This window comes from Glycine soja, chromosome 18, assembly GCF_004193775.1.
Source record: "Glycine soja cultivar W05 chromosome 18, ASM419377v2, whole genome shotgun sequence".
Taxonomy (NCBI): Eukaryota; Viridiplantae; Streptophyta; class Magnoliopsida; order Fabales; family Fabaceae; genus Glycine; species Glycine soja.
Genome location: NC_041019.1, coordinates 17,274,782 through 17,346,870, shown reverse-complemented (window position 1 = coordinate 17,346,870; position 72,089 = coordinate 17,274,782). Strand labels below are relative to the sequence as shown.

The following is a 72,089-nucleotide window of genomic DNA, read 5'->3' as shown; positions in this document are numbered from 1 at the left end:
GTAAGTTTAAAATACCATCTGGGGTTCTAGCAATGCTACATAATAACTCAATCGGACCAACAAACGAAAATTCATGATTACACATTAACATTGTGTTAACATCAGCATCATCTTTCAGTTGCATTCATTGTAACCGAAATTGATTACCTGCATACGTGAAAGGCTGCCGATAGTAAATTTCATCCAAAAATTGCTTGTCAGTTAGCTTAAGGATATTGTGTATTCTAGTTTTTAACGTTTGAAAATCACACCCGTTAGGTACTCGAATGGGAAGTGGAGTGGAAGCTTGGAAGGAAACACCACTGTCGTTGTGAACAATGGATCCATTTGGAAAAATAAAACCTGATGTGGAGTTCATAACTGTCTGACTGCTTGTCTCTCCCAAGAATGCCATAGTTTTTTGTAAGACTTGGGTTGATACTGAAACTTGTGCTTTCTTACAAGGTTAGGTTGTGCCATATATATAGATGAGTTTTAATATTAGTGCTGCATTTTTTAAAGATTGAAAATACGCATGCACATGCTTTCTGTATGTGTTGTCAACTACACGAATGACATGACATGCTTTAGTTTGCATCAGATCTGCATGTGTAGTCATGTTGTGCAGGGTCCTTTCATGCCCTTTATGTTAATGCAGACAACAATTTATCATACACGGTTTTCCACAATGTGTAGTCAAGTCAGACAACGATATATCATACATGCTTTTTTAGAATTAAGTAATAATTTTGTTGTGGACGTAACAAATAAATTACATGTTCAAAACGATCAGGCATTTATAAATTACATGTTCAATCATCATTTATGTCAACATAGTCTCTCTTGAACATCACGAAGCTCTTGTAATGTTGCATTCTACTAATATATGGATTTGGCCATGACTTCGCCTGCGGATGACAATTGCTAGACCATAGCAATGATACAGGCGGTAAGGGACAACGTTCTTTTAAATAAACCTGTTGTGTATGCAAAAAAAATGTTAACTCAATCCTACAAAACTCATTGCATAATCATAAAAAAAAACACTTCATATCTACAATGTACCTCAACAAAATGATTGCCATACACATGACCGATACAAATTATACGATGCAATGAAGAATTTGTCAGCGGTTGACTTCTAAGGGGAAAGAATGTCATGCTTTGTTGTTTAGACAAGGATACAACGATTACGTTATACCTTGATGCAATGACATGTCCCATGTCCGTTATATCCATCCACTTATCCGTTGTCACCTGAATAAAACAAATATACACATCAAACTTAATTTCAAACTAAAGTCTTAAAAATCAAATTCATAAATTACATACATTGGTTAACCCATCAACAAGTAGTGACATCCTTAATTCCTCAAATCTCTCCGTGCCACCAAAGAGCTTGATATAGTCTTATGAGAAATTGGCAAGTTCTTTAAGCAGATGGTTGCGGACCACCGACCAAGAGTCTTGACCCATACCTAATAAATCGGCAACCGACCGATATCCACAGTTACCATCACCTTTGACATCAGCAATCTTATCAATGAAGTCGTGCATAAATGGCTGAAACTGGTCCAACATGGACATCATCGTTCTTCGATTCGGTTGCTCAGAGGATGATGCAGTACGTCTCACCGATGAATTGCTATTTTGTTGTGATTCAAAGGCATCTACATACTCCCAGTAAGATGGATCGCGCTTTGTTGACCTTGGGTTCCTACTCGTAGTTTTCTTTGGTGCCCCCTTTGTGTTAACCTTTGCTGGAGGAGGACACATCGAATTCTGATCAGGGTGTGCAATTTCCCAAAGTTTACTTCTTAGAGTAAACTTGCCACAAACATCAAGTTCTTCGAATTTTTGGTATATTGTTTCCATTACGTCCTTGATGCCCACCTCGGGCTCAGATAACCCTTGGTCTAAAAAACTGAGTCTCCTCCAGAACATATGAATTGAATCAAGTGGGATGCAACCACCAACATATTTGGATAGCTCACAAGCACAAGGAAGACCAAGCGTGGTTCTCACCACGCAACCACAACTTGAGGGATTCTTGCCAGCATAGTGAACACGCTCAAATTCAACAACAATCTGATTTAAAGCATACCTTGAAACCATTCCAAGTAGCCTCCTGTATAAGGTTTTTTGGAACACATGTCCAAAGACATGTGTACTTGTTTCAAATGATGTTTTAATCTGTGTGTGCTGCAACATAATCATGTTGTTCACGGCATCCCACACACTGCATAAGTCTCCAATGCTATTTTGTAACAGTCTTTTTAAAGACGAGTGAGCAGATTCAACCCTATATTTCAAATACACAAATAAAAATAAACATATACAATAATACAATTCCATAAATTTTTCAACGTTAATAGAAATAGTTGAACAATTTCATACCTGTTTGTTGTTGTGTTTCCTAAGTGCATCACCTTATTAGTCCAGGCGGAAACAAATTTTTCCTTGTGTGGTATTATCCATGTTTCCTTGACATAGTCAACAAATATTGGCCAAGGTGTGCAAGCTACTTCGAACTTCTTCAGACATTCATCAAACTGTTGTTCTGAAGGACAATCAGTTAGAGATCCCCAGCAATCCATGACATAATCCCAAGCATTTTTTTACGCAATTAGTGATTTACATTTAGCCTTCACATTCTTGTTTATGTGAAAGATGCACAACAAATTTGTGCATTCAGTGAATACATCTTTCACTGCATTCATCAATGTTTGGTCTCTGTCAGTGACAATAACTCCAGGGAGGGCATCACGCTTTAAAAAAAGGCCTCGAAAGCGTTGTAAAGTCCATACCAAATTATTAACGCGTTCACCCTCCACATATGCAAAACCGGCAGAGAATGTCATCCCAGTCAGTGTCATCCCAACAAAATCGAGCAATGGGAGTCTATAGCGGTTTATTTTGTAGGTGCTGTCTATCAAAAACACTAAATTGCATGCGTTAACTAACTTCACTGAATCAGGGTGACACCAAAAGATATCACGAACCACGTCTTCATCCTTTATTCTGTGCCAATAAATATATTGATCACGTTCAAGAAGCTTCATCAGATGTTGCATTTCAAGATCGCTTCCTCTTACGGAAGAACGAAATGCACTTCTTGCATTGTATATCTGTTTAATAGTTGTACAGCTATTGGCATTGTGTTCCTTCAGAGTTAGCAGAATGTTTCTTGGCTTCACCATGGACTTCGTCATATCAGCAATAAGTGTTTTTTCAGCTTTAGTCAATCGCCACTCCTTTCACAGCCAATTAACACAAACGTACTCCTTCCTCTACTACTTGTGTTTGTGTCCGACCTTAAAATCACCGCCACAAATCCGTTTTCATGAGCCACGGATCAAGCCCACCGCAAAACATCCTCTCGACACTCAAACACCTACAAAATCCACATAATTTAAGTTTTCTACCAGTATTCATTTTATTAAATATGTGATAAGCATTAACATTATAACCTGAGAAGTCTTGAACGCATCCAAACAATCAACATGTGGTTCATTCGCACCACATGATTCTGCATTTTCATAATCCATATCCGCTCGTTCAGACATTATTTCATACATCCACTCATCTTCATCCATCTAACCAAATCAAACAAAAAATGACCATACAAAAAAATTAGTAATTTAAAAGAAAAAAGGAAAATAAATGGAAAAACAGATGCAAAAATGCAAAAACAGATGCAAAAACAGCAAATACAAAAAATAATACACTTACGGATCAAGTTGATCCGAAACTTACGGATCAACTTGATCCGCAAGCTTGTTAATACTCTTCCGAATTAAGTTGATCCGTAAGCTTTTTACGGATCAACTTGATCCGGAAGTCTCTTACGGATCAACTTGATCCGAAAGAGTATTAACAAGCTTACGAATCAAGTTGATCCGTAAAAAGCTTACGGATCAACTTGATCCGGAAGTCATCCGTACATCCGCGACGAACAAACACCATCTGTGTACCTCGTTTGCCGCCACCGACCACCGCAAAGCTTGACGCCGGAAACTTCACCTTCACCGCTGCGCTCAACGTTGCTACCCCCACGAACCAGAGACAATGTCGCAGGAAAAAGTGGAAAACGGGAAGCAAAGCTTTTTGAAAATGGAGGCATAAGCTTTTCCGGAAAAGAAATGACATTTTTAAGGAAGAAAGGTGATAGGAGCAATTTTGGCATTTCAAAAGTTTGTTGGGTGCACCTAGTAACACTCATCTACCAGGTGTGCCATTTCACCTATGAGGACCAAACACTAACTCCGGCCTAATGAACCAACCAAAGTTGTCAACAACTTGCTCAACTTCTACCCATTTCTTCAACATCAATCCTCAACCTTGTCGTCATCGCCGATACTTATGCTTGCTAATGATTTAAGATTGAATTATAGCCCCAAAAAATAGGTAATACAAAAATAAATAAGGATACCAGAGTATACTAAAAAAATTCACATGCACACATTACACCCAACATTACATTCAGAATAAATCTTAAATTTCCATAATTCCTTTTTTTTTTTCAAAAACGCAATTCCGAACACAATTACTTTACCAATAGACCCATGGCATCATGTATGTTAGGCACACCACTTTCAACTCCAATGATACTATCAAGATACAAAATTTAAATACTACACTACTACCACACGTTAACCAAATAAGGCAATTTCATACAATCTAAAATATACACAAAACACTCCACTAAACAATGATCCTATCTATTTTTAAATCACTAATATGAAATAAAACACCAAATTCAAAATGCTAAATAACATTAAACGAAATGATTAAGTGCCTGGATACAAGCTACAAGAGCTTTGAAAAGGCTTTTGTATTAATAAAAGCTATTTGTTAATTAAAAGTGTTGTTTAGATATCAGGTTATACTTAGCTTTAGCAATATTTCTTGTCAAGCAAATATAAGCGGCTTCTAATACCATTCATCGGGCATTTGCTATGTTGTGCTTCAAGTACTCAATTATCCGACTAAACCAACAATTATTAATTCTGCAATTCCATTGACCAAAATCAGAAATCTTGCCAAATAACAACAAACGCAAAATTGTGAAAGGAAAATTCAAAAACTTGCCTCTCAGTAATTTAAACCTCCCAAAAATTACACACTTCATCAAAATGTCAATGCTTACAACACAATAACCCTCGAATTACAAAAAAAAAAAAAATACAATTTGCAGGTATTGTCTTCTTCTGGAACTAATAATTTGACAAACGATAATCTTTTCAAATACTCAGCCACAACGCAGGTTCAAATTCCATAGATACAATAAACATCATCAGAAGTAACTACAAAAAAAATCACTGAGTACCCAAATAATCCATACAAAAACCATCAGCCAAACATTAAACATAAATGTGTATTGATACCTTAGTAACAAAAAACGGCAGAGTCACCGAAAACCACTAGAATATTCAATCAGAAAATAAGGCACGACAACCACACTCACAATAGAAAAACCCGAGCCACCAACACCCTTCAAAGGAGCATACCACAACACCCTAACCATGTGTTTGGAAGAGGAATTTAAAGATTTCTAGGAAATTCAAATTCACAACATTTTTTATTGTCTTGATTTAAATTCCTTTCATTATGTAAATATTTTGTTTGGATGAGGCAATTCAATTTCTTGTATTTTAATTTCCTTGTTTGGATAAAGTAATTCAATTTCAATTAAAATTTTAATATTGAATGAAAATAAACATGAGTCATTTTTTAAATAGTTAAATATTCAAAATAAATTTAATGTTATAAAATATATAATAATAAATTTTTTAAATATTTAATAATTAAATAATCAAAATAATTTTAATGCTAAACAATTTTGAATCTTATACAATATTCTTGTAGTAACACAAAAAAACTTGGATTAAACAATACTACAAAATTAAAAGATGAATGATATGTAATTCTTTATTCTTGTTTAAAAAATTAATTACCTAGTCTTGCAATAATTTTTAAAAATATATTAAAATTTAATAATTATGTAATTTAAGGACAATTATCTCGTACAAAATTCAAATGATATTAATTTTATTGTTCGTACGGGAAGAAAATTCAAATTGTTAATAACGCATCAAATTGTTAATAACGCACCAACGCATAAACACGAATCAACACAAGCATTACAAGGTCCTAATTAATCAAGTTCCAAACAAAGATCTTAAACAAGAATTACAAGGTCCAAATTAAAAAAAAAAAATAATGTTCTTCATTCCATAATCTTCATTCATCATCAAGTGTAAAAGGTCGAGGAACCTGAATAATTAACATCCAATGCTGCCATTTAGGGGAGAAGAAACAAGATAATATAAGTCACAAGAGGAAAGACAAATAACTATAGTGAAAATATGAGCTCAACTAGACATAAAAAGACACAAATTTATAATTTGAAAATTGATACTATTAAATCATGTCTTGTTCTTTTCTCTCCCTGTGTATATATTGATATTAGACTAGACCAAGTTAACGCTTGTACCAAAAAGCTATTTTGGGCCTACAAATACAAATGTGTAACTTGATCACAAAACAATGACAACATGGGTAACATTTGACCAGGTTCAACCTTACTCCAAAGCCGAAGGGCATAACAACAACTAATCCATTATTATTAATTTTATATAGATTAATCTATTTAGGAGCAATATACTATATTTCATATTCTATTATTAACTAATAGTGTGGCTGTATATATAAAACTCTATCTTATATTATCTTTAATTAGTGTAGGAGAAATATATGCAGCATATGATTCCAATGATTGTAAGTTCCGTGACATGACCATTGGAGCAAACTATCTTGAGGGAAGGTGAGGAAGGGAGGAAGCACAAGTTGGTCCATCTATTCCACCCTTGAAGGGCTTGAGGGTACTCAAGAAGCTTCTGAACTTGGAATAGAATTCTACCCTCACTTGGTGATAGTTGTGCAACTGAGGAAGGAGTAAGCAAAACAAGAATGATTGTTGCAGGAAACAAGTAACTGAAACAAAGCCACAAGTTCTTCATGTTGTGATGAAGCTAAAATACTTGTACTAAGATAGGGATTTTTGGTTTGGTTTGGTTAGTCACACAACACAACATACTCTACTGCAGAGTTCAGAGTTGAAACAAATGAAATGACAAACAACAGTTAAATTGCTCAAAAGATGGTATTGGCAATGGTATGGTATGAGTTTCACTGAGTAGAGCTATACAAAACAGAATAATCCATATTCCATGGTCTTTCTTGGCTTTGTTTTTTTTATAAAAAAAAAATTATTTCCAGTTGTACAGAATCTAATAATTTGCAAAGAAAAGCTTTTAAACAAAAAAGCTATTTGACTAATTATATAAATGATTAGATAGTGAAATTTATTATATTATGTGTTTTTTAATACAAGGCTAGCACCATATTCATGCCTCTTGTATGGCATTTGCAAACAAAATCATACAGCCATCATGGCAGTATCAGACAATAGCAGGCTAAACTTTCAGAGCACAATTCCACTATTCTACCTACCAGGAGCCACTAAAATAGAAGAACATCTAGCAGTGTTTAACTTACACAAGAAATCAAAATATTCAAAATCAATTTGGAATCTTAAGAGGTCATTTTAAACAGTATAAGCAGACATCCAAACAAACTACACAAATTGCACTTTTCACATGATAAGTCAAAACAAAATGATATGGAATTCCAGCATTTCACTAAAAAGTACCCTTCAGACACAAGCCGGCCTCCTTATAAATTTCACGTGACTGGAGGGGACAGTTTCAGACCAAGATTTTCCATTCCTAAATTATAATCAGTTCCACATTTAAGTGGTAGACCATCCACAGATTGAAGATAGATGCTTGATAAAGGATCTAGGGCTTAGCTCGGATAAATGGGATGATCAAATTAACAAATTATAGATGTGCAAAAGCCAACTCTGACCAATGAAAGCATCTATTTATTGATTTCAACATCAGAAAACATCTGATTCATCTGCAGTGAGTAAAAAGATTGCACACAGCAGAAAGTGAATTATGAGTAGTTACTTCAAGTGGTCTTCAACATAACCAAGCATGCAAGCAATGCCCAATTATGATTTATGAACGCTAAATATGGTTTAGCTTTGGTTCCTTATGCGAGCTGGAGGATCCATCACTTACAAGGCAAAGCAAGGAAACACTCGCATCACCCAATTTTCACAATTACTGAAATTCTAGTTCTAGACACTAAAAAAAAGTTCTGGGGTGCACAATTACCAAAATCACAAGTCAAGCATAATTATGCACAAACTTTAGAATCAATGCAAGAATAAAGAGAAGAGAACCACACTGAAATCAGCACTGCCTTACAAGTAATGTTATTAGCTCAAACAAACTATATTTACAAAAAAAAAACCTATATAAAAAAAATTAATGCTTTCTACCAAAAGCCTTCTATACAATAAAAAAATTAAACTTTTTTTTAAAACTAAATAATTATATAAATGAGAACCAACTAAATAATTAATACTTTTTTTAGCTCTAATATCATGTTAGTAAATTAAAAAGAGAAAAGAGTATGAGAGAAGATAATAAAAATAGAATTAATTGAGATGACTAACATCATTAGTTCAAGCATCTGCTTGTTGACTTGTATATAATATGAGAAGTAACTAATTAGTAACTAGTTCTTAATTCTTTAAGTCTTAACCAATTACATATTTCTTTAGTATATGTAATTTGGTTGTGATCCTTGTAAACCCGCGTAAGGCATGTGGTATCTGTCTTCTTTCATTTGGTAGAGATGAGATGACTTTGTCAAGGTCTGTAATCCAGAAGTAGAGAAGTGTGATGGGAGAGCAAGGTTTGGAGTGTCTCTATTATAGGTGAAAGAAAGGGTACCAGGTAGAGAATTAGGAGGCTGCAGTTTGTTATGCTGAATGTAACGAGTCACGTGGTCAGGGAGTTATTAGGGAAGATTGGGAAGTGGGCCTTGGGAGAGGGTGCAAAGAGATTCCTGTTACTCCAGTTTGGAGAATTAGCAGAGATATAATGAATGTTTGGATTGAAGTTGGGAGAGTTAAAAAGTATTTTTACTCTAAAAACAACAAACCTTTTCTTCTTAATAATGGTCTTAATCCTAAAAAAAAAATTAATATTATTGAAACTTGCAGTTTTATATTGGAATTTGTAGAAGTACTTTCATAATTCTAAATCAAACAAAGGCATAGTCTGTCTAGGAGCCATTGACTCTGGCTGTGAATTTCTTAGAACTGAATAAAAAGACAGTATTCTTTTCATTCAGTTGGGTTTATTTTTCTGTTTTAGTTACCTTCTTGGTTTCTTAACAGTGGTCTGATTAGCCAGATACCCATGGTCATTAGCTTGGAGTTTCTTAAAAAAGTGCACACAACACAGGGATACATACCATTTTCAAAATCATGTGCCTAAACTCATGAATGAGTTCACAAAAGGGTCAATGGTCTTCTAAGGTTTGAACTCTAAACACAGACTTGCTGAAAAATATATATGTACACAACAAAGGTATAACATTTTCAAAATCATGTGCCTTAAGAAGAGGGTAAACTTGTTCATACTTGCTTCAAGGAGGTGTTGTTAACTACCCAACCAGCCACTACTCTGATCAGTGACCAAGTTTTACCAAGTGGGCAGCTCCTAATGAATTGAAGGCATGACATGGAAAACCTTGGTTCACAAAAGGTTGCAGTAGAACCTAGTCACCATGCACTCATGAAGTTACTCAAAAGAGTAAGTGTGCTTGTTATAAATTGCAACCTAATCACTTGTAACTCTCCAAGGTCCACTATCTAGTGCTCTATCTTTGTGTATATTCCCTGTGGTCCCCTTTTACTCTCCAAGTTTTCTATACCTCTCTTTCACTTCGCCATTGTCATTTGGCAAGTTTGCATGTTGCAAACGTTTCACAAGGAGAAACTCAATTTTAAGGACCAAAACGTCAAAGATTGGATTGAGCTCAATTAATTTATGTTGACTTGGAACAATTCAGTTGGACTACAACAATTTCAAAAAATTAAAAGGACTAAATGCTTAGTAAAAACATAAACTAAAAAGAGATCCAAAACCAAAAAATGGAAAGCAAAGTTGGACAAATTTTAAAGGAAGCAATAGGACATGTCTGCAATCCATGGTAGCAACAGGGTCTGTTCTGCCCATAACGCAAATAATTATAATGATGGGCAGCATAAAGTGGAAGTTGCAATCATGAAATCGTTGTTTAGATAAGAAGAGATGCTTCATAAAACAAACAGATCCAGAGTTGGTGGCAGTGGTTTGTGCATCCTTTATAGGCTTTCAATCTCATAGAAAACGAAACATAAATAAAAAAAATCAAGCAACCCTTATAACTACAAAAATGAAATCAAAATCAAACAAACATAAACTTGAAAAAAGAAAAAAAAAACAGAGATGAGTGAGGGAGAGAGGAACTTACCAGCGAGAAGAAGAAAAGTCACGAAGAGGGAGTGGTAGCTCGTGATGCTGCTGAGAGGGAAAGAGAGAGAGCTTGTGATGGTGTGCTGAGAGGGAGAGAGAGCTCGTGGTGTGCGTGCGATGAGAGAGAGAACGCTTGTTCATAGTGTGTGGTGTGCTGAGAGAGGGTTACAGGGAATTTTAATTTCTTTGCTTTTTAATGAGAATTTCAAATTCTCTCAAATTAGTATATTAAAATACTTTGTAAAAATGACAACATTTTAATTACTTTTAAAATACCTCATCCAAACATATTAGATTATTGAAAGGTAATTTAATATCTCTGTTGAAATACTTTACCTAATTAAATTTCTCCATCCAAACACAGGGTAACAGTTAATTTGGAGTAATTGATAATTGCATTATAGGTCAAGTTGGGTATAAGCGTTTAAGACTTTATTCCAAAAAATAAAATACACATGGATTATTGATAATTTCTATTTCAATATATACATCACTAAATTATTGTCACGTGAATTATCCACACAGATAAAATTTAAAAATCAAATCACAATTGTGTACCATCCTACCCGATCTCTCAAACTTATGTTTGGAGTCTATCTCATTTTCACTTTAATCCCACATTTGCAAGAAATTTCCCACATTGGGGATATGTTTAAATCTCCCATGAACTCGTCGACAACTAAATATTTCCTGTTACCAAACACGCTCTTGGGGAAATGAAAGGAAAACAAAATGCCTAAAAACAACATGTGACATGTCCATTTCAAGTGCACCGGATTGGACGCATCACCATCTCCAAGCCATTCTCTTCTGTGTCCAAAAGCCATCTCCCACGCTAAGGGTCCCCACACTTCAAAAGAACTCGTTATTACAACGGTCTTCCAGTTCCCAACTCAAACTTTCAAAATCAAAACAAATTCACTTTTTCCTTTGTTTTTTTCGATCTTCCCACACAATTCTAAGCCTTTTCTTCTATGTAAAGTAATACCTTTTAATTTATTAAAATAAAGAGAGCAATATTTTAACTCATGCAATGTAAAGCAACTAAGTTTATATTATTTTATTGAAAAGCCAAATTCTGTTGCTTGATAGAGAATAAAAACAAGTTGACCCCAGCTGGAGCTGGAGGCTGAAGAATGTGAGGTGTACATTTCATGACCACATGTCTCTCTAACTCTTCAATGCTGCCCCATAACATAAAAGAGAATTTTTCACACCTCAGCTGGTATAAATTATTAGATGATTGCATTTTTCTTTTTCTAAATTTGTAAAAACAAGGTTTAATAGATTGTGATTATAAAATGTTGTGAATATGTATTTTGAAATTAAAATCCAGAAATATAGTAATTTTAATAATATTTTTTCTATTATATTATAATAGTAAGTATTTATTAACTTTATTAATAATTAATTTCTATTAACCTAGTGGATTTACACAATCGTGTAAGGTTCACTTACAATCGTGTAAGGTTTACGTTCATATGAGTAAAAAATAATTTATGCAACAATGGGCTGAAGAACACCTGTAATCTTTTGACCTAGGATAAGAAATAATTAATTTCTATTAAAAAATTATTTAGCCATCTTTAATAAGAATTTTTTCCTATTGAGATTTTTGTCTATCTATAAAATTTGAACCAAACTTTAATTAAGTAAATAATATTTCATTTAAATCAATTTTTTTATCCACCAATATTTATTTGACCAAGTGGATTGAGAATACTCATGATCTCTCACATATACCAAGAATAACTATTTTCTATTAAAAGATGTTTCACCATCTTTAATAAAAATGTTTTTTTCCTATTGAGATTTTTGTGTATCTACAAAATTTGAACCAAACTTTAATTAAATAACTATAAATTGAATTTCATTTAAATCAATTTCATTTTTTTTATCAACCAAAATTTATTATTAGTTTTCTTTAATGAAAGATTCGAGCCAATGACATCTTTTCTCTTTGGTCATTTAACTAATCTTATAATTTCAAATTAAATTCATATTGATAGTAGATATAATTTAAACATAATGTTACTGTATTAAATAATAGCATAAAAAATTTCATTACATTTCTTTTGTACATATATCATACCATACAAATTTTTACGAAAGATAATTTTATTTAAGATAAAATATTATAAACATGAAACTCTTCCTTCATATATTTTAAGCAATTACATAGTTAATATTAGAATTCAAAATTATTAATTAATTGATTCAGGTACTTGATGTTGGTGGTACGAAACTCTACAACATAATATATTAAATTTAAATTTATAAAAAATTAAATAATCAATTTTTAACAAAATCTCAATCTTTACATGGAGACAAGGCTTTTCTCTGGTTCTCTTTTTGCATTTATGTGATTAAAATTTGGGTGTGCACAAGCTGGCCCCTGTTGATTCTTTTCCACTTTACGGCTAAGCTTCCAAAGGCCATAGCCATTGTTGATGCATTGAACGTTACTCAAAAACGAAAAAAAAAAAATTCCCATTGCTTCTGATTCTTCTGGGAGGGTTTAGAAATCACCAATCACCTCATTCTATTCAACTTGATACAAAAAAACTTGTGATTTTTTAGAACAATGAAGAGGGTGAAGAAGCTATACCCATTTTTGGTCCTACCCAACAGGCCTAAACCTCTTCAAATTTTCATGGCTGTGATGTTCCTCTACTTGCTCTTCACCACCTTCGAAATCGAAACCTCTCTTGGTTTCAGAACGAGGTTTGTGTCAGTGTCCTCATTGTTGGGGAATGAAGATCAACACCAACGTACCCATTCCAGCAAAGCCTCAAACTTTCCCTCACAAGGGGTGTTCCAAGGCTCACTGCATCGAAAAGCCTTGCAGGGTTTGCAGAAAGTTTCCACCTTGAGTTTCATCGAGGCTTTGAATGACACCACTGTGGAAGAAAACATGTTTTCTGAACTCCACAAGGCAGCTAGGCATGCTTGGGTTGAAGGGAAGAGGCTCTGGGAACAAGTTGAGAGTGTGAAAGAAACCATGAATGTGGCAAGGTTCAAGGCTGAGAACCTTTCTGATTCGTGTCAGCATTCAATTTCATTATCTGGGTCTGAATTGAGGAAGCAGAATAAAGGGGTCATGGTGATGGTGCTTCCTTGTGGTTTGACATTGGGGTCTCACGTGACTGTTGTGGGGACCCCACGTTGGGCTCACTGGGAGGACGATCCTAAGATATCTGTGGTGAAGGAAGAGGAGGGAAAGGTAATGGTGTCGCAGTTCATGATGGAGCTTCAGGGTTTGAAGAGTGTGGACAAGGAAGAGCCTCCTAGGATACTGCATTTCAATCCCAGGTTGAAGGGGGATTATAGTGGGAGGCCTGTGATTGAGCAGAACACTTGTTACAGGATGCAGTGGGGTTCTGCTCTCAGGTGTGAGGGATGGAAGTCCCGAGCTGACGAGGATACAGGTGATTCATTTCAACCTTTCTCTTTTTCGGTTTAGAAAAGGTTGCTAATGTTGTGTGTTTTCTTCGATTGGCATCCCGGTTTTGAATTGTGGATGTGAAATGCATTTAAAAATTAAAAGAATGATATGCATTTTTTTATTTCCAATGGCATTGAACTGAATGTAGCTGTAGGGGGTTTGTCATACACTGCAAAGATGCATTAGGTGCTTCATTAGTTGATTCATGATGATCTGTATTATGATCTTGGGAATTAGACTAAAGAAAGAAGGAACAACTGCTTTCAGTTATTTCCATTTTCATTTTCTTTGGTGTGCTTCATTTTTCTCTTTAGCATATCAGAGTCAAGGCATTGACCTCTTGATTTTATGTGCTTTATAAAGTTGATGGACAGGTGAAATGTGAAAAGTGGATTCGTGATGATGATAGCCATGCAGAAGAGGCAAAGGCAACATGGTGGTTAACCAGACTGATTGGGCGAACTAAGAAGGTTACTATAGATTGGCCATACCCTTTTGTAGAGGCTAGATTGTTTGTTCTCACCGTGAGTGCTGGCATGGAAGGCTACCATGTTAGTGTGGATGGAAGGCATGTGACATCTTTTCCCTATCGCACGGTTGGTACACTGATTTTGTTTCCTTTTATTGTGTGAATTCAGACATATCTAATTTTTTTATGCTATATTCTCAGGGATTTTCTCTTGAGGATTCAACTGGTCTATCCATAAAAGGGGATGTTGATGTGCACTCTATATATGCAGCTTCCTTACCCACATCACATCCAAGTTTTGCTCCACAGATGCATCTTGAATTGCTTCCTCAATGGAAAGCTCCACCTCTTGTACACGTGAATGTGGAGCTTTTCATTGGAATACTTTCTGCTGGCAACCATTTTGCTGAGCGGATGGCAGTAAGGAAATCATGGATGCAACATAAACTAATCAAATCTTCAAATGTCGTATCTCGGTTCTTTGTTGCCTTGGTAAGAGTGAATGCATCTTCCCTACCCACCAATAATGATAAATATAATCTGCAACTACCTTTCTTTTGTTAAAAATATTTACTATTTTTTCATTTCTCATTTCTCATATAATAGCATGGAAGGAAAGATTTAAATATGGAGATAAAGAAAGAAGCAGATTATTTTGGCGATATTATTATAGTCCCCTACATGGATCATTATGACCTTGTTGTGTTGAAGACGATAGCTATCACTGAATATGGGGTGAGTAATGGCAGAGTTGAATAATGCTCATTTGTGTTTTAAATTTTCTGTTCCCAGAATATTATCTCAGTTTCTTGTATATTATTGGCTGTTATTGAAAATGGTTATTTGCAGATTCGCTCAGTGGCTGCCAAGTATATCATGAAGTGTGATGATGACACGTTTGTCAGAATAGAGTCTATCATCAGCGAAGCAAGAAAAGTAGGAAGTGGTAGAAGTCTCTATATAGGAAATATGAATTACCACCATAGGCCCCTACGTTCTGGCAAATGGGCAGTAACATATGAGGTATGATTTTTCTCATAGTTTTGCTTTTATGATTTCTATTTATTGCCTATCTTTCTTTGGCATGTTTAGTTAGCTTACTATATTATATCGTGGATTACGGCTTAATCACAATTGCTTACTTTTTTTTCTTTATCATTACTGAGTTTTTTACTAATTGTTTTTTGTAGTGCATGGTTGCAAATTGTTATTAGATGCAGTATTGGTGATTGTTGAAATTCCATTAATTCTGTAGCCACAGTTTTAACTTTCCCAAAATGCTTCAAAGGTTTATTGTTTACATTTGAGTATTTAAAGAAACTACTAAGACCTTGATCATGGGTATTCTTTCTGAATATATCATATATGAATTAAAGTTTGTTGCCTAAATATCTTCATCCTAGAATCCCATGTGGACAGGCTGATGAAATCATTTGATATAAGTTGTGCATTTGAATTTCTAAGTCATTAACTGAAGTTCTGCATGTTGTGAGATTCTGAGTGGATGATTACTGAACATTATTTAGTATTCTGCTCTTAACTGATCAAATATTCTGTCTAGGCATATGACTGTAGGAGTTACAACTCACACGTAACATGATTGCATTTCAATGAGCTTGAGTTTTGAAGTTCTATGCAAATACTCGTGACACTCATTGCCTTGGATTTTCAAGACTGAAATTGTCATTACATGACATGGCCTTTGCTTTGCATGAGAAAACTGCTAACTGTTTTATGCCTTTTGTTTTGTTTGAAATTTGTTGTTCATAACTATCAGGAATGGTCAGAGGAAGAGTATCCTACCTATGCTAATGGTCCAGGCTATACAATCTCTGCAGACATTGCCCAGTTCATTGTATCCAACTTCGAGGAGCACAGATTAAAAGTATGTTCACAAATGATCTTTACTTGTTTACTTGTCCTTGACTGTGTTTGCCAGTCTCTACCTCATTTCTTGTGTGTTCGTGCACGTGCATGTGAACTTGCATGAATGTGTTTAAGTCTGCTAGTTTGTTTATATATACTTGTGTCTTGACATATTGGGCGAAAGTGTTGGCTGTTTATTGATGACAAATTCAATGTGTTGTAGTTATTTAAAATGGAGGATGTTAGCATGGGAATGTGGGTAGAGCAATTCAACAGTTCAAGGCCAGTTGAGTATGTGCACAGCTTCAAGTTCTGCCAATTTGGGTGCATTGAAGATTACTACACTGCACATTACCAATCTCCAAGACAAATGACCTGTATGTGGGACAAGTTGCAACAAAAGGGAAAGCCCCTATGTTGCAACATGAGATAACATAGTCTATGATCATAATATATTTATGTACATAGGCACTGAGGACCTTTATGACCTCCACATATTCATTCATTGTTTAACTAACCTCTTTTCTTTTTTTTTCATTTCGATTCTCCCTAAAGTAGAAGGCCTAGGTGTATCATAAAATTGAATACTACAGCGATTGCTGAAGGAGCAAACCAATGGTTTGTGAGCTTGTAATGTAGAGAATGTAACAGAAGCCAAATGAAATGATATTTTCTGCATTGACTTTTTTTTTTTCATGGCATAATTATTCAGTACTGAGTATAGATGTGGTAGACGGGAACTCATTTAATTGGGAGGGGAAAAGGCATTACTACCTTCAATCTTTAATTGGGTGTATTGCACCGGTATTTTAAAGGAATAAAGTATAATGTGTCTTTTTTTATTTATTAAAAGTGAATATCTAATTCTTATTTTTTTTAATGCAAATTAATTAATGAGATAACAGTTTTGAAATTATAGAGAAATTTATGAATACCCCCCCTTTCAGGGCTAGAATTTTTCAGCAAGAATTGTGAGCAAGAGTATTTTATAGAGTGTGTGTGTGTGTGTGTGTGTGCGTGTGTGTGTGTGTGTGCGTGTGTGTGTGTGTGTGTGTTAACACGCCAAGCTTTTATTCGATCATTTTGTTTCCTTGGGATTTGTATCAACAAACAAACTCATCTCTCTCTTTTCCTTTCTCTGGAACCAGCCTCATATATGAAGGCTTCTCCCTTACCACCATCTCCAATGTCGAGTAGAACCATCTCGTTGTCACCATCCAAGTTCAATTTTCGGCATCAAGTAGAGTGACCCCATCGACACCACCCAGGTTTAGCCCAATGCCAAGATCATGTTTTTTCGCCTTGAGTCCCAAATCTAGGATATTCACCACCCAAGACTACACCATCGCATCTTGATCGATGTCACTGCTAGCAACCCCCTTGTCACTTGTGTCCCTCATGAAGGTAGATCTTTCCTTGGATACGGCGAATTTGATCTTGGACGTCTGTAAAGGATTTGAACAACATGTCGTTGATGAAGAAACCAAAGATGTTAGTAGGGCTGGGAGAAGAACGCGTTGACAAGGCTGAGGTAGAGTTGGCCATGCATGTTGTTTCCGAAGGCAACAAGGTCGTCACCAAATTCATGTGCTTTTGATTAGTTATGTGTTTCAATTTGGGTTCGCTTTTGACCTGATTTGATTCACATTTAATTAGGATTTATTTTCCTACTTGTAGATGTAAAATTAAAACTTTATTTTTAAATAATATTTTTTTTGTTATTTCATGCTTTTGTGAATTTTTATGATCGAAGTATCTTTGCGCCTTCTTTGGTTTTGTGGTTGAGGAAATACTCGAATTGGTTGTTCAATCTTTTACATTCCCTAAGAGTGTGTTTGGATAAAGAATTTTAACTGAGGAAAGTAATTTATCAAAGAATTTAAATTTCTTTAATCTAAAATTCATTGTTTGAATGTTTTTTTTATGAAGAATTTAAATTTTTGTAATTTTAAATAACTAAAAAGGTGGAATTTTAATTTTCTTCTAAAAGGTGAGAAATTGAAATTCTTTTCTTAATAGAAGAACCTTTCAAAATGTTTGTGTATTTCCTTTATAACCTTCATCCTCTATTCCACCCGAAAGTTTCCGAAATCTTGTTCTCGAACTCCTGACTCTTCCCTCATGCCAATGATCATCTTCTTCAAGAAATACCGTCTGAGCTCGTGGAGCGTCGATCGGGTGCGGGTGTAGGGGGACACGTAGAACTGCACCCGTCAGTCAAGGGAGTAGCCATCGCTGCCTATCACGTGGTGGAGGTGCTCACCAACGCGGAAGGCCTGGGCCATGCCTTGCGCCGTTGATTGAATGTTGTGGTCAGGTATGATGGTGTACGCCGCCGTGTCCCGGTTCCCCTACGGCTCCCCATGCCGCATCAATATTATTCTCTTTGGAAGCATATCAATCATATCTTTTCTTCTCTTTGCATTCATTTTCTTTCACCCTCACAATTTTAATTTTTTTATCCAAACACAAAATTTTGAAAATAAAAGAATTTCAATTGAAGTATTTGAAATTCTTAGAATTTAAAATTTCTCAGAATTTTAATTTTCGTCATCCAAACACACTCTAAGTGTATTTCTCTAATGCCCATTATGGAGTTCCCCTTGAGTGATTGATTGATCGCTTTTAATTGAAATGCAAATAATGTTGGAGTGAAATACTAATCTATATGGGTAGCATCTTTGGTCGTAGAAGTGTTTTTTATGATCGAATTGTCCATTTATTGTTGGACAAGTGGCCTCAGAAATTTTAAGAAAGGGGGGGTTGAATTAAGATTTCATTGACTATTCCTAATTGAAAATTTTCCTTTCTTAGATATTCCCTAGATTCAATTATTTCTTTAATTATAAGTTACTTGAATAATAAATAAGGAGAAGTAACTTTAAAGAAATATAAACACAACAGAAAGTAAAAGAGATTAAGGAAAGGGAGAATGCAAAACCGGATTTACACTGGTTCGGCCACAACCCGTGCCTACGTCCAGTCCCCAAGCAACCCGCTTGAGATTTCCACTATCCTTGTAAAATCCTTTACATGCAATGAACCACAAAGGATTTCCCTCCTTTGTGTTCAGTGATTACAACCAAGAAGTTATTCTCACTTCTTGCAATGAACCCCAAGGAACGTTGGTCCCTTGTGTCCAGTGATAACAACCAAGAAGTTATACCCACTTCTTGCAATGAACCCAAAAGACGTTGGTCTTTTGTGTCCAGTGATCAACCAAGAAGAAAATCCTGCTTCTTGCAATGAACCCAAGGAACGTTGGTCCCTTGTGTTCAGTGTTTGCAACCAAGAAGACCTTATCTTGAAAACAATCACCAAGAGTAGGTCTCTTGAAAAACTTTTTGTAAGAATGAAGGAGAGGAAAAAAATAGAATAACACAAGTTTTTGTCCAATGAACTTTTCTTGACAAAGCAAGTGTTGAACAAAAACTTTTAGAAAGATGTTGAGAATCTCTATTTGAAATTCGTGTTATGGTCGCATATTTATAGCTATTTGATGGCTCTTGAAGAAACCACGTTAAAAGTTGTGACTTTTGACAATTTCTTCAAAACCAGTCACTTTAAAAAAGTTGTGACTCTTGACAATTTCTTAAAAAAAACCAGTCACTTTAAAAGTTGTGACTCTTGGCAATTTTTCACAACCAGTCACTGGTAATCGATTACCATAATGGTATAATCGATTACACAGTTTATTTTATCAAAAGTTGTGACTCTTCATGTTGAGGTTTGAAATCCAACGTTCAAAAACCACTGGTAATCGATTATAAATATTGTGTAATCGATTACACTATTTTGAAAATATTTTGTCACAAGTTGTGACTCTTGAGATTTGAAATTCAACGTTCAAAAACACTGGTAATCGATTACATGCCCATGGTAATCAATTATTTCTTTGTAAAACAGTTATAAAACTGTTTTAGGCTTCTGGTAATCGATTACTGCCTTATGGTAATCGATTACCAGAGAGTAAAAACTATGGTAAAAGATTTTTCTTTGAAAAAATTCTTTTTGACAAATTGTGCTATTCAATCTTTTCTTTGAAAAATTCTTTTTATACTTATCTTGATGCTTTCCTTGAGGCTCTTGCATATCTTGAGTCTTCACTTGAATCTTCACTCGAATCTTCTTGATTCTTTAATCTTGTTTGAATGAATCTTTAATAATCTTTGGCATAATCAAAATAATCTTGGAAGCTTTGCTTCTACATTTATGCATGGAGGGATATGGATTTGGCTTGGGAAGGAGTCATTGCCAGAGATTTTATTTAATTTTTACTTTAATTGATTCTAGCGGATTTTAACCTTTAAAAATTGTAATTTTAATTTTGAATTGAATATTGGCAATTTCTAAACAAATATCATTATCAAATACTTAATAGACACATCATCACTTAAAGTAAAATTTTCAAATATCAGGGAGCAAATGCGAAGGAAAAACTTATTGGTGATCAAACTCAAAATTTGGATATATATTAAGGATCAAAAACATATTTAAGCCTTAAAATTAAAATATAATATTTTTATGTTTCGGCCCAAATTTGTTGTCATGATCCAATAATATTTTTTGTGTGGATATTAATACGATGTGTATGTCGAAATTAAAAATTAAAAATTTAAATTGAGATTGGTTAACCAACAAGTCATTGGTCAAGTGATGATGCAATTAGGTTATCTAACAAAGATTAATAGTCAGCGAATCTGATGAACACTTTCCACCAATGTTATGGTAATAAAAAAATAATAATTGAAATTGGTTAAGATTATAATATGGTTAATATCCAATGTATTAAGAAAAGAAAAATGCATTTAATTTGATTTGATATGATATGATGTATTAAGATTTAAAATTGAAACTTAATTTGGGATTAACTAAATTTAAGTAATAATCTTATTGAGATTTAACTGGTAGGCCTTCGCACTCGCCAGCCAACCAAGTAGACTACTTAGATTCAAAGAATATGACAATTTTAAATAAGGAAAGAGAGAAACTCTATCTTTTAACTGAAAGATAAGAGATAGCCTCTAAATTCAAAAATTATCTATTATTAAATGAAAGATAAAATAAGATCATACATTTCCCTAATTACATTATCTCTAAAGGGAAATTAAGATCTAAGCATCCATATTCACCCCTATAAAAGGAATTCATCAAGGTTCAGGAAAAGCATTCTCATTCTAACCCATATATTAATACTTGCTAATCTCCATGCCTCTAACTTGAGCGTTAGAATGTTATTGCAGGTACATCACACCACCGTTTGTGAAGGAGCTCATGGAGGACCACCACCGTGAGAAAGTTCTGCCAAATCCGATAAGAACATTTGGCGCATATCGTGGGGCAAGTGAAAACTTCTCCTTCGACCCTTACAGCCAACCAAGAAAGACCACCATGGGGGTAGGCATCCACCATACTTGGAATGCCTACCATAGGGACCCTCGAAAATGGGAGTCTGGCAACCGTGGTGGACCTCCCGCGTCAGGTGCTCGACGATCATGATTTGATCGCTGCCTTACAAAGGGATGTGGACACACTAGAACAACCAAGAGATGGAAAACCTTTGAAAGGAGAATGTTGTCCTTAAAGAACAATACTAAAAGCTTCAAGATGATCACTAGACACACTCAGTCTCTACGACTCTATTCATCAGACTCACCAAGTTGAGACTAATGAAGCCAATAGAACAATGAGAGAAGGAACACCATCGATTACACAATCACTGCAAAAGACAACAAACATGGAGAACTAGTTTCATCCCTTTGTTCATGGGATCATGAAAGCTCAACTACCACCTGGATGGAAGACAATGAACATAGACCTTTATGACAAACTCTCAGACCTAGATGAGCACGTGGACGCATTTGTGGCACATATGAACTTGTTCACAAATGATGATGCCTTTATGTGCCGAGTGTTCCTGACTAACTTGAAAGGTGCAGTGCTTCACTGGTACACTCGCCTTTCTAGAAACTCGATAGACTCCTTCTCAACACTCGTTACATGTTTTGAAGCTCAATATGTGACTAGTAGATCACACCACCTTACTCTAGTAGCATTCACAAAAATTCAGCAAGAAGAAAATAAGCCATTCCACAACTTCATGAAGAGGTTCTGCTCAATCTCAATTTGAATTTGAGACTTGAGCCCAGACGTCACTTTGACATCGATGATATTCTCAAACAACATATGCAAAAAGCCTCCTACAGCGTTGGATGAGCTAAGAGCAAGGTATAGTAGTATTTGAACATGCTATAAGTTCGATATTCATAGTGGAAGAAGGAAAAGTCAAAATCTCATCTATTACATTAGCCAAGTCCTCAAAATTTTGTCACAGGTTGGTTGAACGAAGAATATCAAACCAAAGATCCACAAATGACGAGATACTACCTTATGGCTACTTGACTCAAAAAGGATTTTGCCAAATTCGAGCTTCAACATATTGTTAAAGAGAATAACTAGAGAGTCGACTTGTTATCAAATCTTGATAGTATAAAGAAGAAAAGCCACATAGAACAGGCATCCAAGAAATAATCCTAGAACCAAGCCTGGACAAGGTTGTGGCAAGTGTAACTCCCGACGATTGTGAATGGACGACTGAGATTTAGGATTTCTTGGAGAAGGGCTCACTCTGGGAAAATCCAACAGTGGCAAGAAGGCTCAAGAGAAATGCCAACTATTATGTGATAGAGGGAGGAGACCTATACAAAAGAGGCTTCACTGCTCCCTTATTAAAGTGTTTAACTCGTGATCAGTCAGAATATGTAATAAATGAGATGCATAGAGGGATGTGGAATGCACTCAAGATCTCGATCAATGAAAACCCAAGTTCTCAAAGTCGAGTACTATTGGTCGACAATGAGAAGAGAATGTGAAGAATATATGAAGAAGTGCAAAGAATGCCAAAAATTTGGCAACATTCCCCATCTACCTGTTGAAGAGTTGCACAGCGACACCATGACACTTTGCCATTTGGGGAGTAGACATACTTGGACCTTTTCCACTATCAAAAGGACAAGTAAAATATCTCCTAGTAGGCATTGACCATTTCACAAAGTGGATAGAAGTTAAACCCATCACCACTATCTTGGCAGCCAGTGTTCGAAAGTTCATTTGGAAGAGTATCGTGTGCCGATTCGGCATCCCCAACATCTTGATATTTGAAAATGGAACACAGTTCATTGACAAAGGAGTCGAGAAGTTACTTGAAAGTTCAGGGATCAAACAAAGATCAACTTCACTAGGACACCTATAAAGCAATGGGTAAATTGAAACATCCAATAAAGTCATACTCAAAGAGTTAAAAAAGCAAGTTATGAAGGCCAAAGGAAACTGGAGCTTTCTGCCATTCTATGGGCCTATCATTGCTCTCCACAGTCAACAATAAGAAAAACCAGTTTTAGAATCTCATATGGATCAGATACAATGATACCATTAGAAGTTGGCGAACCTTTTCTTCAAAATATGAACTTCGTAGAAGAAGGTAATAATGAGACGCTCAAGGAAGCACTAGATCTGACTGAAGAAACCATCAAAGAGGTCTACATAAGAGCTGAGTTGTACCAGAGAAGAGCTGAAAAAAGATACAATAGTCGGGTCAAACCAAGAAATTTCCTAACAGGTGACTTGGTACTAAGGAAATATGGAGAAGCCTGAAAAGACCCTAGAGAAGGTAAACTACCCACAAATTAGGAATGACCCTTCAGAGTTACTGAAGCACTTGGAAACGATGCCTACCAATTAGAGCACATAACCAACAAGGTGATTCTAAGGACATGGAATGTTACTCATCTCAAGTTTACCACAACTAAACATGTAAGTGGCGATGTACTCTTTTTTCTACTCTAACATTTTTTCCCAAGAGGTTTTTTGTTAAAGAGGTTTTAATGAGGCACACTTGGATTCCACATTGAATAAAAATATTCTTTCCATCGTTGATTAATGACTTTATAGATCTGAGTAAAACTAACAGTTCCTTCAACTAAGGACCAGATTTGAAGCATAAATAAGACCAAATTAATTTTTGGCTTACTAACAATAGATCGATAATAGCAATCAACTACATATAGACCATAGATAACTTAGAGGATGGGCTTAATGAAGACCAAAAAGTTAAATTATTCGGCTAAAATTAGACTGAAGATGACTAAATTCAATTGGCTAAATATAAAGCAAAATGAAAGAAGTTACTTGGCTAAGAAATAAGACTAAAACTTAAAGAAAAGCCTGGCTGAAAATAGACCAACAAAACTAAGTTATTTGGCTTAAGATATAAAACAACCATTCAAAAATAATACTCGAATGAAAAATAAAACAATTCGGCTTCGAATTAAGTAATTATGTTTGTGGGTAATTGCTAAAGATTAGAGAATGAAAATTGAATACATAAATACTCAAAAAGTAGACCCTATTTGATGGGTTGGGTCCTAAGCCTTTACAAAGCAAAAGAAAAAACATGTCAAGCCAAATCAAGCACTTCCTCCACACACATTTCAACTTCACTGACTAACTCCCCTTGACAAATAACATCCTTGTCAACATCAAATAGGGAAGTGTTAACATCTCTAAAAAAGTACTTAACCTGACGAAAAGCCTTGTTAAACCCAGCTTCATAGGTCTTTAGGATCTCAGCTTCTACTTTGCCGAGATCAGTCTTCAACTTCTCTTCGATCTTATCGGTATTCACCTTAAAGAGAGCAACTTCCTTATTGAGGCACTCGATCTCTTCTTGGAGAGCCTTAGACAAATCCTTAGTGGTAGAAATTTGGGTCCGATAAGTTTCCTCTTGGGATTCATCCTCTTTTAACTTATTTTCTGCATACACAAGAGACTCCCAAGATTCCTCGGCTAACCCTAGTAGTGTCTCTTAGCACAAGCAGATTCAACCAAAGCCTATTTGGCATAATCAAACTATGCCTTCTAACACTCGATGTCCGCTCTCTCAAACTCATCACCCTAGAATTCGACGATTCCCCAAGAGCTAGTAGCAAAATGTGTAATGGAATCCATTAATGCATGAGGACCAACCTCCCTCACCATGTCTCGATCAAATTGGCCGAGCATGGATGCTTGAATAAGAGCCTTAAGGTTAAAATCTTTCCCTCGCAAAGAAGAAACCCCTTCCTTTATACACAGGAAAGTGGGGTGACTCTTAGTGAAAGAAGGAATGACAACCGATACTGGCTCCAACCTTTCCCTCTTTGAAGGACCTCCACTCGAAGGCCCATGATCTTCTTGTTGGGGAGATTTGAGGGGTACACCTGTGGACCATGAACCACCACATAAGGAAGCCAGACACCACACTCTAACCCAAAACCTTAAGGCTCAGGTTTATGGGTCTTCTCCTCACTTATATGGTGCTCAACCTTTCCACTTCTACCCGATGTGGGACTTTACCTCACACTTGTAACCCAACACATCTCCCCCTCAAGTGTGAGTCTCTACAACATAGTAGTCTCCCCCTCGAGCGGAAGTCATTATCATCCACGAGTATAGCCATTTTGGCCACCTGCGGTACTTGCACTGCCGCCATCTTACTCATCTGAGCCGGTCACCAAGTCGAACCATCGGCTCTGATACCAATTGTTGGGGAGATTCGAGGGGTACACCCGTGGACGACGAGCCACCACCTAAGGAAGCTTGACACCACACTCTAACCCAAAACCTTAAGGCTCAGGTTTATGGGTCTACTCCTTACCTATATGGTGCTCAACCTTTCCACTTCTACCCAATGTCCATCCGCGGGGCACGTTGCGCCGCCATCTTACTCATCTGAGCCGGTCACCAAGTCGAACCATTGGCTCTGATATCAATTGTTGGGGAGATTTGAGGGGTACACCTGTGGATCACGAGCCACCACATAAGGAAACCTGACACCACACTCTAACCCAAAACCTTAAGGCTCAGGTTTATGGGTCTTCTTATTACTTATATGGTGCTCAACCTTTCCACTTCTACCCGATGTGGGACTTCACCTCACACTTGTAACCCAACACTTCTCGGATGGTAATGTCGGGGATAATAGGAGGTGGATGAGGAACCCAATCATCTTAGGGATTCTTTTTTTGCTTCTCCTTGTCTTTCTTTGCCTAAGCTTTCTTAGCCTTGGCCTTTTCAACCTTCTCAGCTTGAGCCTTTCTGATCGATTGGGAGTCAAATTTTCCCATTATCATTTAGAAAAAGAAAGGCTCAGTTAGTAGAAGCAAAATAATAATAATAATAATAATAATAATAATAATAATAATAATAATAATAATATATCCAAATAAAAGACTCCTAATCCAAGTCAGCATCTAGAGTCATGGGAAAGGGAAGGTCCGCCAAGGTTTTGCAATGAAGGCCTCTAGGAAACTTATGAAGAACAACTATGTCTTCTTGATCTGAATTGGACATGTAAATGACAGACTTTTTAATGAACTTCGTAGGTGATGAAGTCTAATCGAAGGGAAATCTTGGAACCCCTTGCCAAGTAAAGTAAATAGGCATGGATTCTGGTCCAGGGCGTACTTGGAAGAAATGAACCTTACAATTCTTGTAAAAGGTGGTGTAGGGTCTGATGACTACCTTATCGAAAATGTCAGTAAAGGAGATCCAACCACTCTTTATATTTTCCTTAATAGTATAATGATGAAGGAATTTAGGGGTAGGAGCGACATTCAATTCTCTCAAAATGTCAACCTTAAATTTATCAAAAGGAATAGTGAGGAGATGTATGGAGAAGAAAGATGAATAAATATACATAACATGAGTCTCACATAGAAAAGCACGTATGAAAACATGTTCACTTTCCCGGCAAGACTCAACAAACATCACATATGAGCGACCAATGTGACAAAATTCAATCAAGTTGAGAAACTCGACGATGGACTCATAGGTTAGGAAACTACTTGCATAGGACCTAACTTCCTCATGAACCAAGGAGTAAGCCAGAAGAGCAATGGGAAGGTACTCCTTAGTCACACTAGGCTTTCTAAGGGGAGGAAGAGAAGGAATGAATGGCCAACGTGGAATCACTTGGATCGTCATAGCCTCTAAGCATAAATCTATGGTATTTCGAGGAGGATTCGACCGAGGGGACTCAACCTCATCCTCCATAGGAATAAAACACACAACAAAATAAGGGTGGGTCTTTTTCTCAATGGTGAGACCACCTGTAGAAGTGGTAGTACCCGCGTTAGGGCAAACCACGATGCAACTAGTGACGACATCGCCAGCATGAACATTGGAGACTTGGTCACTAGGGACGTCAGAATCACCATGGAGCTGAGCGGGGTCGTTGTTTAAACTCTCCCCTATGAGGAAAACCTCTAACGACAACATACTACTGTCATTAGAGCAAAACCCACCCCAAAAAAAAGACATGAAAAAGGATGAGGGTTGACGACAATATACCTGAATGATGAAGAACTGAATGGAAAGGACACAGAAGGAAAGAATGGTAAGAAGAATGTGTTTGTATAGAGCAATAAAAGAAGAGAAAGGATTAAAGGGAAGAGAGAAAAGATACAAAGTTTTAATGTGGTTCAGCACACAATGTATGTGCCTGTGTCCACGGCTACACTAGGAGAACTTTTATTTCTTGCGCATAAAAGCTTACAAGGTGTCTTTATATATAACACTAATGAGACACAAGTTTTTACAAACCAAGCGATGTGGGACTAAGACTACAAAACTCTAACAATCCAAGCGATGTGGGACTAAGACCACAAAACTCTAACAATTCTCCCACTTGGGCTCTAAGTTCCAAACTCTAGCAGTTCCTTGTAAGCAATGAGTTCATCGACTCTTTACCTAGTGTAGCACCTTCATCTTCAATTATCCTTGAAGGCCAACTGACGCAAAGTAAAGCCTTAGCTTGTCAGTTGTAACAGCTTTAGTCAACATATCTGTTGGATTCTCTGATCCTAAGATCTTCAACAAAGATAAGTCTCCATCATTTATCGACTCCTTGATAAAATGGTATCTTAATTGAATATGCTTGCATCTAGAATGGAAGACTGGATTCTTAGCAAGACTTATAGCGCTTTGGCTGTCACTAAACATTGGAGCATTATCTTGTTTTTTCCCTAATTCATTGAGAAAATTCTTTAGCCAAATCATCTCCTTAGTTGCTTCTGAGATAGCTATGTACTCGGCTTCCGTGGTTGAGAGAGCAACTCTATTTTGAAGTTTATGTAGAAGCAAAGCTTCATGATGAATCAAGATTGATTCAAATATGTTTTGATGATAACCAAGGTGATGACAAAAAGCTCAAAGGTCAATCAAAGAATGAGTTCAAGATGTTCAAGATAAAATCAAGAAAGAATGAGTTCAAGATAGAATCAAGAACACTTCAAGATTCAAGGATCAAGCTTCCAAGAATCAAGATCAAGATTCAAGAATCAAGAGAAGACTTAATCAAGATAAGTATGAAAAGGTTTTTTCAAAAACTGAGTAGCACATGATTTTTTCTCAAAACATGTTTACCAAAGAGTTTTTACTCTCTGGTAATCGATTACCATATTGTTGTAATCGATTACCAATAGCAAAATGAATTTGAAAAAGTTTTCAAATGAATTTACAACGTTCCAATTGATTTCAAAAAAACTGTAATCGATTACGATGTTTTGGTAATCGATTACCAGTGCCTTTGAACATTGAAATTCAAATTCAAATGTGAAGAGTCACATCCTTTCATATAAAAGCTTTGTGTAATCAATTACACTGATTTGGTAATCGATTACCAGTGATTGTTTCTGAATAAATCAAAAGATGTAACTCTTCAAATGGTTTTTGACTTTTTCAAATTGGTTTTAAGTTTTTTTCTAAAAGTCTTAACTCTTCTAAATGGTCCTCTTGACCAGACATGAAGTGTCTATAAAAGCAAGGCTTTGTTTTGCATTTCAAAACAATCCAATCAATCTTATACAATCATTTACAAGCCTTGAATCTCTTTGAACTTCTTCTTCTTCTTTGTGCCAAAAGCTTTCCAAAGTTTTCTGGTTTTCTAAACCTTGAAAACTTGTGCTATTCATTCTTTTCATCTCTTCTCCCTTTGCCAAAAAGAATTTGCCAAGGACTAACCGCCTGAATTCTTTTTGTGTCTATCTTCTCCCTTTTCCAAAAGAACAAAGGACTAACTGCTTGAATTCTTTTGTGTCTCCCTTCTCCCTTGTCAAAGAATTCAAAACGACACAGTCTGAGAATTCTTTTGATTCTTCCCTTTCCCTTATACAAAAGTTTTCAAAGGACTAACCGCCTGAGAATTCTTTTGTATCCCCATTCACAAAGCATCAAAGGTTTAACCGCCTGAGATCTTTGTCTTAACATATTGGAGGGTACATCCTTTGTGGTACAAGTAGAGGGTACATCTACTTGGGTTGTTGACTGAGAACAAGAGAGGGTACATCTCTTGTGGATCAGTTCTAGTGGAGGGTACATCCACTAGGTTCAAAGAGAACAAGGGAGGGTACATCCCTTGTGGATCTTTGCTTGTAAAAGGATTTTTACAAGGTTGAAAAGAAATCTCAAGGATCGCAAGTCGCTTGGGGACTGGATGTAGGCACGAGTTGTTGCCGAATCAGTATAAAAACTCTTGTGTGTTTGTCTCCTTCTTCCCTACTCTTTTACTTTCCGCTGTGCATTTTAATTTCCGCTTTTACTTTTGGTTAAGTTTCTCTTCTACTCCTTATTCTCTTAACAACATAGTAAAAGCCTTAGAAGAGTAAATTTTTAATTAGTAAAGGTTTAGGAATAATTAATTCAACCCCCCTTCTTAATTATTCTGAGGCCACTTGATCCATCAGTTTAGACTTCCAACTCACAGCAGTACCTCCCAAAGTAAAAATGTAGCATGTGGTGCTTTTCTTGGTATCAAAATCTCCTCCCAAGTCTGCATCTGAAAATCCCTGTAAAGTGAGATTGCCTTTTCTAAAGCACAAACCCATCTCTGAAGTACCCTTCAGATATCTGAGTATCCACTTTACGCCTTCCCAATGCTCCTTTGCTGGATTTGATTGGAACATACTGATAACTCCCACTGCATGTGCTATGTCAGGTCTGGTACACACCATAGCCTACATCAAACTCCCAACTGCTTATGCATAGGGTACTTTTAACATGTAGCATTTTTCTTCATTTGTCTGCAAAGATTGCTTCTTTGAAAACTTCAAATGAGATCCCAAAAGGGTATTCCTGGTCTTAGAATCTTCTAGGTAAAACTTGTCAAGCAACTTATGTATATATTTCTCCTGAGACATCTTCAATATTCCTTCTGATCTGTTTCTAAGAATTCTCATACCAAGGATTTGTTTAGATGGACCAAGATCCTTCATTTCAAAGTTTTCTGCCAACTGCTGCTTCAACCTGTTAATTTCTGCCATACTAGATCCTGCAATCAACATGTCATCAACATACACGACAAGGATAACATAACTATTAGTATATTTCTTAACATAGCAGCAATGGTCCATGTCACATCTTTTGAATCCTGAGTTGTTCATAAACTCATTAAACTTCTTGTACCACTGCCTCGATGCTTGTTTCAAGCCATATAAACTTTTGTGAAGCTTGCATACAAGATTCTCCTTGCCTGGCACTTCAAAACCTTTTGGTTGGGTCATATAGATGTCTCCCTCTAAATCCCCATGCAAGAATGCAATTTTAACATCTAATTGCTCCAAGTGAAGATTCTCTACAGCTACTATACTCAGAATAACTCTGATGGTAGTCATCTTTACAACTGGAGAGAAGATCTCTGTGAAATCAATTCCTTGTTTCTGCTGAAACCCTTTCACCACAAGTCTCGCCTTGTATCTTCTTCTATCGTCAGATTCTTCCTTTAGCCTATAGACCCACCTATTCTGTAACGTTTTCTTTCCTTTTAGCAATTTAGTTAAAGACCACGTCTTAGTCTTATGAAGGGATGTCATCTCATCTTTCATCGCTAGCTCCCACTTAATAGTGTCATTCTCCTGCATAGCCTCACTAAAACATTCTGGCTCACCAGCATCAGTTAACAACAAATAATGCAATGAAAGGGAATACCTATCTGGTGGTACTGAAATTCTGCTAGATTTTCTTGGAGAGGTTGATGGTTATGGTTCTGACTCAACCTCTACACATGTACTCTGGTTTCTGTTGGCTACATCACTTTCTTAAATTTCTTCAAGTGTTGCTTTCTCAGAAATTTCTGACAGTTTACCTGCACATGTAGATTCTGCAGAAAATTTGTGCTTATAAAATAAGTTCTCATTGAAAGTAACATTCCCACTTCTGATAACTTTCTTGCTTTGGTCATCCCAAAGCCTGTAGCCATACATGTCAGATCCATAACCAATAAAATAACACTTCCTCGCCTTCGGATCCAATTTATCTCTACTCTTAGAGTCTGTCAGTTTATATGAAACACAACCAAAAATTCTCAAATGTGAAAGTTTTACCTCCTTTCCAGACCATACTTCTTCGGGCAACTGATAATTCAAAGGAACTGATGGTCCTCTATTGATGAGATATGCTGCTGTGTTTATTGTTTCTGCCCAGAATGCTTTAGGCAAGCCAGATTGGATCCGCATACACCTCGCTCTCTCGTTCAAGGTTCTATTCATCCTTTCTGCAACACCGTTTTGCTCAAGTGTTCCTGGTATTGTCTTGATCATTCTGATCCCATGTTCTGAACAGAAGTCTTTAAACTCCTGACTATCATACTCCCCGTCATTGTCAGATTTCAGACCTTTAACCTTTAGACCTGTCTGATTTTCAACTTCTGTTTTCCACCTTTTAAACACAGAAAACACATCACATTTATTTTTGAGAAAATAAACCCATACCTTTCTGGTAGAGTCGTCGATAAAGGTGACATAATAGCGTGAGTTTCCAACATATTTCACTAGGGCTGGCCCCTAAACATCTGTGTGCACCAATTCTAGCTTTTCAACTTTAAGAGTCTTCCCTAGGGCTGACCTTTTTCTGCTTTCCAACATATTTCACTAGGGCTGACCTTTTTCTGCTTTCCAAGGATACAATGTTCACAAGCACCAACATCAACATGCTTAAGGCTTGATAGCTTACCCTTTGCCGCCATAAGCTTCATTCCTTTTTCACTCATGTGTCCAAGTCTTTGATACCACATGGTTGAATTATTGATAGCCTCAGTAACTGCTACCATATCCTCATCTGCAATCATGCAAAGAGATCCTCGCTTCTTTCCACGAGCCACAAAAAATTGTCTTTTGTTACCTTCGAAGCTCTATCTCCAAAAGTGGTGTGTGTCCTTCATCATCCAACTGCCATATAGATATTAAATTTCTCTTTAAGGCGGGAATATGTTTGACATTGTGCAATGTCCATAGGGATCCACTAGAGGTCTTGATGTTGATATCACCTCTTCCAACAATGTCAAGAGATTTTCCATCTGCAAGATAAACTTTTCCAAATCTTCCAAAAATATAGTTAGACAATAAATCTTTAGAGGGAGTAGTGTGGAACGACGCACCTGAGTCCATGATCCATGAATCAACAGAACTATCCAAACTGCAAATTAATGCATCATCAAGTTCACCAGTTGCTGCATTTGCGGATTCATCATCATCGCGCTTCTTGTTTTTGTGCGACTTGTTCTTCTTTGGTGCCTTGCACTGATTGCTAAAGTGACCTCTCTTGTCACAATTCAGCAAGTAACGTCACTTTGAAATTTTCTCTGACCTTCCCCTCTTGACTTTGATCTGCCTCGACCATTCTGACCCTTCTGGGTAGTCCTTCCCCTGCCTTCAGTATTCAATGCTGAATTGGAAACATGACAGGAAGATTCTCCTGAATCTCTCTTGCGAACATCTTTGCTTAAGATCAAGTCACGGATGTCACTAAGCTTTAATGTGTTCTCCCTCGTAGAACTACTAACTGCAGTAACAGTTGCAGCCCAACTATCCGGTAGTGATGATAATAGAATCAATGCCTTCACCTCATCCTCAAATTTAATCTGCACTGATTCCAACTGGGCAAGAATAGTATTAAATTCATTAATATGATCAGTTACAGAGATACCTTTTCCCATCTTGAGGTTGAACAACCAGCGCATCAAGTATACTTTGTTGGTTGTCGACGACTTCTTGTACATATCTGATAATGCCTTCATTAAGCCTGCAGTAGTCATCTCGTTTACGATGTTGAACGCGACGTTCTTGGCTAATGTCAATCTGATCATGCCAAGAGCCTGTCGATCCAGCAAGTTCCATTCTTCTTGCTTCATGTCGTCTGGCTTAACCCCTGATAAGGGCTGATACAGCTTCTTCTGATACAAATAATCCTCTATCTGCATCTTCCAAAAGCTAAAATCTCTACCATCGAACTTCTCGATCTTCACCTTCCCCTCTTCTAATGCCATTGCTCCCACTGCCTCCTCTAAATTGAGAAGACTCCCACTAATTCCTTTAAACTAAGGAAATCCCATGGAGTAACCAAAAGCTTTGATACTAGTTGTTAGCATAGAGCAATAAAAGAAGAGAAAAGAATAAAGGGAAGAGAGAAAAGATACAAAGTTTTAACGTGGTTCAACATACAATGTATGTGCCTACGTCCACGGCTACACTAGGAGAACTTTTATTTCTTGCGCATAAAAGCTTACAAGGTGTCTCTATATATAACACTAATGAGACACAAGTTTTTACAAACCAAGTGATGTGGGACTAAGACAACAAAACTCTAACAATCCAAGCGATGTGGGACTAAGACCACAAAACTCTAACAGAATGACCAGAGATAAGAGGAATGACTATAAAAGCAACACTGGAGTGGAAACAAATTCCCCACCTTATATAGTGTTCTGGAAGCTTTTGGCAATCAAAGGGACGCACCCGTTCAAACCGTTAGATCCTTTCCTAAAGCCACAAATCAATGGTTGGGGAGAGACGTGACATTAGATTGTCCTATCAACATTTTGAAATTCAAAAGACACAATCATTGCACCTTTTCTGAAAACCCGCAAAAGCATTGAATGCATCTGAAAATGGTTGATAAATTGACATTTTGGGTGCCTCACTACTCAAACTCGGCCTTGATTAAAAACTTATGAATTAGTGGAAAACATAAAGTTAAAAGATGCACTTCTCGGATTCGACTTCAATCAAGCCGATACTCGACTAACAGATAGCAAAACTTACTTCAGAAATAAAGCTCCTATAGTCGACTTCAGAGCTTGGGGGACATATGTCCTACTCAAACTCAGTAGGTCTTCGCACTCTACAATCGACCGAGTAAGCTACTTAGATTAAGAGAATATGTCAATTTTAAACAAGGAAAAAGGAAAACTCTATCTTTCAACTGAAAGATAAGAAATAGTCTCTTAATCCAAAAATTATCTATTATTAAAGAAAAATTGAGATCTAAACATCTAATTTCACCTCTATAAAAGAAATTCATCAAGATTTAGGTATAACATTCACATTCTAACACATATATTGATACTTGTTAATCTTTGTGCCTTTAACTTGAGCATCAAAGTGCCATTGTAGGTACACTCCACCACTATTTGTGGAGGAACTCATGAAGGACCACTACCGAGAAAAAATTCTGTCAAATCTAATAAGAAAAATAATTAACTTGAGAAACAACATTCCCTTAAAAAAAACTTGAGAAACAACATTTTTATAACCATTGAAGTTTTTAAAATTATTCTTTTGGGAGGAGGACACAAAATAACAACTGAAATGTCAAATTGATTTTCCAATATAGGAGAGAGTGTATATGGCTCCACCAATGTCTCAGTTTTTGGAGACCATTGCCATCACTTCTTCCACCAAATCAAAGCAGCAACATTTATCTGGATCAATGTTGTCACTGGTCATCAATTTGCTTGAGATTCCATATTTAATGCATCAAGATACCAACATTGTCCGGTATCACCGTTTTCACATGTGAAAATAATAACAGCATATACTGTATTATAAATTGTTCTTATTCTTTAAAATATAGTGAAAAGTCAATTCATAGTACGAGTATTATTCTCACAGGTACATTCTTAAGTTATGTTTGACATTTTGTTGCATATAGTTTTTAACTTTTTTTATTAATTGAAAATTTTGTTTAATTTATCAATAAACACCTTTTTTTAATAGTTTGTAAAGTCTGTTGATGTGCTATTTTAATTAATATTTTTTAAAATATTAACTTTTATATTATATATATATATATATTATATTTATTTTGGTCTTAATCCTCCGGTTCATAAGGAGAAAGAGACTTTCATTAATTTAGAATTTGGTTTAAAAGTAATTAAAGTTTGACAAAGAATTATTTTTACTAAGAATCGAACTTAAGTATTACCTGAACAATTTAACCTTAACATCAATACATTAACCACTTTTGACATTAAAATATCCATTATATTTCTTTTTTACTCATTTTTACATAAAAGAATATTTTTTTTATATTTTTTCTTCTTTTCTTCCACTCATAAGATTGGATTTTATTATTTTTATCCTTTTTTTTACATAGTAGGCTTTTCTTCTTCTTTTTTTACCCTTTTATTTCATAAGAAATTGATAGCAATAAATAATATATTTATTTTATTTTTATTATTATTATTGGATACATCTATATTGCACTATTTATTTTAAGCATCATACTAATTAACATAACAATCGTTTGACATTTACTTAAGTGTATATTATTTTTACCTTTTTTATCTTTACTTTATTTTAAAATTGATTAAAAGTATTTTAAGACATAATATAAGATTAATATTAAAATACACAACATGAAAGAGATATAGTGATTGAAACTAAAATAATCCGTGTATAAATAAAAAAAATTACAAGAATTTCAAATTAATTAAAACAACTAAATTACAAATATCTAAAAATATATTTTGATTAATAAATAATTTTTTTTTATAAAATACCATAAAATATGTTCATTTTTGTCATTCTATATTTATTAGCTACTTTTTTATAATATATTTATCATCTACTTCAACAAATAATTTTATCAAATATTAGTTCTTATGATTCAATAAGTTAACTTAAGAATTTTCACTTTTTTTAGTTATAATTAGTTTTTCAGTTTTCAACTAATTTTTCAACTTTTACTTACCATTCTCACTTGCACATTTTCAATATTCTCTATTCTAATTTTTTATGGTACCATTCACTAATTATTTCTACTATTAGTCAAAAAGTTCCCTCAAGACCATTTCAAACTACCTTTATTTTTAGCTTTGTTTGTATACCATAATCTTTTAATTATTGATTTCTTTCAATTTAATTTATTTTATATCTATATTTAAATTAAATTTAAAATATTTTTAAGAAATGATATACAGTTAAAATAATCTAATACAAAAAAAATTAATTTTTCATTATAAATCTAAAATTAATATATATTTTAACATATTTATATATTAAAATTTATTTATCTATTTTTTCAATTTTAATTATATAAAAATAAAATTTCATCATGTATAATACACAAATTACAGGTATTCTGAACAATTTATTTTTAATTATTTTATTTTTCATTTTTTAATTACTTAGATATCGAAAGAAAGATAATAAGGATTTTTTTAAAGAGAAAAATAATAAGTTTTAAATATCAAATTTTTAAGCACACTATTTGAGGAATAAGTTGCACACTCTTTTTCATCTCAATTATTTCTTAAAATATATCCCTTTTATAAACAATCTCTTATATTAAATTTGAGTTAAATTACTACTCATAGAATCTCATCTCCATATTTATTTATTTAATCACACCTATTTATAATTTTATTTTTATAAATCATTTTCCAAACATTAAAAACATAATAAAATTTTGAATCAAAAAATTAAATAATTTTTTATTAATGTTATTATTCCCCCTTTTTATATTTCTAAATTTATATTCTTTCTTATATTTTAAATAAGGAAAAATCAATGATAAAAAATTCCCGAATGTAAAAAAATATGACAAATTTGTCTTGTCCTTAAGTCTAATTTGTTTACTCAAATGTTTGTGCCTACATAATACCTTTGGATCCAATTGTCATAAAAAAGAACACCACATGTGTTGCTTACTTAATGAGACTAATTTGTCAGCATATTATTAATGAATTAGTTTATCAGTTTTGAAAATTGTTAAATTATTTTATTTTAGTCTCTCAACTTAACAATTTATTGTCATTTTAATCATTAAACGTAATAACTTAGTGCTATTTTGGTCTTTGAACTGACAAATTACTTCATCGACAATATGCTAATAAAATTGTCCTACTGTGTAAGCAACACACAATGATATTGTCGATGATAATTGGATCCAAATGTGTCACTAGACACAATTTGAGTTAATGGTGGAGACTTAATGATAAAACAAATGTGTTGCAATTTTTGTATATTTAAAGAGTAAATTTTAATTTTCTATTTTTAGATGACAATGTATCATTGCCTTATTATCATTCCAGTACGACAAATGAATATTTAGCCTTAAACATACCATTAGTAAATTTTGAAATGAGTTATTACAGTGAGAAAATTTGGGGATTTTTCGTGGCAAAGCGACCAAATGGGGTTGTTTTTCTTGGTTAATTACCATTTGGGGATTTGTTTTAAATTATTACCCAAAACGGAGTAAGTCGTAACATTTGTTATGACTGAGTTGAAATTCATAACCAATGTTATGACTTCTATCTTTTTTAACTGAAGTCGTAAACTATTTTATTATTTCAGTTAATTTTTCATTTAAATTTATGACTTCTAAGTCATAGGCCATTTTTTTTTGTTTTTACGACTTTAAAGTTGTTTACATTTTTTTTAATTTTTTTATAGAATTCATAAAATTTACGACTTCTATATTTTTAGTATATTTTTAAAAAAAAACTGAAAATAAATTTTTAATTCGATTAATTAGTAAATAAATGTTTTTTGTAAAAAAAATTAGTTTTATTAAATATTTTTTATATGATTTTATTTAATATTTTCTATATTTTTTAATATTTATTTATTTAATATATTTTATAAAAATTTTAAATGGTTTTATTTAAAATTTTCTTAATTTTTGGTATGTTATTTTATTTAATATATTTTCTATATTTATTTTTTTCAATATTATCTATAGTTTTTGTATATTTTTTTATTTAATATATTTTCTACCTTTAATATTTTCTATATTTTTTTACTAATGTTAAGGATTATTATTTGTTTTGTAAATTAAAAAAAATAATGCAAAAGACAACCCAAATTTAAAAAGAGTTAAATTTAAATTAAAATATTAAAATATTTTGTTATTAATATTAACTTATGATTTATCAAATAATATTAAATTTTTAATTTATTTTTACAATTATCGTTAAGTAAATTAATAATTTCGTACAATAGTATTAACTAACTTTATTACATACATTTTAAATATTAACAACATAAAATAATTTAACAATAAAAGTAGTTTTTAAAATAAAAATAACATAATACATTAATATAAAATGAATAATACAAATTAATTAGAAGCATAAAAAGTAGAAACAATATTAGTCATCAATTTGCTTGTATGGACAGTTACTACAATTATATCCTTCAGTCCTACATAATGAGCATTTCTTAGACCTATTTAGAATTTTTCGCCCATCTTGTTATGTATACGAGTAGTGGCTGACCTTCGTGATGTCTCTTGTCATTTCAAAGGATCAGACATAAAATATGGACCCAAATATTGAGGCAATTTATCTTCACTTCCAAGGGAATGAAAGTGATCCTAATAAACTTTGTAAATGTTTTCCAACTTGTATACATGGTCAACAAAATCATCATAATTTAAATTACAAGAAGGACACACTGCAATTGCATCGAGCAAGGAATTCAAAGTGCCTAAAATTCTCCACAATCACACGACTATTTCAATTTAATAGTGCATGCCATTACTTGTTGTCAAAGTCGCGTATTTGCAATTTTTTGAACTTCAAACCCCCCCTGTTTCTTGAACGTACATGTGAACATAATGTGAGGTAGCAATGTGTCAATTTTCTTTCATCATGACATATACCTCTTCAGAGTACCTATGTCTTACCTTTATCATATTCATGATTTTCATGCCATTAGTAACAAATGAGTCATTTATTTTATTAAATGTTTCATTGACTAAGGCAATAATAAGCAATGCTCGAGCTCCTTTCAAAATAAAATTCATACATTCGCCAAGGTTGGTAGTCATATGCCCATATCGTTTTCCTTCATCATAGGTCTAAGTCCATTTACTCTTGAGAATTTGGTCCAACCAATCTATTGCTCGTGGAAACTGTGATCGCATTGCGAGCAATTTTGCCTTAAATCATGTTTTCCTCATCTCATATCCTATGGCAAAAGACAAAACAATGAGCAATAAATATGGTGAACACATAATAATGCAAGAATTTGATGCATGAAATGGTTAGAAGCTTACCCATTTTGATGACTTGTTTTTTTAAGTCAACATTTTTAAACTGTTTGTTAAAATTTGATGCAATGTGGCAATGCAATACACAGAAGATACATCCAGTCTAGTCCATCCAACTCGTTCTTATCGCAAAGCTGCTAGCAAACTGGTTTTCATGTTTGATATAATACACAAATTTGGTTGAGGTGTAACATATCTACTCAAATAATGCAAGAACCACATCCAAGCTTGTTTGCTCTCGCTCTCAGTAATTACAAAAGCAAGTGGAAAAATGTTTCTACTACCATCTTGTCCAATGGCAGTCAACAAAGTACCACTATGTTTTCTAGCTAAAAAGGTCCCATTTACTTGCACAATTGGCTTGGAATATTCAAAGCCTTCAATGCATGACTTAAAAGCCCAAAATACATTATTAAGAATCACCTTAGAAGACTCATCCTCATCATCCTCCATTGAAGTAGATGTTTTGTATCTAACTATTGTACCTGGTACAAAGTGTTGAGCAGTTGTCATCCATATGGGCAAATAACTATATGATTCTTCCTAACTTCCAAATGCAATTTCAAGTGCTTTCTATTTAGCTGTGTAGGCTTTTTTGTATGTCACAGTATAACCAAAGCATTGTAGCATGTCTGCAATCAAGGTTTTGATTTGGATACCAATCACTAAATGAACAATATTATGAGCAATTACTAATGAGTCTAGCCTAATATGATCTTGTGATATGAGTGAAGTTATGCATGTGTGAATACCATTTATATTCTTCATCTCTTACCTCTTGCGTATTTTGCTGAAGGATGCTCTTGCCCTCCAATGACATCCATTAGCATATTAATTACACTTAACAACATACTTGTCACTCTTGTTCTCTTCAACATCAAAATTAAATGAATGTAGAAAATGAAATTGCTTAATGGCATTCAGAGTTGCTTGTTTTGATTCAAATATCATGCATTCATAAAGGTCATTTGTACTGCCACTCCCTTTGTTCTGATAAGGATTTGAGTACTGTAAATCTTCTAAAAGTTGGCTATTAATAGTTTCAAAATATGAAGATGACTCATACTGACTTTGATTGCTTGGTTCTCCACTTTCATGAACATCGTGCTCTTGATCCTCGTCACTAAAGTCGCTAACATTATCTCTTTTTATGGGTTCTTCACTAGCCATCTCTAAACAAATAAAAATGTAACTTATTATTCAAAATGTAAATAATTTACCGTATCTAACATAAAATGTAAAAAACATGCCGGGAACATTGTTAGGAAAATGTGAAGATGAAAGATGAATAGTATTTTGTGAAATATGAAAGATCGTAATGTTAAATGAGAAAATTATGAGTGACCTTTAGTGCCACCCATTGTCCCTTTTATAATGAAGATAAAAGTCATACAACCTCCATAACTTTCATTTAATGTACGATTTTTTTTTGCACTTAATTAATTATAACTACATTTTTGTATAAATAATAATAATAAGTAAAACCCTAACAAAATATTTACTTATAACATAAAATTTTTAATTAAGTAAAACCCTAAAAAAATATTAAATTATAACATATTATATTTTTAAATAACTAAAACCCTAAAATAATATTAATTTATAACATTTAACATTTTTAATTAACTAAAACCCTAACAAAATATTTACTTATAACAATTTTTTTATTTAACTAAAACCCTAAAATAATAATTACACATAACATATTATTTTTTTTAAAAAAAAAAACTAAACACAACATTAAAGTTGTGCCCTACCCAACGACTTCTGAACTACAAAACCACCCCTACCCTCCATAATACACTAAAGTCGTGGCCATTGTTACGACTTTGAAGTCGAGCCATGTGCTACGACCTATAAGTCATCCTACGCGTCCCTGCATGAAGAAAATACGCAACAAGCTCGGGAATGAATAATGGAAATAAGGAAATACAATAGGCTAGTGCACATGGAAAATAAGGGAATGCAGGTTAGGCTGGTTCAGAACAACAAGAAAAGGGAGATGGATCTCATATCAGAGGTTAGCTTTCAACTGAGGCAGATACATCATTTCAACTGTGGCTCAGGAAAAGAACATGTTAGGCTGGTGAATATTACAAAAGAAAGCAAATATTGCAGGAGGCTAGCCTGGATGAAATGAAGTATGGAAATGACCATACAAAATTTCAACTATGTTTCTTGTGAATGATGAAGAATCTTAGCTCGTCAATGATAGTGAAAACTCTTGTTTTAAAGCTCATGAATGATAACTTAAAGAACCCAAAGGCTACACCTTCAACAAAGTCCAAAGCTACGAGATTCTATTCTACACATTCAACATGAACTCAAAAGCATGGCATTTCAATCACTTGAACTCAAAGCATTATGTGAAGTCCAATCAAGTACATAGGCACGAGACTCTCAAAGTTGGCTAAAGACAAATGCTTGACACGTTCACTAAAAGGCATCAATAGTTTACACTGTGTATGATGCATGCCACAAGAAACTCAAAGGCATGAATAATTTACACTATCTATTGAAGCATGCCACGTGAACTCAATGCCATGAGATTGATTCTCACTTTAATGAGTCACCAAAGCCAACTTATCTCATATAGTTTTCCTTTATCCACTTGCACTTTCATTCAACCTAACTTTCCTCACAAAACTTATTTATTTTTCTCACATCCTGTTTTTTTCATCCTTCTTTTAATCTCATGTTTCCTTTATTGTGAAGCAATGGCACATGCACAATCTGGACCTATTGATGGCTCCTTGTTGTGCTTACAAGACAATCGTATTTCAAATCAAGTGTGGGAAGACCAAGAGAGAATGATTCGTTCAAGGTGTAATTCTGCTTGTGCTTTTACGCACTTGGATCATATAGATAATTATGTCAAAAACTTAATAAATGAAACTGGTTTTGATCATGTTATAACTATCAAACAGATTGATATTAACCAACATTTGCTCAGTGTGCTGGTTGAATGTTGGAGACCCAAAACTCACACATTTCATTTTCCACATGGGGAGACAACCATAACTTTACAAGATGTGGCCCTACAGTTGGGCCTCAAGATTGACGAATTGTCGGTAACTAGTGCCACTACCGATGATGTACGTGTTGTTTGTCAGGCCTTACTAGAGGACACTTCACCTGATACATATATCAAGGGAAAAATGATTTATCTAACTTATTTGCAACAAAAATTTTCAGCAACTTCCTATTGATGATGATGATGTTGTGATTTTACAACATGCTAGAGCTCATATCATGATGCTCATAGGCGGATGTTTGATGCTAAATACATCAGAAGCAATAGTTCATTTTATGTATCTTCTTTTGTTATCAAATTTAACTGAGGCAAGTCATTATAGTTGGGGTGCAACTGTATTAGCATCCCTTTATCAAGTTCTAGATCGGGCTGTAAAGCCTTTACAAACTAAAATAGGTGGATGTTTGTTGTTGCTATAATCATGGGCATGAGACCGCATTAAATGCATTGCCCCACAAATACATGGCCTATCTGACGAAGAAGTACAAGAAGGACTTGAATTTCCTCTTGCATAAAGGTGGTCTCAGCCGATGACCCAAACAAACATTCCTACTAATTCAGTCAAACTAATACACGTCATATTTGATAAACAACATATGAATGAGCTTCATTTCTTAATTTCATGTTAAGTATTTCTTTGTGTTTCCTATCCGTTAATAAATATGTGACAATAATAATATATGTCTTGTAGTTTTTGTGTATAACTTATGAGACACCTCAAATAAGGCCATTAATTAGTAATGTTGAGGTATCTATGATTGTTCATGCAAAAGTACCACTCGTATGTTTTGCAATTGTGGAATGGCATGCGGTAGACAGGGTCATGAGACAATTTGGACTGCGACAAAAATATTCCAGATGACCCACAAAACCTAGACCAACTCCACGACATAGATATGAGAGGGAGAACAAATATTTGTTTGTCTTATCATCATTGTCACTGGGTTAACAAATGGAATCATTGAAATGATTATATTATTCAAGGTGAAATGGACCATGGTACTTTGCATGAAAATTCAGAATACATGCAATGGTATATATGTTGAACTAGACGATATATATTCATGAGTGAACATTATCTACTGAGGTTGTAAGTTTACTTTAGAATTTTATTAAATTATTGTTATCATTATTCATTATTATTTCTAACTTCGTAAATCTTAATTTATAGTATTATTTTGGCTATCACCACCATCAATCACATGCTGAACCCAATGTACCTCCAGTGCATGTTTCTGGATATATGCCCTAACATCATCAATCACATGCATAATCTATTTATCAATCAACGGGTTTCTTTGGATACATGCCCCAAGGATGTGAACAAAGTTTCAATCATTGGGGTTCTCATCATATATGCCTTAATACTAATTTCAAGTTCTTTTTACCTTAAATGTTTTTAAAGGACTCTCACAAAGGTTTGCTACCACTTTCAACACTCCGCCATCTGCATATAACCCACCACCATTGAGCTCTTGTTATCGTCCATCATTACCTACTCAAATGCATGACATGGGTCATGAGAATGAGGAGGAAGATGATGATAACAACAATCTAACAATAATGATGATGATGATCACAATAGTGATCATGTTCCTCAACAACAACAAACAGTTATACATGATCATCCTAGAACACATGTTCCTCAACAACAACAAATAATTATACATGATCATCCTAGAACAAGAGGTCGTAAAACAAGAGGACAAAAATCACCAACAAATTTAGTACAATAAAATGAGAGACCTCGATACATATATATAAGAAATTCGTTCTCAGACATCATCCCACTATTAATATTTTTGTTAAACGAACATGTAATACATTTTAATATTTTTATTTAAATTTAAGTCTTTTTAAATTTAAATCTTTTGTATTATTTTTTTAATTTACAAAACAAATAATAATCCTTAACATTAATAAAAAAATATAGAAAATATTAAATACAGAAAATATAGATAATAGTGAAAAAAATAAATGTAGAAAATATAGTAAATAAAATAACATACCAAAAATTAGGAAAATTTTAAATAAAACCATTTTAAAAAAATTTAAAAATATATCAAATAAAATAATATTAAAAAATATAAAAAATATTAAATAAAACCATATAAAAATATATACAAAATATTAAATAAAACTAAAAAAAGTGAAAGAAAAAATTTATTTATAAAATAATTAAATTAACAAATTATTTACAATTAAAAAAATATACGGAAAACAAAAAAATAGAAGTGACAAATGAATTTATGACTTTTATAATTTTTAAAAAAAAAACATAAACAATTTTAAAGTTGTAAAAAAAAATGACTGACAACCTAAAAGTAGTAATTTTTTATAAAATTAATTGAAATTATAAATATTTTATAGTAAAGAAGTTATAACATCTCCATTTCCATATTTGGATAATAATTCAAAACGAACTCCTAATAGTAATTAAAAAAAAAAAAAAAAACACCCCCATTTATTCGTTTCGCTCTTTTCCGGGTAGCCTTGGCCATGCTCCATCTTCGCCTAAGCTTCGAAACCGTTTTCCTGAGACGATAGCCGCAACCTCTTAACGCACAACAAATCGAAGACGAAAAGATTAGAGCTTTTTCTTTCACCCCTCTCTATCTTCTCAGGTTCTTTCATTATTCATTTCACTCTATTGTTCGCTCTGTTTATTCAAAAAGTAAAGAAGAAGAAAGTGCAATTATTCTCGTACTGTGTCGGGCTACTGGTTTCCGTGACAGAACCCGACCAAAGGTTGTTGCTTGCATATTTGAATTGACAATGAAAAACCCTCTCTTTTGGCAGAGTAGAAGAGAAAGTTCAAAACTTGTGTAATGGGTTTACCTCTTGCACATGAAGAGAGTAGCTATCTCCTCTTATTTCCATTGTTTTCACTATCATTGTCATCATAATCCCTTTCTGGGTTTTGGTCCAAGATGTTTGAGTGTGAAACTTTCCACTTCTTTGGGTTCAAGCAATGCCAGACACTGACTTTGTGCACCACATTTCCACCACCATTAAGCAGTGCTGCGCCGAGCCTCTTCGCCGGATTCTCAAGCCCTTTGAGTCGAAGTTCAAGCCTGATCATCTCATTTGGGTTCTTATGAACATCAGGGATGACTATAAACTCGTGTTGGATTTCTTCAACTGGGCGCGCCTCGCAGGGACCCTTCCTTGGAAGCCCTTTGCATTGTGGTTCAGATTGCGGTGGCTTCTAAGGATCTGAGAATGGCTCACAGGCTGGTTTTCGAGTTCTGGGAAAAGTCCCATTTGGACGTTGGAAACTCTTTTGATCGATTTACTGAGAGGTTGATTTATACTTACAAGGACTGGGGTGCACATCCCCGTGTGTTTGATGTGTTCTTCCTAGTTCTTGTTGAGGCAGGGTTGCTTCTAGAAGCTGGGAAACTGTTTGATAAGTTGTTAAATTATGGTGTTCTTGTCTCTGTAGATTCTTGTAATTTGTTTCTAGCTAGGCTATCTAACAGTTTTGATGGGATAAAGACGGGAATTAGGGTGTTCAGAGAGTATCCAGAAGTGGGTGTTTGTTGGAACACTGTGTCGTATAACATTATTCTTCATTCGCTTTGTCAATTGGGAAGGGTAAAAGAAGCACATAATCTGGTAATACAGATGGAGTTTAGGGGGAATGTTCTGGATGTTGTTAGTTATAGCATTATAATTGATGGATATTGTCAGGTTGAAGGAAAGGTCTTGAAGCTCATGGAAGAGTTGCAGAGAAAGGGATTGAAACCGAATCAATACACGTACATTAGCATAATTTCTCTTCTTTGTAAGACTGGTAGAGTAGTTGAAGCAGGGCAGGTCTTGAGGGAGATGAAAAATCAGAGGATTTTTCCTGATAATGTGGTGTATACAACTCTCATCAGTGGTTTTGGCAAGTCTGGGAATGTTTCAGCTGAATACAAACTCTTTGATGAAATGAAGAGTAAGAAAATAGTTCCTGATTTTGTGACATAGACTTCCATGATTCATGGGCTTTGTCAAGCTGGAAAGGTGGTGGAAGCATTCAAACTGTTAAGTGAAATGTTCAACAAAGGGTTGGAACCAGACGAAGTTACTTATACTGCTCTTATTGACGGGTATTGCAAGGCCAGGAAAATGAAAGAGGCATTCTCTCTTCACAACCAGATGGTTCAGAAGGGTCTGACTCCTAATGTTGTCACTTATACTGCATTAGTTGATGGCCTGTGTAAACGTGGAGAGGTAGATATAGCAAATGAGCTTCTTCATGAAATGTCTGAAAAGGGCCTTCAACCGAATGTCTGCACATATAATGCATTGATCAATGGTCTCTGTAAGGTAGGAAATATAGAGCAAGCTGTAAAACTTATGGAAGAAATGGATCTGGCAGGGTTTTATCCTGACACTATTACATATACTACACTCATGGATGCTTATTGTAAGATGGGTGAAATGGCCAAGGCTCATGAATTGCTGCGGATTATGCTTGATAAAGGACTTCAACCTACAATTGTTACATTCAATGTGCTAATGAATGGGCTTTGCATGTCAGGGATGTTGGAAGATGGTGAAAGACTAATCAAATGGATGTTGGACAAAGGTATAATGCCAAATGCAACAACATTCAATTCTCTTATGAAGCAGCACTGTATTAGAAATAACATGTGTGCCACTACTGAGATTTATATGAGGATGTGTGCTCAAGGAGTGATGCCTGACTGTAATACCTATAATATTTTGATTAAAGGGCATTGTAAAGCTAGAAATATGAAAGAGGCATGGTTCTTGCATAAAGATATAGTTGAAAAGGGATTTAGTCTAACTGATGCTTCCTATAATGCTCTTATAAAGGGTTTCTATAAGAGGAAGAAATTTGTGGAGGCTAGGAAGCTATTTGAGGAGATGAGAACATGGGTTCATTGCAGAAAAAGAGATATATGATATTTTGTTGACATAAACTATGAAGAAGCGAACTGGGAAAATACTCTTGAACTTTGTGATGAAGCAATAGAGAAATGTCTTGTTAAGAAAACTTAGTTGACATCTGTGTATGCCAGTTTATGATGGAATTATCGGCTGGTAATTGTTGTTTGTGTCTGCTTCTTCTTTCTTGGTAGTTCCATTGAAAGTAACTTGCGTATCATGACACCAGCTACCCTCATCATTAAAAGAGTGACACTTGACTTCCAGGTATTTTCCAAAACATGAAAGCAGATTATCATAGTAACACACACACGAACACACAGGAGGCTTACATCCTCAAAGGAAACTTCAATTTTTTTTAGGATATTGTGTTGGGATTGTGCAAGAAACAAATGTAATAGACATTTCTACAAATGTTATAGAGATTTCTTTTAATAGAAAAAGGTCAATACTAAATAGAGATTTTAAATAGAAGCAATTCTTGCAAATTCTATTTTCCTGGTGTTGCTTTCCCATCCTTTAGGACCTGTTATAGAGAACTGTGATCAATGATGATTTGCTTCAGAGTTGATGTAATCATGTAAGTGCTAAAATTTTAAATTTTTTTAATGGAATCTTGCCGAAACATCTATCTTGTTTGCTTGAATGAAGCATTACTGCAGATGTAAAAACATCATTAATATTTATTGAAATTTGATAAGGTTAAATGGTGTGACAAAATTTGATTTAGTTTGCATGAATCTATTAAAATTAGTTTTCGTTAATTTGTTGGAAGGAATAAATTAATTGTTCGAAATTTCAGTCATAACTTTAAAAAAATGTCTGAAATGGTAATCTGAATTTTGTATAAGTTTAGTTGTTCTTAAGAATAATAACAATAATTGGCAACTGCAAAAGAGCAAAATCAGGCACTTCAACGGCATGGAGATCTAAATAGTGTTGGGGCTTGCAAGATGGATGTGTGTGCTGTATAAGAAATCACATGCATGCACATACACACATAATGGAAACATGTAAATAGAAATTTTAAATGAAAGCAACTATTGCAACCTTCTTTTTTTCTGGTATTCTTTTCCATCCTTTAAGACCTGTTATGGAGAACAGTAATCAATGATGTTGTACTTTGTAGTTGATGCAAGTGCTAAAATTTTAAATTCATTTAATCTTGCTGAAATTTCTATCTTTTGTATACTTGAATGAAGCATTACTTCTAATGTAAAAAAAGTCATTACTCTTTAGTAAAAGGATTATATGATGTGACAATTTGATTTCATCTGTGATAGGAGACACCAATAAAGAAAATTTATAGAAGGAAAAAAGGTTGGGGGGTGTGGTTAGAAGGGGATTTAAGAAAAGTGTAACAGAATAGTTATTGATATAAACAAATTCAGTTACTAGTATAAAATAGTCAAGGAGGGAAACAGGGAGAGGGAAGATTGTTATCATGAAAGATAGTGAGGTGGAATGTGGAAGACCACTCAAAAGAGCCTAATATTGAGTTGTATTCTGTATTCTTAGTTTCAGAGACTGATCTGATTATCACACTGATATAGGGTTGGTGGACTGTAACATCATCAATAAAGATTCATATTTTTTTTCCCTCTTTCTTTCCTTTCTATGTACTAGTCCTATTAATTTGCTGGAATCCATTGAAACAAATTCTAGTTAATAATTTAGTGCTAGGAGTACATTAATTACAAAAAAAATTTAGTTGTAAATAATGGATTCAAATGTGTTGGAAATTTTGAGGAGACCAGAAATGGGTTATATGTTCAGGGAGAAAAATGAGGCAAACAGAGAAAGGAAAGGAAGGAAAAATTATGCTTTGTTAGTGTTTATTAATTACAAAGAACCTGGGATTTATTTCTCCTTCACAAAGGGTTTCCCCTTTCTTCAACAGAGCTAATGCTCAGTTTCTCAAATGATAACAAATCTGTGAATTCCCCATCTTACTCTCTCCTCCTATTTAAACTAATTCCCTACTCCCAATACTTAAACTGCCCAGCATACCTAATCACACTTGCTACTAATTATTATTCTAACAAACTACTCTCAAGACCCTATCAAGAATAGTAACCTGATTTTGTACACAAGTTTAGTTGGTCTTAAGAATAATAATAATCAGCAAGTGCAGAAAGTCCAAATTAGGAACTTCAACAGCACAGAGATCCAAACATGGACATCTTGCAAGCTACCTGAAGTAGTCACCACTACTTTTGGCTGTTTTTCTTTCTTATTTATATGTAACCAGGGTTTTATACTTGTTTGTTTTCTAAACTTTGTTTTCTACCCTGTACTAAGAATTTTGTATCATAGTAGTATGGATACCTATACCTTTTTATACCATATGATCTCACTGGTAATTTTTTTCTCTTTTTTCTCTACTGTGATTATTTTTCATAGTGTTCCCAATATTTGAAGAGCATAAGGATATGGTGTTTACAGATATATTATCTCATAATTCTCAATTGCCACACTTCTTGCAAAAGGCAACTATGCCTGTTTGTCAAAACTTTTCATTTATTTTTGACAATTTCAATATTTGATCATTCTATTTGGACATGCTAACATTCTTTGAGGGACTACTTTAAGCTGTTCATTTTAGGTATCTACTTTTGACAGTGATTGCACTATTGTAACCTCCAATGCCCAAGTAATCATTGCCTAATGTGAAATGTTGTCTGGATTAATAGCCAGTGAAAGATGAGAACATTCATAGCTTTAGTTACTGTTAGTTGCTGCCATTTCATATTACAATATGCTTTCTGATCCTCTCAAAAAAGATGCAGGAGTGCTAGTAAAGAGTAAAACTCTTCTAATTGGAAAACTGAAATTAATATATGCAAAGAAGTGGCTGTTGGTACACCAGTATCCACACGATTTCCTGAAATTAGGATACTGGAGTTACATGCATATCCTGATATGTTGGTATGAATACCCACCCACACACGCGCGCGCACGCAAGCACACACACACATTTGACACTTGATAGTGTTAGTGTAGAAGATTTTTATATTATCATCTAATAGTAAATTAACATGTATGTTAAGATTCTTGATTTTTGTAATTGATTTAAAAATAATACATAAGGTAGTTTTTGATTGATTGATAATGTAAATCTTTACACAATGATCATATACCAAAGTTAATCACTTAAACTCATGTTTTTGCACAAGTGTACTAGTGTCGTTAATGAAAGGACACCAACAAGTAGGTGCAGTAAATTAGTTGGCAGGTAGATTATACTAACACAACATCATCTAGCATTCCAAGTTCACGTTGTGACCTAACCTCCTAGGTCCTACCCCCCCATCAACTAATCTTCTTATGACTATTGAACATACCAAGACCGAGTGAGGTCAAGTTGTTGGGGGCATCGCCAAGTCCATTTGTGTTGATGGCTCGCACAGCTCTAAACAACAAATCAGTGGAGTATGAATTCATTGAGGAAAGGTTGGAGTCCAAAAGTCAGCTTCTCCTTCAATCCAACCCCATTTACAAGAAAATCCCTGTTCTCATTCACAGGGACAAAACCCATAGTGAGTTTTTCATCATTGTGCAGTATGTGGATGATGTTTGGTCCTCTGTCTCTCCCATTGTCCCCTCTAATCCTTATGACCACGCCGTTGCTTGTTTCTGGGCTGCTGCTTATATTGATGAAAAGGTAAAATAACCCTTTGTGAATACCATGCCAATGCTCTCTAGCTTTTATAATGTTATTTTGTTTTAGCTTTTGAAAATGAGAAAACAAGTTATGTATTGATAGTGTAAAATAGTTTTACATTGTCAACTAATCATAAACACAATGTATATTAAGTTTGTTGATTTTTATAATAATTATTTCAAAAGGCACACTAATAGTGATTTGTGAATGACTGTAATATCTAGGGCTGAAAATATACTATTTTTGTTAATATATAAGAATATAAATGAATGAAATTTAAATAGACTAAATAAAAAGGGCATAATTTTAAGGGTTTGTAGAATATTTAAATTCAATTTCATTATTTAAACATAAAAATAATACTATAATGTATATGATAAAAGCAATAGTATATCTATCTCCTTTTACATAATTCTCAAATATATACCTCAAAAATGAAAACAATATTTTTTCCCTTTATGTGTGTTCAATAGACATTTTAAAACTTCCATTGTAGCTAATGTTTGTATGCTGAAAGATTAAAATTCATTATCTCAATTTATTAGTCAACCCAAGTGGAAACTAGAATGAAAGCTAAAACCATTGCATATCTGCCACTTTCAATAAATATAAAAGCTTACAATTTTAGCATAATGACTATAGTGTCTCCCAAAATTGCAACGTAAAATTATTGAATAAATAATACAAGTGCACAAGTCTATTAAGCTATTATCTAATCATAAATCATATAAATCATTGTGTACAATAAGTTTGTATAATAATTATCTTTAAAGTTATAACGATGAGGTTGATTGACAATAATGTTTCATTAGTTCACATGTAAAAAAATTACTTTAACACAACATATGCCTGTTAAAACTCAACATTGTTTGAATGTGCAAGATTTGAAATATGAAATTGAGACTATGCATGTAGTGGTACCCGACCATGAGATCCATTAGAGGAGCCAAAGGAAAGGATGATGTCAGATATCAAAGTGAAGAATGAAAACAGATTGAAATTCATTGGTGAATGCGTTACAAGAAATGATTTATATACAAAGGATTCAAAACAGAAAAAGAGTAACTAACTAACTACATAGTAACTAACTAACTGTATATATGTCATAATAGTTTGACAGCTAATTATAACTAACTAAAGCTATATTTACAACATAATTGTGATACCTCCCTCGAGTTGGCGAATAGATGTTAATTATTCCCAACTTGGCAATGACTTTACCAAAAATTGGTCCTGGAAGAGCTTTTGTAAAAACATCAGCAACTTGGTGTTGGCTCTTGACATGGACAAGCTTGATGACATTGGATTGAACAAACTCCCTGATGAAATGGTGGTCTATGTCAATGTGTTTGGACCGTTCGTGGTGCGCAGGGTTAGAGGCAAGGCTTATAGCAGATTTATTATCACAAAACAACATCACAGAGGGCATATCAATTTCAAAGTGAAGAAGTAACCTTCTCAACCAAAAAACTTCACTAGTAACAGAAGACAAAGCACGATATTCAGCCTCCGTGGACGATTTAGAAACAGTTGGTTGTTTCTTAGAACGCCAAGAGAGAAGGTTATTCCCTAAAAACACACAAAAGCCAAAAGTGGACCTCCTGGTATCAACACAGCTGGCTCAATCAGCATCAGCAAAGGCAGTGAGTTTGAGAGAGTTCTGAGCAGGGAAAAATAAGCCTTGTCCTAGAGTAGATTTGAGATACTGCAAAAGATGATGGACAACATTTAGGTGAGGAACTCTAGGTTCTTTCATATATTGACTTAAGCGATTCACAACAAATGTTATATCAGGACGTGAAATGGTCAGATAAACCAATCTACCAATTAACCTCTTATACATTGAGGGATCAGTGAGTAAGTCTCCATCATGAAGATTGAGCTTCAAGTTGGGATCCATTGGAAGATTGGAAGGTTTGCATGCCAATGTATTTTTTCTAGGCGAGTGAGATACCTCTGCTGGATTTAGCTATTTCTAAGCCAAGGAAATATTTCAAAGGGCCAAGGATCTTCAATTGAAACATAGATTGCAATTGGGTCTGAATAGCCTGCACAGAGGTAGAATTTGGTCCAGACAGGATGATGTCATCTACATACACTAGTAGAATGACTAAGGAATTCCCTGAACCAATGGTGAATAGGGAGTAATCATGTTTGGACTGATGGAACCCATGACTAAGAAGGGTAGTGGAGAACTTACAAAACCATTGTCTAGAAGCTTGTCTAAGTCCATACAATGATTTGTTCAATTTGCCTACCAAGCAAGAATTTTCTGACTTGTAACCTTTGGGAAGTTCCATATAAACTTCTTCAAACAAATCTCCATTCAAAAAAGCATTATTAACATCTAATTGGAGAAGGCACCAGTTTCTAGCAACAGCAACATAGAGCAAAACTCTCACAGTGGTAAGCTTGGCCATTGGAGAAAAAGTATCAAAGAAATCGATTCCAGCTTGTTGAGTATACCCTTTGGCAACCAATCGAGCTTTGTATCTATCCACAGAGCCATCCATTTTATATTTAACCTTATGCACCCATCTACAACCTATATAATGCTTATCAGGTGGTAAGGGAACAAGTGTCCAGGTGGAATTTTCCTCAAGAGCTTTGATTTCCTCATTCATTGCCTGACACCATTCAAGATAGGGGGTAACTTGATGATAAAATTAAGGTTCATATATAGCTGAAATTTGGTTAATGAGAGCTTTGTAAGGGGAGCTAAGAGCCAACAAGGAACAATGATGTTGGATCAGATATGCAGTCTTTGGTTTTGGTGTAACATAGTCAGACAAGTATAAGGGAGGCTTAGTGTGGCGTGTATTCCTTCTTAAAGTGACAAAAGGCAAAAGGTCAAGTTGATTTGGGCTAGGGACTAAGGGTGGATCACTTGGATCTTAGATAGAGTTAGCAGGTGTCTATGGTGATTGGCTAGTATTTTGGTCAGGGTTAGGTAATGTATTAGTGAGAGGGATGGGATAACCAAATCAAGTAAGGAATCAAGAATGACTTGGTTCTGTGAAATGGTTTGAAAGGGAAAAATGGATTCATGTAAGACAACATCTCTAGACACAAAAAACTTCTTAGTGTTCAAGCTATACAATTTGTATCCTTTATAACCTCTTGGATAGCCTACAAATACTGCAGGTACTACTCTAGGGGAGAACTTGTTCCTTGATGATGGAAGAGTGGAGGCAAAGGCCAAACAACCAAAACTCCTCAAGGCATGATAATATGGTTCCTTCTTGAACAGAATGTTGAAGGGTGAGTTGTGTTTTAGTAATGGTGAAGGAGTTCTGTTGATGAGAAAGGTTGCAGTGGTAACACAATCTCCCCAAAATGATATAGGAACTTTAGATTGGAAGTACAAAGCTCTGGCTACATTGAGAAGATGTTGATGCTTCCTTTCCACTACTGAATTTTGTTCTGGTCTCTTAACACAAAAAAATTGATGAAGAGTGCCTATGGAAGTCAAAAACTGAGTGAGAGCAAGCTCTTTAGCATTATCAGATCTGAGGCACTTGATGGAAACACCAAACTGAGTCTGAACCATGGTGAAAAATTGTTTCACATAGATTGAAGCTTCAGATTTTTGTTTAAGCAGAAATAGCCAAGTGAATCTTGAGCAGTCATCTACCAATGTAAGGAAAAATCTCTTCCCCTCATATGTAGGTGGGCATAGGGACCCCATATATCACAGTGGAGTAAATCAAAAGGTAAATCAAATAAATTGTTAGAGTTAGGAAAGGATAATCTTCTAAATTTAGCAAGTGGACAAACAAAACAATTAGAAGAAGAGAAATTAGGAGAGAATTGTAAACCAATTTTATTATTCAAATGATTGAAAACTTTGTCTGATATATGACCAAACCTAGAATGCCAAATATGAGCATTTTTACAAAGAGTGAAATTTACGTGTGAATTGATAACAAAAAAAGTAAATTTGCAATCATGAGTGTCCTTGAGATCTAGGACATAAAGGCCTTGGATGAGATCCCCTCTTCCAATCTTCTTGCAAGCTTGCTTCTCCTGAATATCAAATTCATTTTGGGAAAAGAAATGGGAAAATTAGGATTAGTTAGTAGGGCACTAACTGAAATTAAATTGAATTTGAATTTAGGAATGTAAGCAACATTATGCAAGACTAAGGTGTTGGTTAAACAAACTGAACCAATGGCAAGAATGGGTATAATGTCACTATTAGGTAGAGTTACAGTTTTATCATAAACAAGCTAATAAGATCTAAAATGATGAAGAGAGCAAGTAATATGAATGCTTGCACCAGAATCTAAAAGCCAACAATCATGAAGAAAATTGGAAGTGGAAGTAGAAAGAATCATACCACTTATGGAAGAAACATCATGAAGAATGACAACATTGGTAGCATGACTTTCTAAAAGATTCATCAATTGGCTATATTGTTGAGCAATAAGTTGAAACTGGGAACCCAAGTCAACAGAAGAGGGTTGTGATTTAGGTATATCAACAGACACTTGGTGAGCAACCTTGTGTGATGGTTCCGAGGAGGAAGAAGATTGCTTCTTGACCTCTGAGGAATATTCATTCTTCTTATAATTTGGAGGATAGTCATGTTGTGGAAGCAAAGCTTCATGATGAATCAACAATGATTCAAAGGTGTTTTGATGATAACAATGATGACAACAAAAGATGATGACAAAGGTGATGAACAAAAAGCTCAAAAGATCAAAGAACAACTCAAGTGAATCAAGAACAAGTCAAGAGTTCAAGAATCAAGAAGAATTCAAGACTCAAGAAGAAAGTCTACAATCAAGAATCAAGATCAAGATTCAAGACTCAAGATTCAAGAATGAAGAAAAGACTCAATCAAGATAAGTATTAAAAAGTTTTTTCAAAACTTTGAATAGCACATGAGTTTTTGACAAAACTTTTACCAAAGAGTTTTTACTCTCTGGTAATCGATTACCATATTGTTGTAATCGATTACCAGTAGCAAAATGAGTTTGAAAAAGTTTTCAAACTGAATTTACAACATTCCAAATATTTTCAAAAGGCTGTAATCGATTACAATGTTTTGGTAATCGATTACCACTGTCCTTGAACGTTGAAATTCAAATTTAAAAATGAAGAGTCACATTGTTTCACTCAAAAGCTTTGTGTAATCGATTACACTTATTTGGTAATCGATTACCAGTGACTGTTTCTGAAAAATCAAAAGATGTAACTAGTCAAAAAGGTTTTGACTTTTTCAAATGGGTTTTAAGTTTTTCTAAAAGTTATAACTCTTCTGAATGGCCTTCTTGACCAAACATGAAGAGTCTATAAAAGCAAAGCTTTGTTTTGCATTTTCAATCAATCTTTCTAACAACAATCTTGAATACTTTTGCTTTTCCAATCAATCCTTTACAAGCCTTGAAATCTCTTTGAACTTCTTCTTCTTCTTTGTACCAAAAGCTTTCTGAAGTTTTCTGGTTTTCTAAACCTTGAAAACTTGTGCTATTCATCTTTTTATTCTCTTCTCCCTTTGCCAAAAAGAATTCGCCAAGGACTAACCGCCTGAATTCTTTTTGTGTCTCTCTTCTCTCTTTTTCAAAAGAACAAAGGACTAACCGCCTGAATTCTTTTGTGTCTCTCTTCTCCCTTGTCAAAGAATTCAAAACGACACAGTCTGAGAATTCTTTTGATTCTTCCCTTTCCCTAATACAAAAGCGTTCAAAGGTTTAACCGCCTGAGAATTCTTTTGTATCCCCATTCACAAAGTATCAAAGGTGTAACAGCCTGAGATCTTTGTCTTAACACATTGGAGGGTACATCCTTTGTGGTACAAGTAGAGGGTACATCTACTTGGGTTTGACTGAGAACAAGAGAGGGTACATCTCTTGTGGATCAGTTCTAGTGGAGGGTACATCTACTAGGTTCAAAGAGAACAAGGGAGGGTACATCCCTTGTGGATCTTTGCTTGTAAAAGGATTTTTACAAGGTTGAAAGAAATCTCAAGGACCGCATGTCGCTTGGGGACTGGAGGTAGGCATGGGTTGTTGTCGAACCAGTATAAAAACTCTTGTGTGTTTGTTTCCTTCTTCCCTACTCTTTTACTTTCCGCTGTGCATTTAATTTTCCCTTTTACTTCTGTTAAGTTTCTCTTCTACTCCATATTCTCTTAACAACAAAAGTAAAAGCCTTAAAAGAGTAATTTTTAATTGGTAAAGTTTAAGGAATAATTAATTCAGCCCCCTCCCCCCCCCTTCTTAATTATTCTGAGGCCACTCGATCCAACAAGTGGTATCAGAGCAGGTTTCTTGTAGAAAGTCTAACAACTCCAAGATTAATGGCCTCTTTAGATTCTTTGTCTTTCAAAAGTATTTTTAGGAACAGGTTATTCCAAGATCATGATGAAGACCAAGTCAATTTGTGTCTCATGACAAAATCTGATGAGAATAACAAAGAAGATTCTATAAGGAAGAAATGGTACATAGACAGTGGATGTTCTAAGCACATGACGGGTGATGTATCCAAATTCACAACTATTTCCCCCAAGAAAAGTGGACATGTTACATACGGCGACAACAACAAGGGCAAAATTATTGGAGTAGGTAAAATAGGTACGAGTTCTTCTACTCCTATTGAAAATGTGTTGCTTGTAGAAGGTTTGAAACATAGTTTATTAAGTGTTAGTCAATTATGTGATAAAGGATATAAAGTATCTTTTGATTCTGAAAAATGTGTTATTAAGCATGAGCATGACAAAGATATTGAACATATAGGTTTTAGAGAAAATAATGTCTACATGATTGATCTAAAACAAAAATCTATAAATGATAGATGCTTTTTAAGTAAAGACTGTGATCCATGGTTATGGCATAAGAGAATTGCTTATATTAACATGGATCATCTAAATAGGTTAATTTCAAAAGATCTAGTTATTGGATTGCCTAGATTAAAATTTGAAAAAGATAAGTTATGTGATGCATGCCAAAAAGGTAAACAAACAAAAGTATCCTTTAAATCTAAAAATATTGTTTCTACCACTCAACCATTGCAATTATTACATATGGATTTGTTTGGACCATCTAGGGTCATGAGTTTTGGTGGAAGTTACTATGCATTAGTAATTGTTGATGATTATTCTAGATATACTTGGACTTTATTTCTTACTCATAAGAATGATGCATTTCATGCATTTAGAAGACTTGCCAAAGTTATTCAAAACAAAAAGAATCTCAAAATCATCTCCATCAGAAGTGATCATGGAGGTGAATTTGAAAACAATGATTTTGAAATGTTTTGTGATGAGTATGGTATAGAACACAATTTTTCTGCACCCAGGACACCCCAACAAAATGGAGTAGTAGAAAGGAAAAATAGAGCCCTAGAAGAAATTGCTAGAACTCTTTTAAATGACACACCTCTTCCAAAATACTTTTGGGCAGAAGCGGTTAACACTGCATGTTATATTATGAACAGAGCCTTAATTAGACCTACTCTTAAGAAAACCCCATATGAACTTTTTAACAATAGAAAACCAAATATTGCACATTTACATGTTTTTGGATGTAAATGTTTTGTTCTAAACAATGGTAAAGAAAGTCTAGGAAAGTTTGATGCCAAGGCAGATGAGGGTATCTTCCTTGGATATTCCTTACATAGTAAAGCATTTAGAATATACAACAAAAGAACTATGACAATTGAGGAATCAATACATGTTACTTTTGATGAAACTAACATTACCTCCCCGAGAAAGGAGTTTGTTGATGATATTACAGATACTTTGGAAGATACTCAAAATGAAGAAAGAAATCTGAAAAGAAAAAGAGATGATGAAGACAAGGATGATCAAGATGACACAGCACAAGAAAATGATAATCTTCCTAAAGAATGGAAAACTTCGAGAAATCATCCTCTTGATAACATCATCGGTGATATCTCAAAAGGGGTAACAACTAGACATTCTCTTAAAGATTTATGCAATAATATGGCATTTGTTTCATTAATAGAACCTAAAAACTTTAAAGAAGCTATTATAAATGACCATTGGATAGTAGCTATGCAAGAAGAATTAAATCAATTTGAAAGAAATGATGTATGGGAATTAGTAGAAAAACCTTCAGATTATCCAATCATAGGAACTAAATGGGTATTTAGAAATAAATTGGATGAAAATGGTATAGTAATTAGGAATAAAGTTAGACTTGTAGCAAAAGGATATAACCAAGAAGAAGGTATAGACTATGAAGAAACTTTTGCACCTGTAGCTAGATTAGAAGCAATTAGGATGTTATTAGCATATGCATCTATTATGAATTTTAAACTATATCAAATGGATGTCAAAAGTGCTTTCTTAAATGGTCTGATTCAGGAGGAGGTATATGTGGAACAACCTCCTGGGTTTGAAGATTCACAAAAACTAGACCATGTCTATAGATTAAGGAAGGCACTTTATGGCCTAAAACAAGCACCTAGGGCTTGGTATGAAAGATTAAGTAAATTCCTATTAGAAAAGAATTTTACTAGAGGAAAAGTAGATACTACCTTATTCATAAAAAAGAAGGATAATGATATCTTGTTAGTACAAATTTATGTTGATGATATAATTTTTGGATCTACTAATGAATCTTTGTGCAAGGAGTTTTTTATTGATATGCAAAGTGAGTTTGAGATGTCCATGATGGGTGAGTTAAATTACTTTCTTGGATTACAAATCAAACAAACAAATGATGGGATCTTCGTCAATCAATCAAAGTATTGCAAAGAACTCATTAAGAGATTTGGAATGGAAAACTCAAAACACTTGGCTACTCCTATGAACACAAGTTGTTATCTTGATAAAGATGAATCTGGACAACCTGTTGATCCGAAGCAATATAGAGGTATGATTGGATCTCTACTTTACTTATCTGCAAGTAGGCCAGATATTATGTTTAGTGTATGCATGTGTGCCAGATTTCAATCAAATCCAAAGTTTTCACATTTATTGGCAGTAAAAAGAATCATAAGATATCTATTAGGAACAGTTAGTTTAGGATTATGGTATCCTAAGAATTCTTTATGTAACCTAGTAGGATACTCAGATTCAGACTTTGCTGGATCAAAAACAGATAAGAAGAGTACTAGTGGTACATGTCAATTCATAGGGTCTGCACTTGTTTCTTGGAATAGCAAGAAACAAAATAGTGTAGCTTTATCCACAGCAGAAGCAGAATATATTTCTGCTGGTAGTTGTTGTGCACAAATTTTGTGGATGAAACAACAACTATCTGACTATGGAATAATATTAGATCACATTTCCATAAAATGTGACAACACAAGTGCCATAAACATATCTAAGAATCCAGTTCTTCATTCTAGAACCAAGCATATAGAAATTAGGCATCATTTTATTAGAGATCATGTTTTAAAAGGTGATGTTGTTTTAGAATTTGTAGATACTAAAAATCAACTTGCAGACATCTTTACAAAACCACTAAGTAAAGATACCTTTTATAACATAAGAAGAGAATTAGGACTAATAGATGTTAGTGACTTATCAAAATAAATCTCTATATTACTATGGTATTTGAACAATTTATTATTTCCTTATTTGCATGGTTTGGTTGAACAAGTATGTTATTTGACTATGTGGAATTTATAAGTTAATCTATTTATGATTGTTACTTCATGGTTTTTACTTCATGTTGTGGTTAATATTTTTTTATGAATATTGTATGAATGTTTAAGATATATTTGCATACTTTAAGTGTGATACGCACTTTGGCTTTTTGTTGATGCCAAAGGGGGAGAGAAATAGGGATAAATCAATAACTCACATGAGTAAACAATTTAATTTAAGAGAAGCATAAATTCAAAAATAAAGGGGGAGCATTTATAAGAGTGATCGACTAGGAAAAAGTGTATGTGTGTTTCTTGATTTCATAAGTTGTCATCATAAAAGAGGGGGAGATTGTGGAAGCAAAGCTTCATGATGAATCAACAATGATTCAAAGGTGTTTTGATGATAACAATGATGACAACAAAAGATGATGACAAAGGTGATGAACAAAAAGCTCAAAAGATCAAAGAACAACTCAAGTGAATCAAGAACAAGTCAAGAGTTCAAGAATCAAGAAGAATTCAAGACTCAAGAAGAAAGTCTACAATCAAGAATCAAGATCAAGATTCAAGACTCAAGATTCAAGAATGAAGAAAAGACTCAATCAAGATAAGTATTAAAAAGTTTTTTCAAAACTTTGAATAGCACATGAGTTTTTGACAAAACTTTTACCAAAGAGTTTTTACTCTCTGGTAATCGATTACCATATTGTTGTAATCGATTACCAGTAGCAAAATGAGTTTGAAAAAGTTTTCAAACTGAATTTACAACATTCCAAATATTTTCAAAAGGCTGTAATCGATTACAATGTTTTGGTAATCGATTACCACTGTCCTTGAACGTTGAAATTCAAATTTAAAAATGAAGAGTCACATTGTTTCACTCAAAAGCTTTGTGTAATCGATTACACTTATTTGGTAATCGATTACCAGTGACTGTTTCTGAAAAATCAAAAGATGTAACTATTCAAAAAGGTTTTGACTTTTTCAAATGGGTTTTAAGTTTTTCTAAAAGTTATAACTCTTCTGAATGGCCTTCTTGACCAGACATGAAGAGTCTATAAAAGCAAATCTTTGTTTTGCATTTTCAATCAATCTTTCTAACAACAATCTTGAATACTTTTGCTTTTCCAATCAATCCTTTACAAGCATTGAAATCTCTTTGAACTTCTTCTTCTTCTTTGTACCAAAAGCTTTCTGAAGTTTTCTGGTTTTCTAAACCTTGAAAACTTGTGCTATTCATCTTTTTATTCTCTTCTCCCTTTGCCAAAAAGAATTCGCCAAGGACTAACCGCCTGAATTCTTTTTGTGTCCCTCTTCTCTGTTTTCCAAAAGAACAAAGGACTAACCGCCTGAATTCTTTTGTGTCTCTATTCTCCCTTGTCAAAGAATTCAAAACGACACAGTCTGAGAATTCTTTTGATTCTTCCCTTTCCCTAATACAAAAGCGTTCAAAGGTTTAACCGCCTGAGAATTCTTTTGTATCCCCATTCACAAAGTATCAAAGGTGTAACAGCCTGAGATCTTTGTCTTAACACATTGGAGGGTACATCCTTTGTGGTACAAGTAGAGGGTACATCTACTTGGGTTTGACTGACAACAAGAGAGGGTACATCTCTTGTGGATCAGTTCTAGTGGAGGGTACATCCACTAGGTTCAAAGAGAACAAGGGAGGGTACATCCCTTGTGGATCTTTGCTTGTAAAAGGATTTTTACAAGGTTGAAAGAAATCTCAAGGACCGCATGTCGCTTGGGGACTGGAGGTAGGCACGGGTTGTTGTCGAACCAGTATAAAAACTCTTGTGTGTTTGTTTCCTTCTTTCCTACTCTTTTACTTTCCGCTGTGCATTTATTTTTCCCTTTTACTTTCTGTTAAGTTTCTCTTCTACTCCATATTCTCTTAACAACAAAAGTAAAAGCCTTAAAAAAGTAATTTTTAATTGGTAAAGTTTTAGGAATACTATCATTGCGATGCCACAAAGCATGGGTGGAGTGACCCGAAGCAGGTTTAGGAATTGAACCATCGACAAACCCATATTTGTTCTTCCCATGAAGTGCCATGCGCATTGCTTTCTACAAAGAATTGTAGTTTTCACCTGTAAGGGGGGGGGGGGTGAAACTAAAGCAATGCTAGGATTATCGGATGAATTAAGAATTAAGGGGTTAGAATCATCAATGGCAGCCATGACCAAGAGGAGAAGGAAAGAAACGATTTAGAAGAAAACAATCATAAAGAAGAAGGTAATACACAGAGAGAAGCTTCAAGAGGAAGCAATAGGCACGGAAGGAGTAACTTCTGATACCATGTCAGATATCAAAGTGAAGAATGAAAACAGATTGAAATTCATTGGCGAATGTGCTACAAGAAATGGTTTATATACAAAGGATTCACAACAGAAAAAGAGTAACTAACTAACTGCATAGTAACTAACTAACTGTATATATGTCATAACAATTTGACAGCTAATTATAACTAACTAAAGCTATATTTACAACAGAATCGTAAATAGATAAGAAGAAGAGATTCATAGAGGAAGTGAGACAAGGATTGGCACTATTGAAGGATGTATTTAAAAGTAGCAGCAAAGGCATGGCCTTTTATGGTGGCAACCAAATTGGTTTCTTGGACATTGCACTTGGTAGCTTCTTAGGGTGGCTGAGGGTGACAGAGATATCCAATGCGGTGAAGTTGCTTGACCAAAGCAACACACCTGAGTTGGTGAAATGTGATGAAAGGTTTTGTGCACATGGTGTTGTCAAAGATGTTATGCCAGAGATATGGAAGGTTGTTGAGTTTGCCAAGACACTAAAATGCTAGCTAAGGGCTAAAATGGATGGTTTCTACTCCAAAGTTATTTTGTAGTTTCAATAAAATAACATGCCATGTAGTGTTGGCCAATTTGTGTATTTTCTTTCTCTTTTTGAGATTTGTGTAGTTGAAAGTTGAAATATGAATTGTGTCATTTGTGTGATTTTTGTGATGCTGTATTTAGAATTGGAGCAAAATATTAAATAAATACAGAATGTGTCATTTGTGGCACCTGTGACAATGATATAGTACCCTGCCAAGGTAGAGACTAGAAAGTCCTAACCCCTAACACCATTAACTAATCTTCTTATCGCTATTGGTTAATGCTTCTAGGAGGAGTTCTACACCATTGCTCGTTTATGGGCTGCCTTTCTTAATCCCATGCCAAAGTTCTTTAGCTTTTACATATAAGTGTTTATTTCACATATGGTTAACTTAATGCATAAATATGAATATATGATTAATTTTATTTTATAAGGTCATGTTTCCTGAGGTTCTAATTTGTGATTTTTCTTTTTCTTGAAGTTTGTGTAGTTGGAACTTGGAATCACTCGTGTGCCCTTTTTATTGTTTAATTTCAAAGAATTAAACAAGTTAGTAATGTGAAGCACCAGTGGTCTAGTGGTAGAATAGTACCCTGCCACGGTACAGACCCGGGTTCGATTCCCGGCTGGTGCAAGTTTTTAATTTTTTACTAAATAAATTTTAATTGACATAACATTTTAGCCATTGTGAACGAAGGCTTCGCCCGTTTCCACAGCAGCTAAACGAGAACTATTTTTATACGTGAACCCATATTTAAACTACTCTCTTGTACTTCTTATTTAAATAAACTCATAAGACATTTTTTTCTTAAAAGTAAACTCATACAAACATAAGCTACAAACATAATGTAAAAAAAAGCCTGAAAATGACTTATTGTGGCTGCATCGGACGGCAATGTTTTTGCTTTGGTTTATAAAAGGAAGATATTTAGGTTCAGATAATTAATTAATAATTATGAGTGAAAAGTGTGTCAAAGAATCGTTTAAAATTGATGATCCTTTTAACTTCATAAATAAACTTTGGTTAGCACCCAACATGGCAAAGAGTGAGTTGAAGCTGATAGGTAAATGGTCGAGTCCTTATTCGATTAGGGTGAAGATTCCCCTCAACATCAAATCCTTGAACATGAACACTTTGAAGAAACCTTGAACCCCAAAAGCAACCTTCTTCTTCAGTCAAACCTCGTGTATGGCAAAGTCCCAGTTCTCATCCATCATGAAAGACCCATGTGCGAGTCTTTGGTCATAGTTGAATATATAGATGAAACTTGGTCAACTGGTCCTTCTATTCTCCCCTCTCATCCTTATGATAGTTGTTGCTCGCTTTTAGGCTGGTTACATAGATGATAAGGTAAAAGCTCTTTTTTGCTGTTTCTTTTCCTTTGTGTTAGCCTGTTTGGAACTAATTAAAGTGTGGAATGAATTTAGACTTTAATTTTTGTACACTTCAACTAATTACAAATCTTTCAAAATATAAATAATTATTATAAAACTCAACAAATTCCAATTATATAACTATCAATGTAGGGATTAAAACTTAAAACAGAAACATCTACATGGACAAAGTGAGTAGTTTATCATGTGTCGTACATGAAAATTTTTCAAGTGAGAAATAAGACGTAAATTTAGAGTGTACAATTAAAATTAGATTTTAGTAAACTAATTTTGGTTATTCGTATATGGTTGCATAGTTAAAATGAACTCCTCTCAATCATCACACCTTTGTTGACTAAGTGTAATTTTGGAATTTTATTTTTGTTTAAAATTCATAAAAATTGAAATTAACTTTATTTTATTTTATTTTCTGCAAAATGATGTAGTGGTTTCCTTCCATGAAAAGCATTATAACTGTTGAAGATGAGGAGGAAAGGAAGCCATACTTTGAGGTGTTGGAAGAAGTGCTTGAGAGGATGGAGGATGCTTTTTATGAAATGCGCAAAGGAAAGTCCCTTGTTCGGTGGAGACATGATTGGATTTGTTGATATTGCATTTGGGTGCTTTTTGTCGAATTTTATGCTTAATTATTTACCATTTTATCATCAACCACGATTCAATACCAATAATATATTTTTAAATTATATATAATTATTTTACTTTTATCATAAAATTTAACTTGTAATTTTCACCAATCAAAATTTAATTTACATAAATTATCATTATAAATATTTGTATATTAGCCTGATTTCAATTATATGATAGATAGTATGAAAAGTACTTACGTTATCAATATATTCTAAATAAATTCTTAATTTTATCAAAAATAATATTTTGTTGGTTATTTCTTGAAATGTTAGAATTATAATTATTAAATAAGTTATTTAAAATAGCTCTAGAATTATTTTAAGTGAGAAAGATAAACAACATGGCTGTAACTTCTAAGATTCTTTTTTTTTGGGTGGAGAGTTGTAACTTGTAAGATTGTCAATAACAATATAGTTTTTTTTTTTTTTTTTTTTACACGTAGCAATGTAGTTCACACATATAAAACCTTTTTTTTATAATTTGAATAGGAATAGATAATAAATTGGTTAACATTCATTCAGTTACTTCTTTTTATTTTTCTACAAATGAAATATAAGCTTTTGGTTCCACCATTATGATATCCTCACATGATAAAATTAGCTGTCAACCCACTAATCATAAATATTCTTTCATCTCTCTAATATTCTTTTATCTTAAAATGATGTATTTTACTTTCACATAACCCATATCAAGTTTGCACTTTCTAACAGCTTCCATCAACCACGTACATTTAGTTAAATTCATTTCAAAGAAATAATCATTTGTTTCATTAACTTAGTAAAAAAAAAAAAAAAAAGCTTTTGAAAAAAATCCATTCTTTATTATGAATTGATTCACTCCTCTTAGCAAACGGCACCGTTTCATGCAACCCTCTAGTTCCGTTCTTCTGTAAACCAAACCAAACCGATCTAACAACATCCTTCCTCCCTACACTCGCTTAACCACTGAATCTCGAAGAAGAAGAAGAAGAAGAGAGAGAGAGAGACACTGCGATTCAAAATCCTAACAATGGCGTTCGAGATGCCATTGGATCAGATAAAGCACCTCCGAACTCTTCTCCGCAGAGAGGCCAATCTCTCGTGGTACGAGCCCGAGAAGGAGGAAAATCTCGCGCTCCCGAAGCTCCCTTCCGTCGCCGAAACCATCGCGAAGCTCGATTCCTCGCCGAACTACCTCCGCTGCAAGAATTGCAATGGCAGACTCATCCGCGACTTGCAATCTTCCGTCTGCGTTTTTTGCGGCACGAATCCCCAGAACGACCTCCCTCCCGAACCCTTCAAATTCAAGAGCACCATTGGATATCGGTGGCTGCTCGAGTCGCTTCAACTCGATGGATCGGTAATATCAATATCATCGCTTTCTCTACTAAAAAAATGATTTTTTTTTTTTGCTGATTTAGTCATTTTTTTATTATTGACAAATGTTAGTTTTGTCAGAAATGTCAGTTAGGGGAATTCGAACCCATAACCTCTCCCCCCTCCTCATTTCACCTTTCCCCAACCACTGGGCTAACCTTATATCTCCTACTGATTCAGTCTTAATGCTGGAAATTGGAAACTATTGGTGTTACTTTGATGTAAATGTTATGCATTTTTCCTTTGTTTATAATGCAAAGAGGAAAGAAAAGTAGATAAAATGATAGTTTGTTTTGTTACGCTAATGATTATTTTTTAGATAAATCTTAGATGGAGTTCTTTAGGTGCTGTTTTCCAATTAGAATTGGAACTTTACCTTGATAATCTACTAATGAATGTTTACATTGAATGTTAGCATAGGTTTTTAAGGTGAAACTCCAATTCTGATGGTAGAATAATACCAAAAGCACCTGTGGAACTGGATCTAAGTTCTGTCCCTATTTTTAGGAAAAATCTTAGATGAACTTCCTTAGGTGCTTTTGGTATTTTTCTCCAATCAAAATTGGAGTTTTACCATGGTAACTTGCGTAATAAAGGTTTGTATTAAAGGTGATCATATGTTATCAAGGCAAAACTCCAATTTTAATTCAAGAACAGCACCAAAAGCACTTAAGAAACTATGTCCAAGTTTTGTCTTTTATTTTTTTAATTAAAAAAAATTGAGGTTTGATGTATTGCTGTGTTAACTCTGTGCACATTGTTTTTCAGGAGATGGTGGCACCAGTAGTGAATGAAAATGAATGGAACAGGGGGAGGAGTGAATCGAAAGATGAGATTCCCTTATCTGAACTGCTAGATTTGGAAATTAGATGGCCTTCTGAGGCTGAGAGAGTTCAGACAAGTACTTCGGATCCGGCCGTGTTTCAGGGGAAGAGTTCATTGAATTTGGCTGGAGTTGATCTTGATAGTTTTTTTGACCGTAGGGAATCTGATTCTGATATGTTTGAACAGAACTTGGCTTCTGAAAGACAAGTTGGTGGTGCTTCAGATAAGAGTTTGCAGGCTAGTGAAAATCTTAGTTTGTTTCAGAATGTCCAAGCTTCGGAAGTAGATGCAGGGTCTGTGGAAAATCAGAGTGGTAATTCATTTTCCAGTTGGGAGGCCAGCTTTACGTCTGCTAGTTCTGGTCCTGTTCATGAAGTATCCAAATCAGTTGATCATTCTAAAGTTGAATTGGATATGGCATCTGGATTCTCAAAACATTCTGTTGGTGTAAACAAGAATGATGATTTCAATCTTTCAGCATCCACAGAAGACGATTATTTTCAGGGTGATGGATGGAGTACTTCCAATTCAGAGGTACATTGCCAGACTGGGAAATCAGAATCAACCATGGATATTAGTGGTACAAAAACAGCAGAAAGTGCTAATGGTTCAAGTAGAAATCTTGACTGGATGCAAGATGATCTATGGCAAGGGAGTGATAACAAGACAACTGATACTGTGGCTACTGCTGAAGATAAAGATTCATTTGATGAATGGAATGATTTTACTGGCTCAGGTAGCACACAAGATCCTTCTAGTACTATTTCCAATTCAAAGACTAATGCCCAGACTGGAAATGTTGGATATTCTGTTGATTTTAATGTTACAAAAACATTAAAGGATGCTAATAGCTCTTCTAACAAGGATTTTGACTGGATGCAAGATCAGTGGCAAGATAACAATAACAAGACAACAAATACCATCAGTGCTAATGAAGCTGCTGACTCATTTGATGCATGGAATGATTTCACTGGCTCAGCCAATACACAACATTCGTACTTTGGTTTATCCAACTCAGAGATAACTGGCCAGGCTGGTAAATGTCAATTTACCCAGGACCATAATGATATGAAAACAACTGAAAGTGCTACTGGTTCTTCGAGTAATTTTGACTGGATGCAAGATAACCAATTGCAGGGGAGCGATAACAAGGCAACTGGTATTGCAACTACTAATGAAGTAGCTGATGAATTTGATGCATGGAATGATTTTACTGGCTCAGCTATTTCACAAAATCCTTCCAGTGGTGTTTCCAACTCTGCGATTACAGCCCAGACTGGGAAGTCAGAAATTACTGCTGATCTTAATGACATGAAAACAGAAGAGGGTACTAATGCTTCTTCTCACATAAGTTTTGACTGGATGCAAGATGACCAATGGCAAGTCAGCAATAGTAAAACAAATGATACCAGGACTACTAATGATATTGATTCATTTGATCTTTGGAATGACTTTACTAGCTTGGCCAGTACACAAGACCATTCCAACAATGTTTTGAAGCAAACAGTAAATTCTGCAGAAAAGACCTCTGAAACAAATTTACTCAGTTCGTCAAACAGCTCACATGATAAAGATTTTAGTGGGTTTTCACAGCATGATCTATTTTCAGGACAGTTTGGTAGTTCATTGAGTTCTTTTCCAGCTACTTCTTCCAACAGGTGACTTGATATTATGCTGGTTGCATTTTTTTAACATAAGTATGCATAGTTCAATTTGACCACTTTTGGAGTACCAGGTGGACTTGAGTGTATATCCAACACCTTTAGGAGTTTGAGTTCAATCATTCAGTTTACATTTAGTGCTAATTGTATAATCCAACTAAAGGGATGTCTATACAGTTGAAATACTTAAAGGAAATTGATGCATCTAGGTAATAACCAACATAACTTGCTAATAGAAAGGTTGGCCAAGGGTATCTGCTGTACACAAGGGTTCTGTTGGATGGCCATGTTGAACGGGGAAATGATTGATGGCATAATTCTTAGCTTTGCATGTTATGACTTGAAAAGGATATGCCTCTCACAAGGGAATGGGAGAAAAAATGTGAGAAGGAACAAACTAGTGCGTTGTTCTATTTATATTAATCTTTTATTAGAAGTACAATGTTCAAACATCATTCTCCTTCCTAGGTAACTACTTTTTACACTTCTACCTTGAAAGCACTGGAGACTTGGAAGTTCTTCATCCTTTAAATCACTGTATAGGCAATGCATTTTACGATTTTATGCTCTGGTTAATTGATGTGGGTTTTGGACATTCTTCAAAGTAACATTAGACCTTGATTGACATTTTGTATTTTCAAAATAGAAATTTATGCCATCTGTTGCATGTTCAGGGTGGCTGAAGTGGATATCACGAGAGGAAACTCTGGAGATGTTTCCACTGCAGTAGGGTCAAAAGATGACGTAGAGATGTTGATGTCACAGATGCATGATCTCTCCTTTATGCTTGAGAATAATCTTTCAATTCCCCCAAAGTAAGATGGAACTACACTATTTTCTAGTAACCCATCCATTTATTCTATAGCCTATTATGATTACTTATGTAATCTGTAGCATAGCCCCCCGTCTATGTATTTGTTCTTTGATGAATGGATAGGGAATAATATGGCTTTCATCTACAGTTGTAATTTCCACTTTTCCCTTGATCATTTATTTTGGGTGCAAGCAATTCCCTAAATTAGTTTTTTTATTGTAGATCAAGCATGTTGCTATGTCGGTTTTGTAGAATGCTACTACTGTATATTAGCTAGCAGTTTATGCTGGGGAGATGAATATGATTATGATTTTTTGTAAGGTCCGATTTGAGAGCTGCCTTTAGTTTTGTTGTGTTGAGACTTTTCAGACATTACCAGCTCCACTGCCAACTAATCTGCAGTAGATGCATCACTTATAAATCAGTGAATTTTGCCCTTGTGAGCTTTAAAACAAATGGTGCAGAAACTTTTTAGTGGAAATTGTCTCTTTTTTTCTTCTTACATTTTTAATAGGTTTAATTGTAATTTTGGTTCCCCTGGTTTTATAAATCAGTGAATTTGGTTTTCCTGAAATTTAATTGAGACATTTGGTCTACTTAATTTTGAAAAATTGTGATTTTGGTTACTATGTCAAATTGCATCCGTCTTTAAAGTTTTAATGTTGACCAATTAATTGCTGAGTTGGCACACTTATGTTTTGTTTATTAACTATTAACTATAATTAATGAAGTTATTAAGATAAGGACAAATAACCATTTTTGTTCCTCAATGTATAATTGGCTAACAAATGCGTCATTAAAAGATAAAAATATAAAATTTAGTCTCTGAAAGTATAAAAAGTGCGACAAATATATCTTGTTGCTAACTTTTGTTCGTCACCGTTAATAAAATAACTTATGTGGCACGGAAGGACAAATTCGTCACTAAAATGATTGCCAAGGTGGATTACCAACATAGGAGCATATTTTTCATAATATTTTTTTGACTTTTCGTCTTCTTACTCCATTGATAAATATATCTCTAAAAGATGAAAATACAAAATTTAGTTCCCGAACGTATAAGAAGTGCGACAAATATGTCAGGACGTTAATAATGAATTGTATCGGAGAGAAGCTATGGAAAAAAGAATTAAAAAATAGTAAAATACAGCTTAAGATTTAAACTCTTATACTTTGATTATCTATCTATTTATCCATCTATCAAATTGTTAATTAGTTTTTTAATTAATCAATATAACTACTTATTTTCCAAAATAAAATAAAATTCTTTAGTTTTATGATATAAAAAAATTGAGTTACCATTTAAAAAAATGAAAGTCTTTTATTTTTTTGAAATTTTTTGTTTCTTCAATTAATTATTAATCTTTATTATGTATTCTGCCATAGTATGTCAAATGAAATGCAAGGTCGCTGTAGTCCTTAAATCAACGAGAGATACAACTCTACGTCCCAAAGGCAAAGACTAAACCTCTGTATTAGTTTTTTTTTTTTAAGTTAATCTCTGTATTAGTTTGAGCATTATTGTATTTTTTTTCATTTAAATTTATTTGGGTTCTTTATTTATTAGTAACTGTTTTCATTTCATTCATATTATGTATAATAAGTGTTGTCTGCACATAAGGTTTATTCAAGGAATTCTTTCATATTTGAGGTATATATATGTTTTATTGATTAAAGAAAAAGACTTATAATTCCATTTTAACTTTATCTAGTTTAAATTTTGTGAGATATTTTTATAAAAAAATAGTTGATCAAATTCTTTTTTTAAAATAAATAAATAAATAAAATTGGTCGCACGGTCGATTGTGTTTTTTCTATTCAAAACTCTCG

General features: G+C 34.3%; 3 protein-coding genes, 1 non-coding gene and 1 pseudogene across 4 annotated transcripts; all 5 read left to right on the top strand.

The window, feature by feature from the left end:
- Positions 1–12,779: 12,779 nt before the first annotated feature.
- Positions 12,780–16,897, top strand: LOC114395412 (hydroxyproline O-galactosyltransferase GALT6-like). The gene is made up of 7 exons (XM_028357187.1): positions 12,780–13,849; positions 14,230–14,462; positions 14,537–14,827; positions 14,942–15,070; positions 15,185–15,358; positions 16,113–16,220; positions 16,425–16,897. The coding sequence occupies exons 1-7, from the start codon at positions 13,006–13,008 to the stop codon at positions 16,632–16,634; spliced, it is 1,989 nt and encodes a 662-aa protein (XP_028212988.1). The 5' UTR covers positions 12,780–13,005; the 3' UTR covers positions 16,635–16,897.
- Positions 16,898–45,082: 28,185 nt separating this feature from the next.
- On the top strand, positions 45,083–48,118 carry LOC114395825 (annotated as a pseudogene).
- Positions 48,119–50,835: 2,717 nt separating this feature from the next.
- Positions 50,836–65,662, top strand: LOC114397024 (glutathione S-transferase U17-like; the record flags this gene model as incomplete). Its single annotated transcript, XM_028359161.1, has 2 exons — positions 50,836–51,168; positions 65,403–65,662. Coding segments are annotated over 2 exons (495 nt in total), but the record flags the coding sequence as incomplete, so codon positions are not given.
- On the top strand, positions 64,146–64,216 carry TRNAG-GCC. The gene has a single exon. It is a non-coding gene; the product is annotated as a tRNA-Gly (tRNA).
- Positions 65,663–66,439: 777 nt separating the features above from the next.
- On the top strand, positions 66,440–70,584 carry LOC114397462. Its single transcript, XM_028359496.1, has 3 exons — positions 66,440–66,942; positions 67,728–69,442; positions 70,120–70,584. The coding sequence occupies exons 1-3, from the start codon at positions 66,613–66,615 to the stop codon at positions 70,262–70,264; spliced, it is 2,190 nt and encodes a 729-aa protein (XP_028215297.1). The 5' UTR covers positions 66,440–66,612; the 3' UTR covers positions 70,265–70,584.
- The last annotated feature ends 1,505 nt before the right edge of the window (positions 70,585–72,089 follow it).

What these genes read in the sequence shown, in the direction of transcription:
- LOC114397462 (XM_028359496.1), top strand. Translation starts at nt 66,613, where the DNA reads ATGGCGTTCGAGATGCCATTGGATCAGATAAAGCACCTCCGAACTCTT. An exon ending in CGCTTCAACTCGATGGATCG is followed by an intron (nt 66,943 to 67,727) that starts GTAATATCAATA and finishes ATTGTTTTTCAG; the next exon opens with GAGATGGTGGCACCAGTAGT. An exon ending in CCAGCTACTTCTTCCAACAG is followed by an intron (nt 69,443 to 70,119) that starts GTGACTTGATAT and finishes TTGCATGTTCAG; the next exon opens with GGTGGCTGAAGTGGATATCA.
- LOC114395412 (XM_028357187.1), top strand. Translation starts at nt 13,006, where the DNA reads ATGAAGAGGGTGAAGAAGCTATACCCATTTTTGGTCCTACCCAACAGG. An exon ending in TAGCTATCACTGAATATGGG is followed by an intron (nt 15,071 to 15,184) that starts GTGAGTAATGGC and finishes GGTTATTTGCAG; the next exon opens with ATTCGCTCAGTGGCTGCCAA. An exon ending in TCGAGGAGCACAGATTAAAA is followed by an intron (nt 16,221 to 16,424) that starts GTATGTTCACAA and finishes AATGTGTTGTAG; the next exon opens with TTATTTAAAATGGAGGATGT.